Genomic DNA, 72089 nt, shown 5'->3' on the forward strand with positions numbered 1-72089 from the left:
CCATGACTCTACTATGGGAAAGAGATTACATTTCATCATTATCTGAGTTTCGTGCACAAGACAGTTTGCGTTCACAATGTGTGTGCCATTGTGTCAACAATCCAGCAATTGTGCATGCCTCTCACTGAACCAAACTACTCATGGTACATGGACAATTTTCAAGTTACCATATTGGTGGGGAAAAAACATTCAAATTAAAGCACAGAATCCTCACAGTGCAATAGGTATAGTAAATTATAAATATTGGAAAAACAAAAACAAATTTAATCATAAACTTCAGAAGTAGTGCCTTACAATTTCCAAATTCTAAAGGTAAATATACAGAAAAAAGGAAAACATTACCATCAAGAGAAGGGCATGGTGCTAGAGTAATAAAGAATTGACTGCCATTAGTATTTGGGCCAGCATTTGCCATGGATAAGATACCAGCTCCAGTGTGCTTCAACTCTTGTCTAATCTCGTCTTCAAATTTCGGTCTGCGACAAAGAACAAGCCAAAGAATGCAATAAATCATCAATGAAGAGTGCATTACAATCAACATGAAAAAATAAAACAAAATATAATCACTAAAAATAAAAAAAGACATACCCATATATAGACTCTCCTCCCCTTCCAGTCCCAGTGGGATCCCCTCCTTGTACAATGAAGTCCTACTCAACAATTAAACCAAATGAATCCATGTATCAACATTAGAAAAAAAGGGCTCATACTCATACACAGAGGGAGAAAAATTGAAGTACCTTGATGATTCTGTGGAACTTAACATTGTTGTAATAACCTCTGCGAGACAATTCAATGAAGTTCCTGCAAGTCCTTGGTGCGTGCTTGTAGTACAGCTGAGCCCAACATTGAAAAAATAAATTAAAATAAAAGAATTGTTGCCATTGGCAAAAAAAAAAAAAGGAAAATTAACAAAAATTGGAAAAAAGACAAGTACTTCAACAGTGAAAGAACCCATGGAAGTTTCTAGAGTAACCTCCGGAGCACCACCTTCTGCGTTTGCCCACATTTTTCTTTTATTTTCGCTGCCTCAGTCACACAAAGCAAAAGCTAATAATAAGTTGATTCCGTTTCTCTCTCTCAGCCGAAGAAAGAAAAGGCGTCAAGAGAGTGAAAGACTCTCCGTGACTTTACAATTTGCCAATGTTTTATAATGGGCGGGGCCTTTTATGGGCCTAGGCCCATATATCGCCTGGCCCATTTTGATTTTTCTTCCATCTGAATAGCTCCAAACTGTGGTTTTTCCATTTGAATATTGGAATCGTGGCGATGAGACCCATCAACCTTCCCGAACCGCCGAACCATTTCTTCAGCTTGCCGAAGTTCTTCGACGGCGCCGTCCGGCGAGCCGTCGTCATCGGTAACGGCTTCGCCGGCGCCGAGAACCAGTGCATCGGGTTGGTCCGTGCTCTCGGTCTCTCCAATCGTCACTCCCTATACGTAAGCTCTGGAACTAAGCTGAATTGTATCACTGGATTGTGTTTGGTTGCTGAGAAAAATTGATTTGTTATTTTTTTTTTTATGTGCAGCGCGTGACGAGGCCCCATGGAGGAATCAATAGGTGGCTTCATTGGCTTCCGGTTTCGGTTCATAAGATGTTGGATTCTGTTATCAGAAGGCTCTGTGGGAATTCGCGGTTTCAAGCTTCGAAGATTGGTATGCCAATCATATTTTCCTAACTTTTATTTTGTTCATGTGATTGTTGTTTGTGCTGATTCGTGTGCTAAGTTGTATTTGAAAATGATGGTTGCTTAGTTCAGGCATATCAAGCGTTTTAGAAGCTGATGCTTACCATATTGCAACAATGGCGCGTGAAACGTTCCACAAGTAGGTTGTTGTAGTCTTATTGTGCTTTCTGAAAGTGAAATTCAGAGGTGTGATGAATTTGTACTAGAAAGACTAATGAATTGCGGTTGTATTTTATTCATAGGGATGGTCCCTTGTTGGTGGTTGCATCTGGGAGAGACACTATTCATGTCGCAAGCTACATTAAACGGTTAGCCCCAGAAAATGTTTTTGTTGTTCAGGTTATGCTTTGTACTTATTCTATTTTTGTAACTTGACGCATAAGTTCATTTCATGATTGAATGCGATCATAGTACATATATATCTGTTGTATGTTTGAGTGAAATTATAATCTTTTTGCTATCGGTTGAGATTGAGTGGAAATTGAATTAGACTTGTTTCTTGGTAAATAGTAATATTTAAAGAGAATGGATATTGTTTGCATTTTTGAGAAATTGCCTGGACATATTATTTCTATGATACCTGTTGGGGTCATAAGTTCCAAATGATTCACATGCTGTGATGCCTATTTCAGATACAACATCCGAGAGTGCGCCTGAATCGATTTGATCTTGTTATCACTCCACGCCATGATTATTATCCGCTGACTCTGGAAGGCCGGCGGCAAATTCCATGGTTTCTTCGGAAGTGGGTCACTCCATGGGAACCTCCTGGCAGCAATGTGGTAGGTACTGTGGTTGTGTGATGTTTGTTGCTTTAGTATTTGTCTCTTCCCTGTGATGTTGTCATCTTTAAGTTTCTACATTATACACCTTTTCCCATCTTTCAAGTCCCTGATTTTACATTATAATAGTTCCTCACTGTGGGAGCGCTTCATCTAGCTGATTCCACTACTCTTAGGGCTGCTGCTTCTGCTTGGCATGATGAGTTAGCAGCTCTGCCCAAGCCTTTGCTTATTGTTAATGTTGGGGGTCCTACAGGTATTTTATTTTGCACTGAGGAACTTAAGATGCTTTGCCTGTTGGACGTTTTAAAAAGTATCATATGTTCATATTAATATTTGCTTTTCGTATGTAAGAAATCAATCAATTTTTAGATGTTCTCTTGCACCTTGTAATTGTTTGACATTTGTAGTAAAATTCTTCTTGTTGGTGTTTTAGTGTTTATCATTATTGAGATTGTTGTCATTGTCTGTAGAAATCTGGTTAAGAATCTTTCATTTGTGTGTTAGTATGAATTTTGTGTGTTATTCCTACTGAATTGATGATCATCCCTTGCATATTGGTGACTCTCTTAAATGACACCATAGCCTAGTTTTTGTTTACAGGATTGATTGCATTACTAACTGGCAAATGTTTGCATTGGATTGATTGCATTACTAACTGTCAAATGTTTGCATTGTATACTGCATAGTTGGAAATTTACTGAAGTTGACTAGGCCAATTTTGCATACATTACGGTTTGTTTGATTAAAGCCTCAAAGATTCTGAGCTTAAAATTTGAAACTTTTTAATATTTTTATGGCCTAACCCCTATGTTTCTTGATTATAATATCTATTTTACAGTTAACACATAACCGGTGGTTATATCTATGTTATGTGTTAGAGTAGAATTTACTTTTTCTAGTCCTACTTTTGCTGTGCCCTGTATTGCTCTTGTTTTTGTTTTTATTATTATTATTATTATTATTATTATTATTATTATTATTATTATTATTATTATTATTATTAAATTTTGATAACTTTTTATCAGGAAATTGTTGCTATGGTGTGGATCTCGCAAAGCAGTTGGTGGTAATGCTTCAAAATGTGTTATGGAGTTGTGGAACTATCCGAATATCTTTCTCTAGAAGAACGCCTGCAAAGGTATAAAAGATTACACAATTAGTAAGAATATTTTTTTATTCAATAGGTTGTGATTATAATAAGCTTTGGCTTCTACCATGAGCATGCTTCTGGTTGGTGGGTTTGTTTGTAAGCCTTGAAAGCTGGCATTCACGACATACAGATGATGTTGCCATAAGGGATGGAGGCCCCATTCATTTTTATACTTTGATATATTTTGATCTGTTCAACAAATTCAGTTTTGCCATCCTTATTGCAGATCTCCAACATTTTGGTCAAAGAATTTGCCACAAATCCTAAGGTCCATATCTGGGATGGTGAAGGTACTTATACCTGTAATGTTCATAGCCATAAAACCATGTCCCAGCATTGAAGATCGCATTATGTGATGTATTTTATTACATTCAGGTCCAAATCCGCATATGGGACATCTGGCTTGGGCTGATGCCTTTGTTATCACAGCTGATTCCATTAGTATGTTAAGTGAGGCCTGCAGTACCGGGTACGTAAGATATTATAAGATCACCTGATGATTAGCATCTACCATTAAAGAGGAAAAAAGAAACCTCATTTCATCATTCACTTCTTAAAGGGATATCTATAGTTCCATGACTGTGTATATTGTGCTACAGGAAGCCTGTGTATGTAATCGGAGTGGAACTCTGTACATGGAAATTTGCGGACTTCCAAAATTCTTTGCAGAAGCAAGGAGTCACTCGACCCTTCACTGGGCAAGAAAATGTGAGTAGGCAGCTGTCCTATGATATTCTCTTTCTTTTTTAGTTGCAATTAGTTCTCATCATTAGATTGCAAAGTTAGATATGGAAATTGGGATTTTATTTCGTGATACATTTCCTATATATAACTTTCGAAGTTGCCTTATGAGAAATAATGTAGACTGGTTTTAGATGGGAACGGCCTCTTATGTGCTGTCATCTTCAGTTCTTGGTGATATTTTTTTTTTTTTTTTGTTGAACAGGCATTGCATTTTACTTATTTGTGTTTTGGATTATACAGATGAGTGAAAGTTGGAGTTATCCTCCACTAAATGACACTGCAGAAGCCGCCAATCAAGTTATTGCCGCACTTGCTCAGCGTGGATGGACTATTCATACCTAATGGTTTTCTAAATGAATTAAGCTTCCTTTGGAACTCATGGAATTTATAAATGAGGTGGTGCCTGAAGAGGAAATACTTTCCAATTCCCACTGGGCACTAGCTTATGTATATGTATATTTATATAGCTTTGGAGTGCTCAATGTCTGGGAATTTCCTGTTAAGAAAGGTCACTAGAAATAGTTATAATGACATGCTTTTTTTTTTTTTCCTTTTTAATAGGTGGTGCGGCCAATGAGTGATCTCACCAATTTTCGCTTGTAATAGAAATTTGAAGCAATAATTTTGGATCTAATCTAGCTCCTTTCCTTTCTTCTTTTTTGGTGATAGTTTTATATTTTTTGGTGAGTTGTAATGATATAAGCTATACAGCACTTTAGGATGTAAGACTCAGTCACAAATCCCCCGGGATGTAACACTTAATCACAAATCCCCGTTTCTTTGAAGTCAGTCTATTATTTTTTTAAGGAAAAAACTCAACCTAGGAACTGTACTATAACGAAAAGGAAAATTCTATCGTGCTTATTTCATTTGTCAGCATTGTATGTTGTTATTTCGTGTCACAAATAGCGAACGACGCGTGGAGGGGCAGGTAACGTTTGTGCATACAGTGCAATAAGTCCCGTTCGGTTTACCAGCTTGATTAGGGTCAAATTTTGACTAATGAAGTATCTTAATGTAGGTAGAAAAGTTGGCCGTATTTGTATGGGCTCGTAATACTTTAATAATTGCGATGTGAATGGAGGCCCAGAGCGATTGGATAATACACGCCGAAAATAAAGAAGTTATAAGGGTGACATTCGTTTTTATAGAGATGGGTCACAAAATATGTGAAGTTTGTAGGATTAGGATTATGTAAATATCTTTAGGGAATAGGAAATGATTTAAATATCTTTAGGAATTAGGATTATAACGAGCTGTTTTTTTTTTTTTTTTTCTAAGTTAGGGATAAGATTCCCACTCAAAATTTGTAAGAAAGGGAGACTGTCATTTGAACTATAACGAGTTTTTTTTTTTTTTTAGGAGTGAAACTCGAACCCAAGAGTTAAATAACGTACAATTTAGTAGGGGTGGCGAAGTGGGTCGGCTTACTCTAACCCGGCCCGCTCCCGCCTAGGTCCGACCCGCCTCGCCAACTAAAGTGGGTTTAAAATACTAGCCTACCCTTCTTTATGGTGGATTGGCGGGTCGGCGGGCTAGTCCGCTTGATTCTTTTTTTTTTTTTTGAAAAATAAAATTAATTAAAATTAACCAAAAAATAATAATTAAAAAATTAAATACAAATAAAAAATAGTTAAATTATAATATAAGTTTTTTATTTTCTTTTTTTTTATTTTTAACTTTAATAAAATTATTTAAAATAATATTTGTCAATAGAACCATCTTTATTTTAAAAAATAAGTCACATAATTTGAGTATATATATGAAATTGTAAAATAAAATAAATAACTAAAAGAAGAATAAAAACAAAAACTGAAAAAAAGTGTTTGAAAATTATATAATTATTAATTTTGTTGTAATAATTTTTTTTGTTTACCCAAATAGTATCCCCCAACCCGACAGGTTAAGGACTAATCCGTCACGGATCTGAGCTCCATTTAAGGGTCTGCGCTGGCCAATGAGTTACTACATGCACAAGGTGGGGTTCGAACTCCTGACACTTACTTAAGCGGACGAGTGAGCTGACTACTCGACCAACCCAAGTTGGTTTAATAATTATTATTTTATTTAATAAAAAAAAGAAAAAAATCTTTGGCCCGACAAGCCGGTCCGCCCAGCCCCACCAAAATCCGCAAATTTGGCGGTGTGGGTTTGGCGAATTTTTTTAATTTGACAGGTTCCAAATCCTAGCTCGACCTGCCTTTTTTAACGGATTCGGCGGGTCGGACGGATGAATTTTCGACCCGTTTTGCCACCCCTACACTTTAGTCTATTTGACTACAATAATTTTAATAATTATTATTATAATTATATATTAGTAATAAAAATATAATATATATATATTATTAATATAATAAATAGAATTTATTTTAAATATTTTAAATTGTTTCAAAAACTTTAAATTTAATTTTTTTTATATATTTCATGATTAATGATAAAATAAAAAAAATAAATAGAATATATAATAATAAATGTATTTCATATTATTAATTTTACTACTATAATAATATTAATAATACAAAATATATATTACTATTGACGAAAGAAATTTTAATTATTTTTAATATTTTTATAACAAGTTAAAATATTAAAGATAAATAAAAATTATTATTTATATTTTTGAAACATTAATATAATTATGGCTAATTTATATGTAAAATAATTATAAATAAATGTTTTAATCAAATAGACTAAAAGTGAATGTTATTTAACTTTTGTAATTGAAAAAAATGTAAGTTTTATAAATAGAAAAAAGAATCATTTTTCTCTTTTTGGACTTTTAAGAGAGCTTTCTTTTTTGTAATTATTTGTTGAGGAAAAAAAAAACAGGTTTATTCATGCACTTTAGTTTTTAACTAGCTACTTTAGTAGATTTTTTGGGGGCAATTTTTAATTTTTCATTACCCTTGGCCAACTTCACATGGACCACCAACTTTCAGTCCATTATCCAACAATTCATAATTTATGATTGACGGTTAATTAATCATTCTCCATCAAACAATCAATACGGAAGCAACGAAACCACAACACGAATCTATTACCTCCCATTTAACCTCAGTTTGTACGTAGGGGTGTCCATAGATCGGATCCGATCCGCATATCTGTGGTATTTATCCGAATCCAATCTGAAAATTGCGGATATAGATCCGATCCGCAAGGCTTTTGGATCGGATCGGATCGGATCCGCACACTAATTGGATCGGATTGCGGATTTTGTGTTGATATCCGCATATCCGCGTATCCGCAAAATTAAAGAAATAAATAAGTAAATATTCTTTTTATGTTTTATTTCAATTAATAATTATCATATATGTTATATTATTTTAATTTATTATTTAAGAAAAGTATGTTTAATATTATTTTAAGAGTAAACATATTTAAAAGAATAGAAAAAATGAATTTTATTGATATTTTTTTTAATAAAAATAAGCTTTTAAAAATATTTTTGTGTTTTGCGGATATATCTGATATCCGATCCGATCCGATCCGATAATTTTAATGCAGATCGGATCGAATTTTTGGCCATATCCGATCCGATCCGATCCGCGGACACCCCTATATTGTACGTGTCACTCTCTTATCCTTACACCACATGAAAATATGGGTAGGGGTCGTGTCAGTTTGGTTCGGGTTTATGGTAAAATTAGAAGCGAACCGATCAAAATACAATTGGTTCAGTTTGGTTTGGATTTACATTTTTTTTGTACATGTACCCGAATCAAACAAAACCGATTAAGAACGAATTGGTTCGGTTCGGGTAATTGGGTACCCGATGACTTTAAAATTTATTAAAAAAAATCAAATTTTTATTTTAAAAATTCAACAAGTACAATAAATATGTAACATCAATAGAAATAATCCAAACATGTTAAACACCAAATATATTAAAAACTAAACTCATTAAAATCTAAACATATTAATAATGAATAATCATTGTACGATTCTAATCCATATATTTTTTTTTATTTTTTTTATTTAATTAATATATGATCAGGTTTGCGAGTTGGTTTGGATTCCACACCCCCCAAAACCGATACACGAAACCAATTACTAACAAAAACCATCGATTTAGTGCGGATTAGACCCGATTACCTGTTTATTTCAGAACCAATTTAATTAATTTGATTAGAATTTGGACGGATAATCAAGTACCCGCTATCCGTGCTCACCCCTAAGCATGGGATGCTGACAATCACGATCAGCATCATAGAATCTCCCGCCAATTCTATATTTATATCCACATTTTTTGGCTTATTCAATTTTGGAAAACTGATTTCTTTTCCTTTGCTCAAACTTCCAACTGGCATAAAATTGACTAATAAGCAAACAATTTATAAAAACAAACACAGAACATGAACAAAGTAGAAATCACAACATATAGTAAATATATTGGCTATGAAAAATCAGGTAACACTGTTTCATACCATCTTCTGAATTATCAACATCGGGAGGTGTTGTCTTGAAAATTGTTGCCAATGGTCCTGCTTGTAACTTTTCGAAGCCTTTACAAAGACCCTTCCCAGGACCACCATCAGGACCAATTATTCCAAATCGATGTAGGAGGACTTCAGCATAGCTCATTCCCCCACCAAGACGAATACCAGATATAGAAGCTGAGCCGTTCAAACAATGAGACTCTGTATCTTGTTCCCCCAATGGTATGACATGCACCATGTTTACATCCAGAAAAGGGATTGAAGGAGCATTTCAGTTCAATAGATGGTTCCTCTTGTTATGTACCCAGAATACAGTTCTCAATTGACGGTTTCCAATATATCACTGCTTGAAGGAATATTCTCTCCAGAACTTAAGAATGAGCCATTCTCTCCTGCTATGTGCTTCTCAGCATCCACGCAATCTATCTGAACACCCTCCCAGCGTGAGGTGGACGAAATAACAATAACACCACCAAAGGTTCTATGAGTGGCACTAATGAACAAATCATTTCCAACAAACTACACTAGAGGCATTCCCTCGACATTCAATGGTGAAGACTCAGAAATCGAAGTTGAAGGTCTTTAACTGCCAAACTTACAGCACTGTCACTAGGAGTTATGTCCATTAACTTTTCACTAGAAGATTTGTTTTTAATGCCCTCCAATTGTTTACTTTTTCCGGCCACTGCTATTTTCTCACTAACTCTCCCAAAATACATGTAAAGAACTAAGACAAAAAATAATTGTTCAACAAAACAATTGGACAGAAACTGTTCACAAGAAACATCAACTCTCACAATACCTCCTAGAGGAGGAACCTTTAACAATGGACTGCCATTGCCAGTTGCCATTGCTACTTCAATCCAAGCACCTTTTAGAACAACACATCTCCATAGTCCTGGGTCCATCCAAGAGAATCGTAACGTGCAGGTGGGACAGTACATGCTTCCAGAGATAAAAGTAATCTGGGCTGCTCTGGCACTCCAGTTTCTCTGGATAGCATCAATTGGTTGACCTTCCCAAAGACTGAAACAAGCAGGATCCTTATCCAGTTTTCAGTATTCTTAGTTTCATTGAGGGTGAATCTATATATGAGAAGTCTTCAATATGAAGCCTTGCACCAGCAAAGGAGGTTTGAATTACATTATCTGTGTTGCTTTTAGAAATATCCAACTGGGCCTTGTCCAAAAGAACCATAAGATCCAGTCCACTGACACTGAGAGTGAAGAAAAGAGAGTTTACTGAGGAATCTGGTAAAATATCACCAGAATTGACAACAATTCTATTAGCTAAGAAAGAAGATACTCTAAGGCAAGCTTCTTCCTGAAGATGAATTTGGAAAATAATGAAAGATCAATAAAGAACATAATCTATTACCGTAGCAAATATATAGGCATAGCAGGCAAGTTACTTGTTGAAATAAATTGCAATACCATAAGAGGCGGACAGTCAATAACGGTTTGGCAAGCAAAAAATGGTGGAAGTGCAGAAGGCACAATCTGAAGGGAACGGAGGCAGATTAGAGGAATTCCCTCAATCAATTGCCACTGCTGTTCTCCAAGTGGATATATTGGAGGGCAAAAGCTCTAGCTGCAGGAGGGAGAAAATGGGATTGAATAAATTTAATCAAGCAAGGAATATATGGCTGAGTTCAGGCATCATTCGTGACAGGCACAATGGTGTCATTTGATCCTTGTAATAATTCCCATTTAGTAAGACAAGGGTTTGTTGTTGTTATTGTTGTTGTTGTTGTTATCGTTAATGTGAAGGTATGTAATATTAAATAAATGTTATGCCATCATTGTCTTACTTTTTCAATAAATTTACAACACATTACTGCACAACACCGAAACAAAATTATCCTTATCAGTATTGCAAAATTAAATTAATAAAGCATTACCAAATTCTGGCACATGAAAAGACTCTCTTTTAACAGAATGTATAGATGGCTGCACTAACAAACATGGCGGGTGTGAAAACTTGTCACTGCATTTTCAAGAAACATATACAATTTAGTAATAGTGAAAACTATTTCAACAGTCAGCATGGAAAAAAGAAACCATCATTATGACTATAGCAAACTGAAACAACTAAGTAGGGCACATTGCTAATAGTTTGCTTTCTTATTTCCCATTCTGGATGAAATTATTTGCTCAAGAGCCAACCAAATATATCTAACAACAAAAGTTATAGGTGCTAATATATCCATTCCCAATATTTTTCACATTCACTAATATGTTTTTCCTTTTCTTTTTCATTTATTTCCTTGTTAAAGGAAGAAATATTAATGTTAGGGAGCAGGATAATGCAAACAAGGTGGAGGACAGGAGATCCTCAATACAAAGATTAGCATGACAATATTCATTAGAACAATAAAAGCTTTCCAAACTCTCCAAGATGCACCAAGTAGAAGCAAAACACCCAACCCTGTCCCAGATGGCTTAAAGATATTTTTAATATCTATAAGTCATTTTTGGTCTTTGTCCCTCAACCTTTTCTTTCTTTGGATCTGAGTTTTGTTCCAACATTATGTTTTTGGTCTCTATTATTAGACCAGCACTATTAAGTGGTGATATTATAAAATCCAGAAGAAGGTTTATAAAATATTTACAAGGACCAAAAAAGAAACTTCCAATATATGTAAGGACTAAATATTGGAGTTTACAACATTCCATATATATTAACTGTTTAGACAGACAGATAATCCTGTCATAAAGCGGAGAAGTGTACGAAGTCCTGCACACATGATATTAACTTCATACATCATCTATGCCACTTGTATCGATTCAATGTGGACACATGTAAAAAGTTTCCTTTTAATTACCTGGCTCACTTAATACAGGGCAAAGAGCTTCTGTGATGTGCAACTAAACCTCAAGCCCAAGTGGATAGTTGGAGACTGTTCTCTGAATTGTGATCTGGCAAATAGCAAGCACAGTAACATTTCATGAGTCAGGAATCTTGGCCATTTAGAAGAAAGTAGATTACTATGATTAGAGGAATTGTACATATGCTTCTCCCCATATTCCTTCTAGAAAACACTCCCCTCAAAAGAATACTCGTTTTGCACCATCATCGTCTCTCATGTTTGCTCGCTCTTGAGAGCGGCCTAAAGTTCATCCCTCAACATGTCAGGATGAGGAAAAAGATCAATAGACAGATTCCCACACCAGTTTCTGAAGAGAAAGAGGTGGGGATAAGAATTTATATATAGTGAGTGTTAGAGAATCATTAGCATCAATTTAGACCAATTAGTATCGTCTATATTTATATAGTATATCTGTATATTAATTATAGGATTCTATGCCTTTATTACTCTGATTCATTTAGCACCTATAAATACCCCTTGTATATTGTACCTTTCATCACACTGAATAATACACTTTTCAGATTACTCTCTCAGTCTCTTGTTTCTAACAATGGGAAATACCAATGAATGGATAAAGATGATATAGAATATCAATATTTAGATGGTAAGTTATCCCAATATCGGTCATACACACATAAGATATAAAATGAAAGGCATAATGCAGTACTTTGAATACATATATATATATATACTTCGTATTACTTGAGAACTCCCTTGCCTCCTTAAGATTTACAACCTGATAATGCAAACGGAAAAAAATCTTCAACAATATTTATACCAAGTGTCCCAAATTAATTGTAAGCACGAGCCGAAACATAATTACATCCCAGCTTTCATTTGTGGTATACAGCAACAAATTGGGTATGGTGACAGATGCCATAGGCGGTGCCCTACAGCCAGAGATATATGGATAATTATGGATAAGTTTTGGATAAATTTATAACATAGTTTTTTGGTCAAAGAGGACAAACAATCCATCAGGTTTATCTGTAAAGCTACCCCATAAAAACGTGCACTGTTATTAAACTCTATTGCAATGAATGCAGACCAAATACTGCACTAATGATCAAATTCAGCAAAAAAGATATAAATATTGATTTCAATTCAATTTATTGATACATAACAACGACTGCAGAGCATAAATAAACTAAAGTAGATAACCAATTCAGAATACTAGTAAGAAGAACTTACCATGCTGCTCCCCTTGGGGACGAGCACCCCCATGAGTTTCAAGTAATAAATTAACTGTTTGAATTTGTATAGTCATTCCATCGGATATCTGATGGAAGTCCACAGTCAGTAGCAATGAGGAACATTCAAATTGAACATGCGCATCAGACAAATGATTTCTATTTGCAACACACTATTAATCCATATCCTAAACTAGTATCTCTTCATAGATCTTTATTTTTATGCTGCATAAGGATCTCTCAACAATCAACAGCAACAACGTTAAAGTTGAAAGGACGGAGAAAGATAGAAAAATGTGGAGTCCAGCTAAGGCATGAAGTGAATCAATTCAAATCTCCCAACTCTGTTAAACAATAGTTTTTTGTCTTCATTTCCATTTTCAATTGTGTACATCCATTGTAAAGTTTAACAACTACAAGCATCACACAACTAGTAAAATACACATTGTAGATGTTACTCAGCCACACATTACAACATAATCTTAGTAGTGATAGTGTCAAACCTTATCAGCAAAACCATAACCACTACCATTTGAAGAGGCACTTGATGGCGTGATGCTGCAGACAATAGTATAAAAATTACTAGCTAAAGAGAAAAAACTATCACCCTACAACAAGATTTTTCAGACACTTTCAGCAAGATAAAAATTTTCACTACCTAAGTACCTAGCATTATTCTCGGGCGGCCTTTCATAATCAGAATTCTCCTTTAGAACCAAATTCAGCCTATCAATTTGCACAAAAATGGGCTCTATTTGCACACTGCTCACTGACTGTAGCTAGAAAACTCACGCATTGAATTTAAATGCTTGATTGGACTTGGATAAAAAACATGCTTGAATATGTAGTTTGGTTGATAAATAAAATCGAACAATACTTTTGTCTTTTGAGTTCTTGGATCTTATTTGGTAAAAAAAAAATAGACCCTTATTTTAAATTAAATTTGTTAATTAGTATATATTAAAAAACTTATCTTTTTCTTTGTTTCACAATTTAAATGATGGCGTCAAAGTAATACACTTTAAAAATTAGAAGAAACCATGCATGAATCTTTTGGAATAAAATTAAATCTTTATTTTAACTTAAATTTAATAAATGGAATAATAATCAGTCAAATATTTTCACACAATTATTTTTAATAATAGAATAGATCAAATAATTATATTTGTATTAAATTAAATCAAAACAAATCAAATTTAGTAACTATAAAATCTAAAAAAATCAGTTTGCAATTAATAAATTTAAATATTTAATATTGTCATTGTTCACATTAAACAATTGACCTTGGTGCAATGTAATATACATTACATTAGTTTTTATTTTTGGAACTATTTTTATCCTAATTGACTCTAGTTAAGTTGACCATTAATTGATCTCCTAGACTTTCCCTAAATGAATATAACTTTCTACGCGCATAGCAAATTCCTAAACAAGAACTAGTAGAACGGTAGAAGGCAGCACTTAAAGAAACCAAAGCAACATAAAATCAGAAACTTAATACTCCTCCCGTGGACCCTAAACATTCCCGCACCAGATGTCGCACCACACCTGCATAAAAGGTTCGGACTAGCTGTTCTTCTTTGCTCCTTCTCCTGGTTCCAGTTTTAAGCACAAATAGGAAACAACTATATCAAGTTTCATTCTTTCTTCATCAAACAATAACATTGTTGAAAATCATCTCATTCCTACCCTTCCACACAAAACACATCACCGCAAAAAACTCATTTTCTTCCTCATACCCCTATTCATCCAAGTCTCAGCATTTCTTAGAGGAACCAGGCCAAAGAAAAGATAGTGCACATTTCCAGCTCACCCATATACAACACACAATTTGCATTCCTTTGTTCTATCATTTTCTTCAATTTCTAAGAATTTGAAAGAGCATGACTACCATATATACAAGAATGACAAGAGATGATGAACGAGAATGACTACAACAACGACCGAGAGTTTGTCTGATGCCACTGTAAGAACTGAGACTAATTAATCGTCTAAGTAAATAATTAATATTACCCAAAATAGGATCCGAAAATTTAGAATGAGAATTTGAGGATTTAAATATGATTTTTGGACTCAATAGATTTTTCTGAGTCAGAAAATGTATTTTCTGCGAAAAATTGAGTAAAACCGCGAATCAGCAACTGAACCGATCAAATTGGTTTAAGTCTGTCCGGTACTATACGAAAAAAATTAAAAACAGTTGAAAATCTTAGAGTAATATTATAAATTGAAAACCGGACATTAATTTTAAAGGTTTGGCACAAAGTTTGGCCAAACGAGCTAAAAACGCTAACGGATTGGACCGGGCCTAAGTTGGGCCCAAGCCCAACATATATATACTCTCATTAAAGGCCAATTCAGCACACAACACTCTCATAAACACAACACACACCAGCTGAAAGAAAAGAGGGAGAAGAGGCACTATTCATCATCATCTTTCCAAGCTCATAACTTGAGCTACGAAGCTTCGATCGCCGCACCGTTTGCGGCCACGCGATCCTCGCGGAGAGCTCTACAAAATCACCCAAGAAACTGGTAAGGAAATCACAAAATTCCTCTTATTTCTTCCTTCCAAAATTTCGAATTTTTAGCATTTTGTATTGAATGAAATTTTGTGATTTTGGGTGTATAGGTACACTCTAACACTTGATTACTATTGGGTTTTGTCTCAATCATCATTGGATAAGGTGAGCAATTCAAATCTCTTGTAGTTTTGTAGATTTGATGAACCCTAGGTTGAATTGTTGTAAATTATGTGTATATAGATTGAGATTATGATTATTGGCATTTGATTGGAGCTTTGGAGTGATTGTTGATGCTTGTTGGAGTGGGTTGGTAACTTGGTTGTGGTTGGAAGCTTGATTTGCACTCAATTTGGGTTTTTATGCATATTAAAAATCGGTCAATGTATGGTTTCGGTTTCTTCTATGTAATATATAATATTTCTGGACACTTAGGCTAGTGACCCAGAGGATATGATGTATGATGAATGATGTATGATGAATTGATGAATTGATGTATGGATTGGATTTTATTGGTTGTTGATTTGTTGAGATATGATGTATGATGAATTGATGAGTTTTTGCTATTTTGATGAATTGTGATGTTAATGTAGATAAAATTATGTTGAAGAGTGAGATTGAGGTTGAATGAGTTAAATCATGATGATTGTTAGTGATATGATGATGATGGATGATTGTGTGGATTGAAAAATGGTTTTAGTGTGAGATATTCGATGTTTGGGGTTGATGATATTGTAAAGTGATTGAAAAATTGGTATAAAGGGTGAATTATGACATAAAAGGGTAGATTTTGATGTAACTTGGAGTTTAGAATGGTTTGATTTGGTTTTGGCCATATATTTCAAGGAATTGAGAAATTTGTGCATTGTGGTAAAAATAAATTTTTGGTGAACTTTGACGGATCATAACTTGAGTCTCAGTTATCAAAATTTGTTGAAATTTGCTTTAAATTAAAGTTCACTGAAAAATCTTTAAATGGATATAAAATTTGTAGGAAATGAATTTTTGTAGAGGAAGTTATGATCATTCAAAGTTTGGTGTCAAAATCTGAATTTTGTGAATGCTGCAGAATTTGTGATTTCTGGTTTGTGTGCGCACGCACACCTCGTGAATTTTTGAACCTGTGCGCACGCACACACGGGGACATGGCTACTGATGGGAGTGCTAGCACGCTCTGTGCGCGCACATAACCAACAAAGTTCTGCAAGCTGTGTGCACGCACAGCCCTGTGCGCACGCACACGGTAGAAGGTGCATTCTGTTGGGGGCGTTCGCACGCCTTGTGCGAGCGAACAGAATTGAAAAATTTTACACTTGTACGTACACACACCTCTATGCGTACGCACACATTTGAAAATCCTTCTGGCCGTGCACACGCACACCCCTGTGCGTACGCACATTCCCTGTTTTTCAACTAAATTCTTGTTTTTGACTGTTTCACCTTCCCAACAAGCTTGTAACCTTCTGTGACACCTATTTAAAACTCTTTGACTTATTTTCGGGTATCAAAATATGGGAAAAGGTCCTAGAAGATTTAATTTGGTTGTACCTTGAAAAGTTAGAGAACGAAGGCTTAGGTTTCTGGTGTACTGAGGATGGGTTTGGTGGTGTGAGAAGGGAGAAAGATATATGAATTGAGAATTGATGAACTAATGAGTTCGGAAAGAAAATTGTGAATTGATAGTGGTTGAGATGAGTCGAAGACTCGGAGTTTGAAATGATGAATTATTGATATAATGAAATAATAATTTTTTTTTTCAAAACCACCGATGTAACTTTTTTAAATTGAGATTGTTGAGATGCTATGCGCCCGGTAAGGACGGTGGTTGGATCCCGCCTGTCGAGGTAGCGGCGGCAGCATAAGGGCGGTGGTTCGTCCCGCTTGCGTTGAGATGTGAGGTCCGTGGCAAGAGTATCCCGCTCGCATCCCTTCAGATCACTAGATTGTGCAGGCACAAAATCCTGGACGGTGTTCCGAGCACCATATCTCAGGGGTTCCCATTATGATTCCGAAGGGCGACATCTCCATGGAGATGTGTCGGGTTGGCAGTTGAACCGACAATGTGATATCACAGCCAGCAGGACAGGCATTCATCATGTGCATCTTCTATCTGTTTGTTTGCTTTGCGGACTTGAAATTGCTTGCCTATTTGTATAACATGCCTAATTGCCTATTTGACTTACTTGATATATATGCCTATACTTGTGTTTTACTTGCATTGTATTAATTGTGTATTCTACTGGGATTGATGAGGTTTGGAAGGCGGTGGCGATGGGATCGCATGGAGGATAGGTTGGTGAAGGCTGTGGGACAGCGGAGAACTGTTAGATTAGAAAATCCTCTAAGTTAGAATACCCTTTTATTATGTTAAGGCTTTAAGTTATGCTTTACTGTTTTAGTTATACTTTAAGATGAATCTTGTGATAGATATGAAGTTCTAGGATTGCCTCTAGCGTCCCGAAGTCTTATATCTTACATTACTGGGCAGTGTTACCATACTGAGAACCTCCGGTTCTCATACCATATTCTGTTGTTGTTTTTCAGATGCAGGTCGCAACCCACCTCGGTGAATTACTTCGATGGTGACAGAGCAGAGGATCCTGGATATATTTTGGAGTCTTTTTGATTATTTTGTTTATATCTCTCACTTTTGTATTTACTTTTCCCTAGAGGCTTACTTTGAGAGAAAAACTTGTATAAGCTGTTTTTAACTTTCAGAATTCTATATTGTCTGTATATAACTAGCCGGCTTAATCTCTGCGAGCCGTAGCTAGATCTTTATACTATTATACTCTTCTATTTTGTTATATTACAACTATATCTTGTGCGTTGAGTTTGTAGCTTCGTGTGTACGTTGTGCGCCTTTCAAATCCTATTTTTGAGCTGTATCCTTCATCGGGCTTCTCGAATATATTACTTCTTCTATATATAAATATGTATAAGCTTTAGAATTGTTGTAACCTTTGATTAACATTTGCTTTACGACTCGAGGTAAGGCTTAGGGTAATTAAGGTGTTACATTTAGTGGTATCAGAGTGGTTCGTCCTCGTGAGCCTGAGGGATGGACCGATTGTGCTTCAATGTACACTCTATGTCTTTTTCTTTGATTCTATTAGGTTATTTGTTTGATATATGCATAGCATGCTTGTTTGTGAGTGCCTTTTGGGATAATTGAAGCACTAGGCTTTTGATATTGAAGCTGATCACCTTGATATCGATTGTTTGGTGCAGACAGGAACCCTAATGGCCACTCACGAATGAGGTTGTACACGTTCCTGAGGAGAGAGTAGGAATGAGCAACCGGCCGATAACTATGCCGAGTTCATGGCGGCAATGGCGAATCTTGTGAACACCATGGAGGCTAATGCTGCTGCGACTCTGCAAGTTGTGCAGAGGTTGGGCCAACCAGCCGGGAATGGAAATGGAGATGAAAACGGAAATGATAATACGGAAGGAAATGGTGATAACATGGGAGGTGCTCCGATGACCTTGGCTAATTTTCTCAAGGTTCATCCGCCAAGTTTCAAAGGTTCAACCAACTCTATAGAAGTGGATAATTGGTTTCAGGCCATGGAGCGTGCGCTACAAGCACAACATGTTCTGAATAACCAGTATGTGGAGTTTGCTGCATATCAGCTTTTGGGAGAGGCTCAGCACTGGTGGCAAGGAGAATGCCGCTTGCTCCAGCTTCAGAATGCCGACATCCCTTGGGATGTATTCCAGACGGCATTTTATAAGAAGTACTTTCCTGAATCTGCAAAGGAAGCGACGGGGATGGAACTTATGCAGTTGAAGCAAGGTTCCTTGTCTGTGGCGGAATATACTAACCTATTTTAGGAGCTCTGAAGGTTCTCTAGGGTGTGTCAGGGTGCCCCAGAGACCTACGAAAGCTGGAAGTGCATCAAGTATCAAAGGGGCTTGAAGGATAATATCATGACTGCTGTGACTCCTTTGGAGATTCATATTATCTCCAATCTGGTGAACAAGGCAAGAGTTGTTGAGGAATATGCAAAGACGGTAGCCTCGTCAAGGGACACTCATGGAGGAAACACTAGTCGGGGACATGGTAAGTACTTTCAGCCAAGTGGTTAGAATTTCAAGAAAAGAGGACATGCACCTCAAGGTCAAGGAGGCTTCAGAAAGAACACTTATGATCAGTACCAGCGTGGCAAAGGGATGGGGAATCAGAGTAAGGTTTCTCCGAAATTAATTTGTGATCATTGTGGACGTTTTCATCCATATGACTCTTGCAAGATTGGTATAGGTGATTGCTTCAATTGTGGTTTACCTGGTCACATTGCGAGGGATTGTACTCGTGGGAAGAACCCGAATGCAGGTCAGAGTCAACACCAAAGGCAAGTATTTGCTGTGAACGCCAAGGATGCTGCTAAGGCGGATCCTCTGATGAGAGGTAACTGTTTAATTAGTGACAAGATCTTGGTTTCATTGTATGATACTGGAGCTTCACATTCATTTATTTTGTTTGCTAAAGTTGAGGAACTAGGCTTGAAAGTGTCAGAATTAGCATTTGAGTTGCATGTACATACTCCGCATCAGACGGTGGTGACTAAGTCAGGTTGTAGACAAGTAGGTTTCAAGATTGAGGGTAGAGAATTTATGCATGATTTAATTTGATTACCAATGGTTGGGTTGGAGATAATTTTGGGGTTTGATTGGTTGTCAAAGAATTGAGTTTTGTTGGATTGTTTTAAGTGGTCAATTCAGTTTATGCCGGAAGGAGAAAGTGGAACAGTGATAGCTGAGGGCTATTACCTGAACTTTGTAATAGTGAACTGCAGTGGAGAAGAGTGTCAGGGTTATATACTGTTGGCTGTGAATACGTTAGGTGATAATCAGGAGCTAGATCAAATTTCGGTAGTTAGAGACTTGCCGGAAGTATTTCCGGAAGATATTCCTGAGTTCCCACCTCAAAGGGAGATTGAATTTGCGATTGAATTGGTACCGAGAGCTGGACTAGTGTCGATTGCACCATATCAAATGGCTCCGACAGAGCTGGATGAACTAAAGGCTCAGTTCGAAGAGCTTCTGAACAAGAGGTTCATTCAACCGAGTGTATTGATGTGTGAGCATCTTCTCTATCTTTTCCTAGTGAATTTGCACTTAAATTATTGAGTTTAATCAAGATTTAATTACCTTTAGCCACTATAAATGCTAATTTGAGCTGTTTTCAATTTCTGTTTATTTCAGGTAGCATTCGGATGGATTTGACGGAGTTTTGTAGCAGAAAAGGAAGAAAGCGAATGATGCTGTCAACCCCAACCTCCTTGCACTCAAACAGAAATAACTTGAGCCACAGAGGTCCAATTGACGTGATTCCAGTGGTATTGGAAATCTAACTTTCAGAGCTTTCCAACGTTATATAATAGTATACCCTTTTCTTCCATTTCATACGGGCCACTTCACGCCAAACTTGAGGAAGCTCAAGTTTGGCGCCAACTCAAAAGCCTCCAAGGAACAGGCGCTGCCATCTCCACGCCGAACTTGAGTTTACTCAATTTCGGTGCCAACACAAGAACTCCAAAGAAAGGCACCACTCCACGCCAAACTTGGATTCTTCCAAGTTTGGCGCCACCCTTAATGAATCCAGTGGTCCCCACTCGTCCCAAGATGCACTACACGTGAAGGCTTTGCAAATTTTGATTAAACTTTATTTTATTTAAAATTAGGAAAATATATTATTTAGTTTTAGAAAAATATATTTTACATTAATTAGGATTAGATATAAAAGGGAAAAGAATCAGCCCTTTGGGTTTCTTCTCTTCTCTTCTACCTCATTCCGCAATTTACAGTTTTTCTGAATCCTAGTTTTCTCTCTAAACCATGAGCAACTAAACCTCCATTGTTAAGGTTAGGAGCTCTGTTTATTCTATGGATTAATACTATTATTTTTCTATTTTAATTCATGTATTGATTTCAAATTCAATAATTGTTTTCGTTCTTCATCTTATGAATCTGGGTGGAACGGAAGTATGACCCTTGTTCTAATTGAGTTCTTGTAAAACTTGGAAAACCTCTTTGCTTGAACAACAGTTTGAAAACAATTTCTCCTAAATCTCTAATTATCTGGACTTAACGGGATACGTGACATATAATCCTCTTATATTTGGGTAATTAGGATTTCTGTGGCACATAAACTAGTTTTGAACTTAACCCTCTAATTGGAATCAAGTGACCAAGGAATTGGCGGTTGATGAAGGTTAGAGGAGAATAAAAAGGTCTAAGGAATTAGGGTTTAGTCACATATAGTTTTCCATGAATGGAATCTTGCATGATTAGAATAGTTGGTAAGAAAAGTCAATCTGGAAGATAGATATCTCTGAAGCCTTAACTGTTTTCTCATATATATTTCACAATCCGTTTACTGCTTGTTCTCTGATCTTCAGAATTTACTGTTAATGCGTTTGAACTCTCAAAACACTCTTTTCTGTTTGTCTAACTAAGTAAATCATTCAATCATTGTTGCTTAGTCCATCAATACTCGTGGGATCGACCCTCACTCACCTGAGGTATTACTTGGTACAACCCGGTGCATTTTCCAGTTAGTTTGTGGTTATAAATTCCGCACCAAGTTTTTGGCGCCGTTGCCGGGGATTGACTGTGATTGACAACTATTAGTTGTTTAATTGCTTAGATTAGGCATTTTAGCTTTAATTTTTTTTATTTTTTAGTTCTAATTTTCGAATTTTGCATCACAAATCTTTCCTTAACTTTTGAAATTAAGTTTGGTGTCCTTGTAGTAATTTTTCTTTTAAAAAAATATTTTTTAAAATACTAGTATTTTTCTTTGTTTAATTTTTGAATTTTTAGTTCACCTCTTTTCATTTATTTTCGAATTCTTCTTTTATTTTTATTATTCCTTATTTTATTTCTTTTCAAAAAAAAATTCTGTTCTTTCTTCTTTCCTTTCCTGTTTACCACATGGTGCGTTTAATTCTTTTTGGTATTTTGTGCTAAGAAAAAATAATGGAGAGAGATCACATGGGTTATTACTCACACCCAAGGAGTGATTCTTATTATTGTGGATCGAGGAACTACTCGAATTTTGGTTGGCAAAGTCAAAACCAAAGAAACTTCAGTGTTTCATGTTCCAACTATCAAGAACCACCACCTCCATATTCATACGAAGAACTACCACCTCTCTATCCATATCAAGAACCATCATCTTTCTACTCATATCAAGAGCCACCATCTCCCTATCCATACCAAGAACCATCCTCTTTTTACTCTTATCAAGAACCATCATCTCCTTCTTATTCATATCAAGAACCACCCTCCTCTCCTTATTCATATCAAGAACCATCAGCTCTTGAGCTTCGCATGAAAGAATTCATACATGATATGAAGATGATTGTAAAAAATATAGAGAAATATGTGGAGTTGATTATCAAGCCCCAGGAAGAGGAACAAGCAAATTCCTTCCCAAGAGATACAATGCAAGATCCTATGGAAGAAAGTGAGAAAATCAATCAAAGGAGTTCATACTCCAATGAATTAGAGAACTCTCCACCCTCACACATGGAAGAACAGGAAGATGCACAAACAAAGGAGGTTGTAAGGGATGAAAACAATTATGGGAATCTACACTCCAATGAAGCAGAGAGTGGCATAGAGGGTAAGTTTCTTGAACTACCAATTCAAGAAGTTCTTGATGAAGGGTACACTCCAACCATCACACAACACCCAAATTTTGAAATCAAAGAAGTGAAGGAAACCAAGGAAAGCACTGAAAAGGGGATTTTGACCAAGAAACAAAAGAAAATATCCATGAAAAAGAAAAGGTCAGCAAAAAATAATCCAACCTCTACCCCAACAAGTAAGGTGAATCAAGTTAGCCACAATAAAAGAAAGCTTGTTAGGAGGAATTTATATCAAAGGGCACTAATTTTCACCTCTCCTCCCTTGGAGACATTTCTTTTAACTAATTGGAAGAAGAGGAAGAAAATTCAACAATCAAGTGTCAAGCTAATGACATTAAAGAAGCGCTTGTTGGGAGGCAACCCAACTACTAGTATCCTTGGTTTTGTAGTTACTTTGGTTTTAATTTTATAGTTATTTTGATTTTAGCATTATAGTTATTTTAGTTCTGGTTTTAAAGTACTTTATCTCAATTTTTTTTAGAATTTTTCTTGTTTTACATGTGTTTTGGTCATGCAGAATGATTAAAATAGGAACAGGAGCAATTAAAAGGAATTTTTGACACCCTGGAGTTTTTGTTTGCTTGGGTACAAGCAAACTTTTAAGTTTGGTGTTGTAGAGTGCACTTTCTATTTACCTTCTCATCAGTGGCACCATGGGGAGATGAATGTTCTGCATGAAGGAACACAGCTGGAGGAATGAGATGGCCACCAGCATAACTGAGGTGGTTGAGTTCCTTTCATTCTATTTTCCCTTCCATTCTTATTTTGTTGTCTTCTATTTTCTATTGTTTTGATTGCCTGCATGATCTTTAGTACTTTCAGTGCTTAGATTTAGTTTCATTCTGTTATTTGCTTTTAGTTAAAAAAAATTGTCTCATATATCGCTCATTGAGCTTGAATCTAAAAAGAAAAGAAAAAAAAGAAGTGATGTATTGCATGAGAAATTGAGTTTATATTTAAGAGTAGTTAGTGCACGAAACTGCAAGACACTTTATGTGACAATTCCGCATAACTAACCAGCAAGTGCACTGGGTCATCCAAGTAATACCTTACGTAAGTAAGGGTCGATCCCACGGAGATTGTCGGCTTGAAGCAAGCTATGGTTATCCTGTAAATATTATTCGGGAGATTCAAATGATATGAATGATTTTGTTTATGAAAAGTAAATAACATGAAATGAATGATACATGTGATTCAGTAATGAGGAACAGGTTGAGGTTCCGGAGATGCTCTGTCATCTGAATCTCTGCTTTCCTACTGTCTTCTTCTCCAAACACGCATGGCTTCTTCTATGGCCGGCTATATGTTGGTAGATCACCGTTGTCAATGGCTACCATCCTTCCTCTCAGTGAAAAATACCAGGCACAGCTACCGCACGGCTAATCATCTGTCGGTTCTCACTCGTGTCGGAATAAGACCTCTCTGTCCTTTGGCACACTGTCACTGCACCCAACATTTGTGAGTTTGAAGCTCGTTTGTTCTAGCCTTCACCATGAAGGTTCTGATCTCATGGGTTTGAATGCTCTGTTGTCAAGAGATGCAAGTCAAACTCGTGGATTAGAAACCCAAGAGATACGCACTCAAACTGTCGCCCAATGACTACGTTGAGCTCAAATAGAATGGGAGTGGTTGTCAAGCACACATTCATAAATTTGAGAATGATGATGAGTGTCACGGATCATCATATTCTTTATATTGAAGTACGAGTGAGTATCTTAGAACAGAATCAAGCGTGATCGAATAGAAAACAATAGTAATTGTATTAATCCATTGAGACATAGCAGAGCTCCTCACTCCCACCTATGGGGTTTAGAGACTCATGCCGTAGAAGATGCAATATGAGATGTAAAATGTCATCAGTCCCCAAAATGAATATCAAAAAGTAGTTTTTATACTAAACTAGTAACTTAGGTTTACAGAAAATGAGTAACTAAGTGCAGAAATCCACTTCTGGGGCCCACTTGGTGAGTGTTTGGGATGAGCTTTAAAGCTTTCACGTGTATAGGCTATTCTTGGCATTTAACTCCAGCTTTGGTGCCCATTTTGGCGTTTAACGCCAAGAGGTATGCCTATTCTGGCATTTTACGCCAGAAAGGGTTTCAAGTCTGGCATTTAACGCCAGTTTGGGCCATCAAATCTCGGCCAAAGTATGGACTTGAAAGCGCAAGATGTCTACTTTCCAACGCAATTGAAAGCGTGCCAATTGGGTTTCTGTAGCTCCAGAAAATCCTCTTCAAGTGCAGGAGGGTCAGAATCCAACAACATCTGCAGTCCTTTCTCAGCCTCTGAATCAGACTTTTGCTCATATCCTTCAATTTCAGCCAGAAAATATCTGAAATTACAAAAAAATACACAAACTCATAGGAGAACCCAAGAATATAAATGTTGCATAAAAACTAATAAAAATGTAATAAAAAGTGAATAAAACATGCTAAAAACTACATGAAAACACCACCAAAAAGCGTATAAAATATCCGCTCATCACAACACCAAACTTAAACTGTTGCTTGTCCCCAAGCAGCTAGATAAATAAAATAGGATAAAAAGAAGATAATGATGCAATAACATCTCAGAGTCTTCAATAAAACTCACAATTCAAATTAAATGAGCGTGGCGTATAGCTTTTTGCTTCTGAACAGTCTTGGCATCTCAATTATCCTCTAAAGCTCAGAATTATTGGATTCTTTAGGAATTCAGAATTCAGATAGTGTTATTGACTCTCCTAGTTTTAGTTTTGTTGATTTTTGAACACAGCTACTTTATGAGTCTTGGCCGTGACCCTTAGCATTCTGTTTTTCAAAATGTACTTTAAGAATACATGAATGCCACAGACACTTAACTGGGTGAACCTTTTCAGATTGTGACTCAACTTTGCTAGAGTCCCCAGTTAGAGGTACCCAGAGTTCTTAAGCACACTCTTTTTGCTTTGGATCATGACTTTTACCACTCAGTTTCAAGCTTTTCACCTAGACCTTCATGACACAAGTACATGGTTAGGGACAGCTTGATTACGCTGCTTAGGCCATGATTTTATTCATTTGGGCCCTCCTATCCATTAATGCTCAAAGCCTTGGATCCTTTTAGTGGCTTTTTGCTCTTGCCTTTTGGTTTAAAGAGCTTTTGGCTTTTTCTGCTTTTTTTTTTGAATAAGCTTTCTTTTTCACTGCTTTTTCTTGCTTCAAGAATCAATTTTATGATTTTTCCGATTATCAATAACATGTTTCTTTTTCATCATTCCTTCAAGAGCCAATACATACTTTCATCTTTAGTATCAAAACATGCTTTGTTCATGCATTCATTTAGAGAGCTAAAGTAATGCCTCCACATATAAATAATTTGAATTTTTCTTATTAATATACTCAAAATGGTTGCACCCTTATTCCTAAAAATCTACTATTTTATTCATGTTTAATGATGATAAGAGGAATAAATTATAGCCAATTTGGAAAATAAAAATAAAATACTACTCATGCAATTCGAATTTTATTAATTAAAAAAACAGAAAATTAAAATGAAAATTTAAATACTACTAATACTTATGGAATAATAATTAAAGACATAAAAATAAACTACTCTAATACTAATGCTTCATATATCTCTTGCAATAGGTTCAATAAAAGTTATCACAGAGTTAGGATTCAACAACCTTTAGCTTTGAAGGGTGTTGGCTCCTTCTATCTGTGGGACGTCTGGCGCTTCAGAGGAGAGCTTCTGGCGCTTCAGCTCCTGTAGATCACGCCCCTGCTTCTCCTGTTCCTTGAGCAGTTTGCAGAACATGCTGTTTTGATTTTGTTGCTCTTCTTTGAGTTGATCCATAGCTTCTTGCAACTTGGTGACAGAAGCTTCTAAGCAGGCCCAGAATTCAAATTGACGAATTTTTGGGAGGAGCTCATGCGCCCTCCTCTTGATGGGGTTTTCTTGAACTTGAGTTCCATCCATCACCTTTTTGGTGATTGGGCGTTCAACTGGGATATATTCATCCACACCCATCTTTACCCCTGCATCTTTACATAACAGACTAATCAAGCTTGGGTAAGCCAATTTGGCATCAGTGGATTCTTTGTTTGCAAATATGTAAATTTCACCAGGAATCAGCTGATGAATCTCTACCTCTTTCCCCAGCATAATACAGTGAATCATCACTGCCCTCTTGACAGTGACTTCAGAGCGGTTGCTGGTTGGGAGTATAGAACGCCCAATGAAATCCAGCCAACCTCTAGCAACTGGTTTGAGATCTCCTCTCTTTAGCTGGTTTGGGACACCTTTTGAATTAGTAATCCACTTGGTTCCAGGGAGGCATATGTCCTCTAGAACTTGATCTAGCCTTTTATCTTTGGCCATTCTCCTATTAAAGGACTCTGGATCATCTTGTAGTTGAGGAAGCTTGAGAACTTCTCCCACTTTGTCAAAGTGGAAGTAAATAATCTTCCTTCTGACCATAGTCCGAAAGGAGTAGAAAGTAGTTCCCTCTATTCTTTGCTTATCCGTCATCCACAGATTTGCATAGAATTCCTGGATCATTTTCTTCCAACATGTATCTCAGGATTAGCCAGGACTTCCCAGCCCCTATTTTAAATCTGCTCTTGGATCTCCGGGTATTCGTCTTCTTTCAGATTGAACTTACCTTCGGGGATCACTGATCTTCTGCACACAAGTTTGAAGTAATGGTCTGCATGTTCTTTGGTGCAAAATTTTTCATTCATCCAAAGTGGTTTTGGATTGCTTTCTTTCTTGCCTCTTGAAGTTGTTTGTCTTCCTTTGGGAGCCATGAGATTAGTTTGTTTTAGCTCAGGGATCACAGAAAGCACACCAAACTTAGAGATTTGCTTGCCCTCGAGCAAAAAAAAATGAATAGATGGAGAGAAGGATTCGAATGATGGGTGAAAAGGGGCTGGCCGAATGTGTTTTTAAAGGGGAGGGAGGGATGGGTTTCAAATTTTTGAAAAAGATAAGATGAAAGGTATGATTGATAAAAGATAAACATGATATGAAAAAGATAAGAATTTAAAAATTTAAAAGATATGACAAAGATAGGAGGAAGTTAAAGTTGAAATGTTGTTAATATATCTAAGATAATATGAAGCAATTTAAAAAGATTTGGAAAGAATCTTAAAAAGATAAATGAGTTTTAAAAACGTTTTGGGAAAGAATTGAAAAGAATTGAAAAAGAATTTAAAAGATTAATAATTTTTAGAAATAGAAATTAAAAAATGAATGTTTGTAATGTTTTGATGCAGAAAATTTTGAATTAAAACATGAAAATTCGAAAAAATTGAAGTTGGAAACAAAATCACCTCCCTTGTGCTGTTATGGCGTTAAACGCCCAGAATGATAGCCGTTCTGGCGTTTAACGCCCATCTGGCAGGTCATTTAGGCGTTTAACGCCCAGCCAGGTATCCTGGCTGGCGTTAAACGCCAGAAATCCTTTGTTATTGGGCTGTTTTTGCGAACGCCCAGGATGCTACTGTTTCTGGCGTTAAACGCCCAGAATGATAGCTATTCTGGCGTTTAACGCCCAGAATGATAGCCATTTTGGCGTTTAATGCCCAAAATGCCCCTTTACTGGTGTTTTGATGCTAGTGAGCTCTTTTTCTCTGTGATTCCTCTGCTTTATGTCCCGAACCTTCATTTCCCTGACTTATTCACTAAAATGCATTAACGAACATGAATAACAAAATTAAATAGACTCATATAATTGTTATAAACATCTAATTTTTTATAATGGCTGGGTTGCCTCCCAACAAGCGCTTCTTTACTGTCTTTAGCTGGACTTTATTGAGCTTTTAATTTAGTCTCAGTTTTGAGCACTCTTGCTCAACAATGCCTTCAAGATAATGTTTGACTCTCTGTCCATTAACAATGAACTTTTTGTCAGAGTCAATATCCTGAAGCTCTACATATCCATATGATGACACACTTGTAATCACATATGGTCCCTTCCACCGGGATATCAATTTCCCAAGGAATAATATGAGCCTAGAGTTAAACAGCAGAACCTTCTGTCCTGGCTCAAAGACTCTAGATGACAGCTTTCTGTCATGCCACCTTTTTACTTTCTCCTTGTAAATTTTTAGCATTTTCGAAAGCATTGAGTCTAAACTTCTCCAGCTCATTCAACTGGAGTAATCTTTTCTCTCCAGCTACCTTAGCATCAAGGTTTAGGAACCTGGTTGCCCAGTAGGCCTTGTGTTCCAGTTCCACTGGCAGATGACAGGCTTTTCCATACACAAGCTGGTATGGAGAGGTCCCTATAGGAGTCTTGAATGCGGTTCTGTATGCCCACAAAGCATCATCCAGACTTCTTGCCCAATCCCTTCTACGGGTACTTACAGTCCATTCCAGGATTCGTTTTAGTTCTCTATTTGAGACTTCAGCCTACCCATTTGTCTGTGGATGATATGGAGTTGCCACTTTGTGGTTAATTCCATATCGGATCAGAGCAGAGTCAAGCTGTTTATTGCAGAAACGGGTGCTTCCATCACTGATTAGTACCCTAGGGACACCGAACCTGCTGAAGATATGCTTCTGGAGGAACTTCATCACTGTCTTAGTATCAGTAGTGGGTGTTGCAATTGCCTCTACCCATTTAGATAAATAGTCTACTGCCACCAGAATATAAGTGTTTGAATATGATGGTGGGAAAAGCCCCATGAACTCAATACCCCATACATCAAATAACTCAATCTCTAAGATCCCTTGCTGAGGCATGGCATAATCGTGAGGCAGATTACCAGCTCTCTGGCAACTGTCACAGTTACGTACAAATTCTCGGGAGTCTCTATAGAGAGTAGGCCAGTAAAAGCCATATTGGAGAACCTTTGTGGCTGTTCGCTCACCTCCAAAATGTCTTCCATATTGTGATCCATGGCAATGCCATAGGATCTTCTGTGCCTCTTCTCTAGGCACACATCTACGGATTATTCCGTCTACACATCTCTTAAAGAGATATGGTTCATCCCACAAGTAGTACTTTGCATCAGAAACCAATTTTTTTTGTTTGCTGCCTACTGTACTCTTTGGGTATGAATCTCATAGCTTTATAGTTTGCAATGTCTGCAAACCACGGTACTTCCTGAATGGCAAATAGTTGCTCATCCAGAAAGGTTTCAGAGATCTCAGTAGGAGGGAAGGACGCTCCTTCTACTGGTTCTATCCAGGACAGGTGATCAGCTACTTGGTTCTCTGTCCCTTTTCTGGCTCTTATTTCTATATCAAACTCTTGCAGAAGCAACATCCATCTTATGAGTCTGGGTTTTGAATTCTGCTTTGTGAGGAGATATTTTAGAGCAGCATGGTCAGTGTACACAATCACTTTTGATCCTACTAAATAAGATCTGAACTTGTCAATGGCATAAACTACTGCAAGCAACTCCTTTTCTGTGGTTGTGTAATTTTTCTGCGCGTCATTTAAAACACGGCTAGCATAATAAATGACATGCAGAAGCTTGTCATGCCTCTATCCCAATACAGCACCAATGGCATGGTCACTGGCATCACACATTAGTTCGAATGGTAATGTCCAGTCTGGTATAGAAATGACTGGTGCTGTGACCAGCTTAGCTTTCAGAGTTTCAAAGGCCTGCAGACACTCTGTGTCAAAGACAAATGGTGTATCAACGGCTAGCAGATTGCTCGGAGGTTTTGCAATTTTTGGAAAATCCTTTATAAACCTCCTATAGAATCCTGCATGCCCCAGAAAGCTTCTGATTGCCTTAACATTGGCAGGTGGTGGTAATTTTTCAATTACCTCTACCTTAGCCTGATCCACCTCTATTCCCTTGTTCAAAATTCTGTGCCCAAGGACAATTCCTTCAGTCACCATAAAGTGACATTTCTCCCAGTTTAAAACCAGGTTAGTCTCTTGGCACCTTTTCAGAACAAGTGTTAGATGGTCAAGACAGGAGCTGAATGAGTCTCCAAATACTGAGAAGTCATCCATGAAGACTTCCAAAAATTTCACTACCATATCAGAGAAGATAGAGAGCATGCACCTCTGAAAGGTTGCAGGTGCATTGCATAGACCAAATGGCATCCTTCTGTAGGCAAATACTCCAGATGGACATGTGAATACTGTTTTCTCTTGGTTCTGAGGATCTACTGCAATTTGGTTATAACCTGAATAGCCATCCAAAAAGCAGTAGTATTCATGACCTGCTAGTCTCTCTAGCATCTGATCTATGAATGGTAAAGGAAAATAATCCTTTCTGGTGGCTGTATTGAGCCTTCTGTTGTCAATACACATACGCCATCCTGTAACTGTTCTTGTGGGAACCAGTTCATTCCTTTCATTATGAACTACTGTCATACCTCCCTTATTGGGGACAACTTGGACAGGGCTCACTCAGGGACTATCAGAAATAGGATAAATAATCACAGCCTCTAGTAACTTAGTGACCTCTTTCTGCACCACCTCCTTCATGGCTGGATTCAGCCGCCTCTGTGGTTGAACCACTGGCTTAGCATCATCCTCCAATAGGATCTTGTGCATGCATCTGGCTGGGCTAATGCCCGTGAGATCACTTATGGACCACCCAAGAGTTGTCTTGTGTGTCCTCAGGACCTGAATTAGTGCTTTCTCTTCCTGTGGCTCTAAAGCAGAGCTTATGATCACAGGAAAAGTGTCATTTTCTCCCAGAAATGCATATTTCAGGGATGGTGGTAGTGGTTTGAGCTCGAGTTTAGGAGGTTTTTCCTCTTCCTGAGGAGTTTTCAGAGGCTTTTCTATTTCCTCTGGTTCCTCCAGATCAGGCTGGACATCTTTAAAGATGTCCTCTAGCTCTGATTCGAGACTCAGTCATATTGACCTCCTCTACCAGGGAGTCAATAACATCAATGCTCATGCAGTCTTTTGAGCTGTCTGGATGCTGCATAGCTTTGACAGCATTCAACTTAAACTCATCCTCATTGACTCTCAGGGTCACCTCCCCTTTTTGGACATCAATGAGGGTTCATGCAATCACTAGAAAAGGTCTTCCTAGAATGAGAGTTGCACTCTTGTGCTCCTCCATTTCCAGCACCACAAAGTCAGTGGGAAAGGCAAATGGCCCAACCTTGACAATCATTTCCTCAATTATGCCTGATGGAATTTTAATGGAGCCATTAGCAAGTTGGAGGCATATCCGGGTTGGTTTAACTTCATCAATCAAACCATACTTTTTGATAGTGGATGCAGGTATCAGGTTGATACTTGCCCCAAGATCACATAGAGCTGTCTTGGTACAAGCATCCTCTAATGTGCATGGTATCATAAAGCTTCCGGGATCTTTAAGCTTCTCTGGTAAGCTTTTCAGAATGACTGCACTGCATTCTTCATTGAGGAAAACTTTTTCAGTTTCTCTCCAATCCTTCTTATGACTTAAGATCTCTTTCATGAACTTAGCATAAGAGGGTATTTGCTCAAGTGCCTCTGCAAACGGAATCTTTATTTCAAGAGTCCTGAGATAGTCTGCAAAGCGGGCAAATTGTTTATCCTGTTCCGCTTGGCAGAGTTTCTGAGGATAAGACATCTTGGCTTTATATTCTTCAACCTTAGTTGCTGTAGGTTTATTTCCTACAGAAGTAGTTGGAGAAGCCTGCTTAAGGGGGTTGTTATCAGCACTTGCAGGTGTCTGATCCCTCATTGGCGTTTGAACGCCAGAATTGGGTGCTGTATGGGCATTCAACGCAAGACTGCCACCCTTTTCTGGTGTTTGGACGCCAGAATTGGCCATCCACTAGGCGTTCAACGCCAACTTCTCACCCTTTTCTGGCATTTGAATGCCAGAATCATTCCTCTCTGGGCTCTTACTGTCCTCAGAGGGATTTTGGGCAGTGGTTTGGTCATCCTCTGTCAGTTGTTCCTTTCTTGGCTTTCTGCTGCTTTGAGTTGAGACATTCAATGTCTTTCCACTCCTTAAATGAACAGCTTGGCACTCTTCTGTTATCTGTTTTGATATCTGCTGTCTTGTCTGATCCAATTATACTTTCATATTCTTGTTAGTATTTTTAGTGTCTTGTAGCATCTCTTTAAATTCTGCTAACTGTTTTGTTATAAAAAGCAATTGCTGATTGAGTTCAGCAACTTGTTCTGGAGGACTAAGTTCAGTGGATACTGCTTTAGCCTCTTCTTTCATGGAGGACTCACTACTTAAGTATAGATGTTGATTTCTAGCAACTGTATCAATGAGCTCTTAAGCCTCTTCAATTGTCTTTCTCATGTGTATAGATCCAATCCAGCAGCTGAGTGGTCTAGAGACATCTGGGCCTTTTCTGTAAGCCCGTAGTAGAAGATGTCTAACTACACCCATTTTGAAAACATTTCAGAGGGGCATTTCCTTAGCATCTTTTTGTACCTCTCCCAGACATTATAAAGGGATTCATTATCCTCTTGTTTAAAGCCTTGAATGTCCAGCCTTAGCTGTGTCATCCTTTTTGGAGGGAAATATTGATTCAGAAATTTGTCTGATAACTGTTTCCATGTTCTTATGCTTGCTGTGGGTTAGTTATTTAACCACCTCTTAGCTTGATCTTTTACAGCAAATGAAAATAGTAATAATTTGTAGACATCCTGATCTACTTCCTTATCACGTACTGTGTCAGCAATTTATAAAAACTGTGCCAGAAACTCAGTAGGTTCTTCCTGTGGAAGACCGAAATACTGGCAATTTTGCTGTACTATGATAATGAGCTGAGGGTTCAGCTCAAAGTTGCTGGCTCTGATGGAGGGTATACAGATACTACTCCCATATGAAGCAGTAGTGGGGTTAGCATATGATCCCAGAGTCCTTCTGGACTGTTCATCTCCAGTTGAGTTCATCTTGAACCTCTTTTGTTTTTGTGTATACAGATAGCTAGGAGATGTGAAAATGTGTGTCTCTATGTCAAGATATAGAGCATTGGTATTGGAAGATGAGATACAGGTAAAAGAATGGATGTGGAGGGGGAGTTATTTTGTTTTTTGAAAAATAAATAAAAGAGAAAATAAAATATTTTTGTTTTTATTTTATTTAATTAAGGATAAACCGAATTTAAAAGAAAATAAAATAAAATAATTAGAAAATAGAATATAAGTTTCGAAAACTAAAAAAATAAAGAAATAAAAGGAATTCGAATACTGAAATGATTAATTAATTAAAAAGATTTGAAAAATTTTGGATATGATTTTCGAAAATGTAGAGAGAGAAAGTGGTTAGGAAGTTTTGAGAAAGATATATCTAAAAAAATACTTGAAAAATTAATACTTGTAAGAAAATAAATAAAAGAAAAGATTTGAAAAAGATATGATTTTAAAATTTTAAAGATTGAAACTTTCTTAACAAGAAAACACCAAACTTAAAATTTTTCAATCAAAATAATAAATATGACAATGAATTCGAAAAATATTAAATAAAAGAAATTAAAAAGATTTTGAAAAGTTTTATAAGATATTTTCAAAAAAAATAAAAAGAAAATTTGAAAAAGAATTTATTTTGAAAAAGAATTGAAAAGATAAATTTTTTAAATTGAAATTTTGACTTGACTAACAAGAAACTACCAAATTTTAAAAATTTTGACTAAGTCAACCCAAGAAATTCGAAAATGATGAGTAAATAAAGGAAAATATATTTTTTTGATTTTTTGAATTTAATGAGGAAAGAGAAAAACAATAAAATGACACCAAACTTAGAATTTTTAGATCAAAACAAAGAAAACAACCAAGAACAACTTGAAGGTCGAGATGAACACCAAGAACAACTTGAAGATCAAGATGAACACCAAGAATAAATTTTTGAAAATTTTTAAGGAAATAAAGACACAAAGGACACCAAACTTAAAAATTTTTTGTACTTTAGAAACTAATAATTCGAAGATGCACAAGAAAAATAAGGAAAGATACAAAACAAGAAAAACTAAAGATTAAACAAGGAAAATAAACAAGAACAACTTGAAGATCAAGAAAGAACAAGGAACATAAAAATCGAAAATATGAAGAATAAAAAGAGCATACAATTCGAAAAAAAAAACATACAATTGATAACAAACTTAAAACATGAAACTGAACTCAAACAGAAGACTCAATTAAACGACTCAAAGAAAGTTTAGAGATTAATAAAGAAAAATAAAATTTTGAAAGACTTTTGAAAACTTTTTTTTTTGAAAAGAAAATAAAGGACTCAAATTTAGTGACTCTAAACCAAAAAAGATACATTTTTCCTAATCTAAGCAACAAGATGAACCGTCAGTTGTCCAAACTCGAACAATCCCCGGCAACGGCGCCAAAAACTTGGTGCACAAAACTGCAAGACACTTTATGTGACAATTCCGCACAACTAACCAGCAAGTACACTGGGTCGTCCAAGTAATACCTTACGTGAGTAAGGGTCGATCCCACGGAGATTGCCGGCTTGAAGCAAGCTATGGTTATCTTGAGGTTCCGGAGATGCTCTGTCGTCTGAATCTCTGTTTTCCTACTGTCTTCTTCTCCAAACACGCATGGCTTCTTCTACGGCCGGCTGTATGTTGGTGGATCACCGTTGTCAATGGCTACCATCCTCCCTCTCAGTGAAAATGGTCCAGGCACGGCTTCTGTATGGCTAATCATCTGTCGGATCTCTCGTCTCGGATGAAAAATACCAGGCACAGCTACCGCACGGCTAATCATCTGTCGGTTCTCACTCGTGTCGGAATAAGACCTCTCTGTCCTTTTGCACACTATCACTGTGCCCAACATTTGTGAGTTTGAAGCTCGTTTGTTCTAGCCTTCACCATGAAGGTTCTGATCTCATGGGTTTGAATGCTCTATTGTCAGGAGATGCAAGTCAAACTCGTAGATTAGAAACCCAAGAGATACACACTCAAGCTGTCGCCCAATGACTACGTTGAGCTCAAATAGAACGGGAGTCGTTGTCAAGCACGCGTTCATAAATTTGAGAATGATGATGAGTGTCACGGATCATCATATTCTTTATATTGAAGTATGAGTGAGTATCTTAGAGCAGAATCAAGCGTGGTCGAATAGAAAACAATAGTAATTGTATTAAACCATTGAGACACAGCAGAGCTCCTCACCCCCACCTATGGGGTTTAGAGACTCATGCCGTAGAAGATACCATATGAGATGTAAAATGTCATCAGTCCCCAAAATGAATCTCAAAAAGTAGTTTTTATACTAAACTAGTAACTTAGGTTTATAGAAAATGAGTAACTAAGTGCAGAAAGTGCAGAAATCTACTTCTGGGGCCCACTTGGTGAGTGTTTGGGGCTGAGCTTTGAAGCTTTCACGTGCATAGGCTATTCTTGGCGTTTAACTCCAGCTTTGGTTCCCATTTGGGCGTTTAACGCCAAGAGGTATGCCTATTCTGGTGTTTTACGCCAGAAAGGGTTTCAACACTGGCGTTTAACGCCAGTTTGGGCCATCAAATCTCGGCCAAAGTATGGACTATTATACATCTTTGGAAAGCCCAAGATGTCTAATTTCCAAAGCAACTGAAAGTGCACCAATTGGGCTTCTGTAGCTCCAGAAAATAGTCTTCGAGTGCAGGAGGGTCAGAATACAATAGCATCTGCAGTCCTTTCTCAGCCTCTGAATCAGACTTTTGCTCAGATCCTTCAATTTCAGCCAGAAAATATCTGAAATTACAAAAAAACACACAAACTCATAGTAGAACCCAAGAATATAAATTTTGCATAAAAATAATAAAAATGTAATAAAAAGTGAATAAAACATGCTAAAAACTACATGAAAACACCACCAAAAAGCGTATAAAATATCCGCTCATCAGTAGTCTTATTTACTTAAATGTGATGGTGTTCTCTGTGATTCTGAATGTATGACATGAACTGTGCATGTTTGAATTTGAACCAAGGAATGTTGATGTATAAGGAACAGGAGTTTAGAGAATTATTATGAATTTTCTGAAGTTAGTGAAAGTTAATCCTTGAAGCAAAAAGAAACAGCAAAGAAAAAAAAAATAAAAAGCAAGGTCCAAGGCTCTGAGCATCCATGACTAGGGAGGTCAGATATGATTAAAAGCTCAAAGAGTTGTTTCCCTAGTCATATGCTTGTGGTGTTCTTGGGTCAAGTAATCCTTGATACAGAACATTTAGAGTCGATGCCAAATGCATTTAGCAGAGTATGCTAAAGTCTTTGAGCACCACTGTCTAGGAGTAACTGAAAGAGAAATCAGAACTTCAAGAGAGTTCCCCAGTTAAGTGCTTGTGGTGTTCTGGTGTCAATTAACCATTGAGACAAAACATTTAAAGTCACGACTAGGCTCAAGGTGCAAAGCACCAAGTAATTGAGAATTAAGGGATATCTACTATGTTCGAGGATTAAACTGAAGTATAAAGATCAGAGAATTCATAATATAATCCGGATTCTAATTCCGAATGACAGTGAGATTTCTCTGATTCAAAGGAGAGTGAGATGCCAAAAATGTTCAGAGTTACAATAGATAAACCCCACTTTAAGAAGAGACATGAGCATAACTGAACTCTCACCTCTCATGCAAATTCACATCTTAATCATTTACTAATTTTGGTTGCTTGAGGACAAGCAATAATTCAAGTTTGGTGTTGTGATGCGTGAGCATCTTCTCTATCTTTTCCTAGTGAATTTGCACTCAAATTGTTGATTTTAATCAAGATTTAATTACCTTTAGCCACTATGAATGATACTTTGAGTTGTTTACAATTTTTGTTTATTTCAGATAGCATTCGGATGGATTTGACGGAGTTTTGTAGCAGAAAAGGAAGAAAGCGAATGATGCTGTCAACCCCGACCTCCTTGCACTCAAACAGAAATAACTTGAGTTATGTAGGTCCAATTGACATGATTTCAGCGGCATTGGAAAGCTAACTTCTATAGCTTTCCAAAGATATATAATTGTATACCCTTTTTTCCACTTCGTACGGACCACTTCACGCCAAACTTGAGGTGGTGCCAACTCAAAAGCCTCCAAGGAACACGCGCTGCCATCTCCACCCCGAACTTGAGTTTACTCAAGTTCGGCGCCAACACAAGAACTCCAAAGAAAGGCTACACACCACTCCATGCCAAACTTGGATTCTTCCAAGTTTGGCGCCACCCTCAATGAATCCAATGGTCCCCACTCGTCCCAAGATGCACTACACGTGAAGGCTTTGCAAATTTTGATTAAACTTTATTTTATTTAAAATTAGGAAAAGATATTATTTAGTTTTAGAAAATATATTTTACATTAATTAGGATTAGATATAAAAGGGAAAAGAATCAGCCCTTCGGGTTTCTTCTCTTCTCTTCTACCTTATTCCGCAATTTACAGTTTTTCTGAGTCCTAGTTTTCTCTCTGAACCATGAGCAACTAAACCTCCACTGTTAAGGTTAGGAGCTCTGTTTATTCTATGGATTAATACTATTACTTTTCTATTTTAATTCATGTATTGATTTCAAATTCAATAATTGTTTTCGTTCTTCATCTTATGAATTAGGATGGAACAAAAGTATGACCCTTGTTCTAATTGAGTTCTTGTAAAACTTGGAAAAGCTCTTTCCTTGAACAACATCTTTAAAATAATTTCTCCTAAATCTCTAATTATCTGGACTTAACGGGATACATGACATATAATTCTCTTATATTTGGATAATTAGGATTTCTGTGGCACATAAACTAGTTTTGAACTTAACCCTCTAATTGGAATCAAGTGACCAAGGAATTGGCGGTTGATGAATGTTAGAGGAGAATAAAAAGGTCTAAGGAATTAGGGTTTAGTCACGTATAGTTTTCCATGAATGGAATCTTGCATGATTAAAATAGTTGGAAAGAAAAGTCAATCCGGAAGATAGATATCTCTGAAGCCTTAACTGTTTTCTCATATATATATTTCACAATCCGTTTACTACTTGTTCTCTGATCTCCAGAATTTACTATTAATGCGTTTGAACTCTCAAAACACTCTTTTCTGTTTGTCTAACTAAGTAAATCATTCAATCATTGTTGCTTAGTCCATCAATCCTTGTGGGATCGACCCTCACTCACCTGAGGTATTACTTGGTACGATCTGGTGCACTTGCCGGTTAGTTTGTGGTTATAGATTCCGCACCAAGTTTTTGGCGCCGTTGCCGGGGATTGACTGTGATTGACAACTATTAGTTGTTTAATTTCTTAGATTAGGCATTTTAGCTTTAATTTTTTTATTTTTTAGTTTTAATTTTCGAATTTTGCATCACAAATCTTTCCTTAACTTTTGAAATTAAGTTTGGTGTCCCCGTAGTAATTTTTCTTTTTAAAAAATATTTTTTTAAAATACTAGTATTTTTCTTTATTTAATTTTTGAATTTTTAGTTCACCTCTTTCATTTATTTTCGAATTCTTCTTTTATTTTTATTATTCCTTATTTTATTTCTTTTCAAAAAAAAATTCTGTTCTTTCTTCTTTCCTTTCCTGTTTACCACATGGTGCGTTTAATTTTTTTTTGGTGTTTTGTGCTAAGGAAAAACAATGGAGAGAGATCACATGGGTTATTACTCAACTTCTTTATCTTGATTGCATAATTTTTGGTGTTCTGTGTGTTTAATTCTTTTTAGTGATATGATGATGGATGAATGTGTGGTTTTAAAAATGGTTTTAGTGTGAGATATTCGATGTGTTGGGGTTGATGATATTGTAAAGTGAGTGGAAAATTGGAATGAAGGGAGAATTATAACATAAAATGGTAAATTTTGATGTAACTTGGAGTTTGGAATGGTTTGATTTGGTTTTGGCCATATATTTCAAGGAATTGAGAAATTTGTGCATTGTGGTAAAAATGAATTTTCGGTGAACTTTGACGGATCATAACTTGAACCTCAGTTATCAAAATTTTTTGAAATTTACTTTAAATTAAAGTTCACTGAAAAAACTTTAAATGGATATAAAGTTTGTAGGAAATGAATTTTTGTAGAGGAAGTTATGATCATTCAAAGTTTGGTGTCAAATTCTGAATTCTGTGAATGCTAGAAAATTTGTTATTTCTGGTTTGTGTGCGCACGCACAACCTTGTGCACACGCACACCTCTTGAATTTTTGAACCTGTGCGCACGCACACACGGGGACATGGCTATTGATGGGAGCACTAGCATGCTCTATGTGCGCACATAACCAACGAAGTTCTGCAAGCTGTGTGCACGCACAGCCCTATGCGCACGCACACGGTGGAAGGTGCATTCTATTGGGGGCGTTCGCACGCCTTGTGCGAGCGAACAGAATTGGACAATTGTACACTTGTGTGTACGCACACCTCTATGCGTACGCACAAATTTGAAAATCCTCCTGGACGTGCGCTCGCACACCCCTGTGCGTACGCACATGCCTTGTTTTTCAACTAAATTCTTATTTTTAACTCTTTCACCTTCCCAACAAGCTTGTAACCTTCTGTGACACCTATTTAAGACTCTTTGGCTTATTTTCGAGTATCGAAACATGGGAAAAGGTCCTAGGAGATTTAATTTGGTTATACCTTGAAAAGTTAGAGAACAAAGGCTTAGGTTTCTGGTGTACTGAGGATGGGTTTGGTGGAGTATGAAGGGAGAAATATATATGAATTGAGAACTGATGAACTAATGAGTTCAGAAAGAAAATTTTGAATTGATAGTGGTTGAGATGAGTCGAGGACTCGGAGTTTGAAATGATAAATTATTGATATAATGAAATAATAATTTTTTTTCAAAACCATTGATGTAACATTTTTAAATTGAGATTGTTGAGACGTTATGCGCCCAGCAGGGATAGTGGTTGGATCCCGCCTGTCGAGATAGCGGCAGCGGCATAAGGGCGGTGGTTCGTCCCGCTTGCGTTGATATGTGAGGTTCGTGGAAAGAGTATCCCGTTCCCATCCCTTCGGATCACTAGAGTGTGCAGGCACAAAATCCTGGACGGTGTTCCGAGCACCATATCTCGGGGGTTCCCATTATGATTCCGAAGGGTGACATCTCCATGGAGATGTGTCGGGTTGGTAGTTGAATCGACAATGTGATATCACAGCCAGTAGGATAGGCATTCATCATGTGCATCTTCTATCTGTTTGTTTGCTTTGCCGACTTGAAATTGCTTGTCTATTTGTATAACATGCCTAATTGCCTATTTAACTTACTTGATATATATGCCTATACTTGTGTTTTACTTGCATTGTATTAAGTGTGTATTCTACTGGGATTGAGGAGGTTCGAAAGGCGGTGGCGATGGGATCGCATGGAGGATAGGTTGGTGAAGGCTGTGGGACAGCGGAGAACTGTTAGATTGGAAAATTCCCTAAGTTAGATTACCCTTTTATTATGTTAAGGTTTTAAGTTATGCTTTACTATTTTAGTTATGCTTTAAGATGAATCTTGTGATGGATATGAAGTTCTAGGATTGCCTCTGGCATCCCGGAGTCTTATATCTTACATCACTGGGCACTGTTACCATACTGAGAACCTCCTGTTCTCATACCATATTCTGTTATTGTTTTCATATGCAGGTCGCAACCCACCTCGGTGAGTTGCTTTGATGGTGACAGAGCGGAGAATCCTGGATATATTTTGGAGTCTTTTTGATTATTTTGTTTATATCTCTCACTTTTGTATTTACTTTTGCCTAGAGGCTTACTTTGAGAGAAAAACTTCTGTAAGCTATTTTTAACTTTCAGAATTCTGTATTGTCTGTATATAGCTAGCCGGCTTAAACTCCGTGAGCCGTAGCTAGATCTTTATACTATTATACTCTTCTATTTTGTTATATTACATCTATATCTTGTGCGTTGAATTTATAGCTTCGTGTGAATGTTTTACGCCTTTCAAATCCTGTTTTTGAGCTGTATGCTTCATCGGGCTTCTCGAATATATTACTTCTTTTATATATAAATAGGTATAAGCTTTAGAATTGTTGTAACCTTTGATTAACCTTTGTTTTACGACGCGAGGTAAGGCTTAGGGTAATTAGGGTGTTACAACCACCGCCCATGGTTGTTGGTTTTCCGCTATTTTATCGTGCTGCTCAGCCAAGGTTTGTGGAACGACTGCCACTTCTAGAGCCTAGTCCCAATAGTTCAGTTGTGATCAGGCAAGTGTGGGCTGCCAACGCTGATTCTGAGTTCCAAATCATAAGCAGCTTGATTGACAAATATAGATTTGTCTCCATTGACACTGAATTTCCCGGTATAGTCATCCTGCCCCACAACAAGACCTACTGGAATCTTGTCCCAGAAGAAACTTACCAAGTCATGAAGGCCAATTTGGACGCACTCAAAATTATTCAACTTGGACTCACTCTGTCAAATCAGCACGGCAACCTCCCTGACCTAGGAACCAACAACAAAAATCACTACATCTGGCAATTCAATTTTTGAGACTTCAACCTTATGCGTGACATCCACGCAAAGGACTCTGTGGCACTCCTACGAAACCAGGGCATCGACTTTGAACGCAATGCAGTGGCTGGAGTTTCTTCGGTGCATTTTGCGAAGTTGGCAGTAGCATCTGGGCTGTTGTTCAATAAAGCATTGACATGGGTCACATTCCATGGTGCTTATGATATTGGATATTTGGTGAAGATTCTGACATGGGATGTTCTTCCCACACTCTTGGAGGAGTTCTTGGAGCTTGTGAAAGAGCTGTTTGGGGGAAATACTTATGATGTGAAGCATGTGATGAGGTTCTACAATGCCCTCTGTGGTGGTTTGGAGAAGGTGGCTGACACACTTCACATAAACCAAATTGCTGGGAAGTGCCATCAGGCTGAGTCTGACAGCTTGCTCACCTGCCACACCTTTCACAAGATTAGAGAAATTTATTTTTTCGCAAATGATGATGGGTTTAGGGAATACATTAATGTGTTTTTTGGGTTGGAAATTGCAAAAGCTTAATACTCTTAGGTTGAAAGAAATTATCATACATTAGACTAATCATGTAACAACATTTTGTCAATAAATTACAAAGTAGTATCAAGTGATTATTTTTTGGATATGACAATTGTTTTATTACACTTGAATTACAAAGTAGCCTTTTTTTCAGATAACAGTAACATATATATATATATATATATATATATATATATATATATATATATATATATATAGCATAGGTTTTTAGCAGTACCATGTGGGATGTTCATGATTTGCTTTATTTTAATGTAGAGACTATGCTGATGCTTTTTACAAGAGATCCTTCATTTGATTTGGGATTGTATGCCATGCATTGTGAAATAAAAATACTAAATATTCTAGTTTAACTTGTTATCTTTGTTGTACATGGGTGTGATTTGCCATTATACTGCAATTAACAAGTTAGTCTTTGTTCATATCGTAGATATTAGAAACATGGTTTGAAAATTCATGCTAAATTGTATTCCCAGGACATATCTAGTATCTAGCTTCATGATAATAGAAGTGATTGTGCCAAGCCTAACCTGACACATACTGATGTAATTTCGCTTATTGTGTATGTTGATGTCCCATGGTAAAAGGAATTTTGTTACATATGGCACCAAAATACATTAATTGGAATCAAATTTTATTGCAGAAAATTACTTATTGGCTCTTTGTGAAAGTGATCTGAAGATCCAGATTACAGATGTGTTGAAAAATATAGATATAGAAATGCTTTCATCTGCAAAATCTATATCAAGTGTATTTCAGTCATTAGGAAGGCTATAGTGGGAAACTCTTGCCGAGAATTTATTTTTGGATTTGAGAGCACGAGGTATGACTATGACTTTATACTTAATTAAGCTCCTTTGAAATAGTACAAGAAGAGGATCATTGTTCTTTATACATGTGTATGTTAGTATGTATGCATGCATGTATTTGTTTCCTTTTTGTGTTTTGGATTCTTTTGCATTACTATATAGTACACGGATCCACTGCTGATCAAGTATAATCCAACTATTGCACTTGCTTAAGTAGTTATTATGTTGATAGTGACAAAATATACAACACATTAAGGGTATAAAAATACCAGGCATTATTAGGCACTAATATCTGATTGATCTTCCATGTTGCATTTTCCTTAAAGTAAATTCTATCTAATCAAACTGAAGTTATTTTCTGAACCATTATTAGGCACTAGACTTGACTTTGGAGTCTTTTTCAGAGAAAAGAAAAAAAATAGGGGGAAGGGGAAGGGGAAGTATATTTCAATCCTTAGTGTATTTTAACTGGTTATTTTTTGGATATGACGATTGTTTTATAACATTTGAATTGGTTGTTTCATTGCTTTATCTTTGACTCTTCCGTAGTGACCAAGTTTGTATTTGAGTTTAGACACAACTTTAAAGAGACTTTCATTATTATTTTCCTTTGAAGTTTTAGCAAACATGTGAAGATCTTATTATTGGCTTCATCATCATCTTACTAAGAGTCACTAAGGAGGCGAGTATTGCAATAAATTCTTTACAGTGACTAACATTTATACAACTCAAAATTGGCAAGTACTTACCAAAAACTAGAGTCCTCTGTATTATTGTAGGGCATATATTCACAAAATATAAATGAACACAATGAACTTGCTATCCATTATCTAAAGCAATTTTAACTTAATAAATATTAATTAAACATTTTCTGAATACAGTATTACACATGAACAAATTAAAACACCCAAAAGAAAATTTCATGAGATAAAGGCAAGCTACCAAAATTGTTATTTAACAGTACAGGCTCAACTGAACAAAATTTTTCTTACAATAATGAAGAGTCCTAATTTCTAACTATTTTATACAACACTCCGCAATATGATCTTCTTTGCTATATACAAAATGAATTGTGACCTATGTAAAATATATCAATATAGAAGAAGGACAATCTTAAATTCTAATTACATACAAATATGAGCGGGACTTAAGTTTTATTCCGTAATTGCTTCAATAAACCCTCCATTGATTCAATCTTTTGACTGTGTTCTTTAGCAATGGTAAGTTGCTGCCTAGAGGATTCTGAAATACCGAAATTACTGATTAAGGCGTTGATCTTTTCCTGTGAATCTGCAACTGCTTCCTCGAGCAAAGTTAATGTTGGTTCCATCGTCGATTTGTGCAAGATTTTGTTTACCAGTTTTGGTGACGGACAAAATCCTCTATTGTGGACACTATCATCTCTGCTGTGCTTAGCAGAGAAAATCTTGTCAATGCCTTCACTTCCTGCATGCCATCACAAAGTTACTAGAGAAGGATAATGGAAGACATATATAAGTTTAATAAAAAGACTGTAATATTAAAAGATATTAATGTGCTCAAAGTTACAGTTTGCTAGGTCCAAAATTATATTTCCATCTGCTATCCAGCCCATGGAATTAACTTCAGATTTGCACAGAAACGTAAGGTGTTGAGCGTCATCATTGGTTAAAACCACCTCTATCTGCATAGTAAAATCTTAATCACACAATGATCATAGAGAGAGAGAGAGAGAGAGAGAGAGAGAGAGAGAGAGAGAGAGAATGAGGTCATGATTAAATATGGAATTCCCATTACCGGTTGCTTAACAGTAAATTTTAGATTTTCCACTTCCCAATTAGCCATTTCAACTTCAACCTTATCCTCACTTGATACCAAATCCAGCTGAAGACAGATTCCTGTAGCAATGCCAATAACTTCTATAGCACCATTTGCAATTGATTTTTGACAAATGGATCTCTTTCGGTCTCTGCGGCTTCATGATCTGCAGCTCTTGGATTTCGACAAATTGCACAGAGATATCATCAATTAGTATCTGAGTTTCAATTTATTTTTATGACTTCCAGTGCAAGTAAACAATTGTTGACAACCCTATCAACACAGCCACCACCATACCTTATCTCAGTGTGCAAGGTCGACTGCATGGACTATGCTAGTGTCTTATGGACCATGTCTTACCGTAAAAGATCTAAATTCACCTAAATGTTTTTTCATGTAGGTGTGCTTGGTCTCCCCCTATCTTTCACTATTAAGCTACCTTCAACCTAATCTAATCTACTTACTAGAACTTCCACTAACCCAACTTTTTCTCACGTCTAGCTGTGCCATTAATTTTCTCTTTAAACTTGAGTGGTAGATTTTTATCACAAATAACACTTGTAGCATCACTCGACTTCTTCCATTTCACTTTAATTTCCCATGTTGTGCTTTATTGCAAACCTCTACACTGCTAGTTCCAGGACAGAAGAGTTAGAAAATCAATAATTAGTGTAAAAAAGTTATTGAATCTTATTGACATGGATTGATGATTTAAGTCATAGTTAAAGAAATAATTCTAAATTGATTTTTGACAAGAGTATGTCACACAGAATAAAAAAAATTGCAGCCACTAACTCGACTTCCAAGCAGCCATATATTGAATATATAAGAGAGGATCACTAATAGGGGTGGCAACACTACCCGAACCCGCGGGTACCCACCCCGCCCCTACCCGCTCGGGGCGGGTAATTACCCGCCCCCGTACCGGGGCGGGTTCTTAGGCGGGGCGGGGCGGGGTCGGGTTTAGGTTAAACCTGCCCCTACCCGCCCCGGTATATATAATATATATATATAAATATATATATTTTTAATATATAATATATATAACATATATAAAATAATTAGTAAAATAATTAATAATATTATATCATATATAAATTTTTACTTTAATTTATGTTATGTATGTAAATGGTGGTTATATAATTTTTAAAATTTTATTTTATTTGTTGGATTTAATAATTATAGGGGCGGGTAGGGGCAGGGTGGGTACCCGCAAGGGCGGATTAGGGTTTAACATTTACTACCCGCGGGTAGGGCGGGGCGGGTTTCATGCGGGTTTTTTGTAGGGCGGGACGGGGTCGGGTAGAGCAAAAACCTGCCCCTACCCGCCCCGTTGCCATCCCTAATCACTAACCTCTATTTATAATAATAGTGAAACCCTATTCCTAGTTAAATAAGGAAATAATCATATAATCAAAACTATGTCTAGATAATATTTGATACTCTTTTATATTTTTAAAAATATTGACACTCTTTTATATTCAAAAGATCCTGTGAAGATATTATGTGATATAATTTTTTATTTCAAACAAAAAATATTTTAATTTTAAAATCAATTTTGCAATAATATGTAATTGAAAATCCTAAATTTACTAGGAATTTTGTATCTTAATGCTATAAAATGCATTCTAAAATTCACAACTATAACTTGACAGTTTCTACTTACTTCTTTGTTTGTTTTAACTGAACCTGACTCTTTATTCTTGGAATTTCTGCTTCTTTAAGAAACTTCATATAAAGTCTTTCAGATTTGGTAATCCTCTTAGGTCTCCTTGATTCTTTCATACTGTATTGTCCAACAAAAGGTCTTAGCCAATCTGTATACTATCTTCTTTATAGGTTGCTAAAATAGAGCAATATAAAATCCCACTTGCGAAACCGATATTTATGGCCCTTATTAATTCATATGCAGCTTGTGACTAAGTTATTTGTGTTAAATTAAATCAGAGCAAATCTAAGTCTAATAACTGTAAAATCTAAAAAATCAGTTTACAATTAATAAATTTAAATCTTTAATTCTGTCATTATTCACATTAAAAAACGGTTAGTTTATAAAACTTTGGTGCATATATTATGCAACACATTGGTTTTCTCTTTTATTCTTACTACTTGATTAACAATCATATCTTTATTCTATCTTTTTCTTCGGCTTCTAAGAATTTAACGGAGTTGTTTTTCAGAATTATGTTAGAAAGAACATGACGACCATATATACAATAATAACGAGGATAGATGATGAACGAGAGCCACTACAACAACGACCAAGAGTTTTTTTCTGATGCCACGGCCCATGGTGGTTGGTTTCTCGCCATTTTACTGTGCTGCTCACCCCAGGTTTGTGTAACGACTGCCGCTTCTAAAGCCTAGTCCCAAGTGTGGACTGCCAAGGTTGATTTCGAGTTTCGAAGCAGCCTAATTGACAAATATCAGTTTGTCTCCATTGACACTGAATTTTCATATCCAGCCCCGCAACAAGAACTACCAGAGTCTTGTCCCAAAGGAAACTTACCAAGTCATGAAGGCCAATGTAGATGCGCTCAAAATCATTTAACTTGGACTCACTCGGCGTAAGATTTGACGGTTCCAGAATGTTTAGATTAAATGGTTTAATAACAAAACATATTTTTTAAAGTTTTTTAATAATGCTAAATAATCCTTAATTAATTTTAACTATAATTTAATCCTTTACATATTATTTAATTATTAAGTCTATCCTCTATTTTATAAATTATTATTTTTTATTCATCTATGATGTTTATTAACCATTAGAAAAAAACAACAAAATAAATCTTCTATTAATCGTAACCTTCATAAATATTTTGGTAATGTGAATCAATGAGGTTTTTTTTCTTACATCCGTAAATGCCAAGGAAATCATGTTTCTTGGTAATTCAATCGATTGAAATTGTTACACACAATTGATTGAATTTTACAAAGCAACAATGATATCTTCTTATTCAATTGATTGGTATGATAATACCATCGATTAAAATTTGTACGCGATTAAAGTTTTTTTTATGTATTCAATCAATTGGTATGATATATATATATATATATATATATATATATATATATATATATATATATTAATTTAAAAAACTCATATCTTTACTATAAAGTAATGTCATTTCTATTTATTATTTCAACAACCATGTTATATAAATATTATGTCTTGTCAATTATCTTTTATTTTATATAATTAATTTGTTTATAAAAAAATATTTTGTTTGCATTCTATTTATATGTTTGTATATATTAATGTTATTTTTATTTTTTAGATATTTGTGACATAAATTGATATTTTTTTAATCCTTATTTAGAATTTGTTTTTTAATTTTCTATCATCTTTTAGAATAATGTGTTTTGCATTGATTAACCCTTAGAATAGAATTCTCTACAGAATTGAAATTCTATTTCTTGTTTTGGTATAAAAAAAATAGCACTTATTTCAATTCTCATGTTAAGACTATATACAAATCAGACTAAAATACGTTTGATTTCTAATTCAATTTGATTTGTTACTTTTCGTATTCCATTCAATGTACCTGCTCAAGCATCTATCTACACTTTAACAAAGTAAAAAAAGAAAAGGAAATTTCAGTAAAAAATTGGAGAAAAATAGGAACAGAGAATAAAAATGACAGAATACGAAGTGCAAACAATTGAAGAAAAAAAACGCAGCACTATTTGGGTGTCTTTTTGCCGTTGTTAACATGAAATTTTTTTATTTTTGTTTCGAAAGTAATTTTTATAATTATTTAATCGGGCTAATTAAACAGTTTTAATATATTATAAATTATACTTCAAATAATATCTATATACTTTTAATACATGACAAAGACGGTCATTAATAAAATAAAGAATTGCAAAATAAAAAATTTTATTCACTAACCTCAATTTTGGAATAAAAATCATGCATTATTTCCTAAACGGACATAAGATGAAAAAGACTCTTTCACGAACTAATTGATTACTATAATAAAGAAATTGATTGAATTTACTGCAACGGTGAAGATCGCATACAATGAATAAAAATTAGATATCGAGGAGATGAAAGTAAGGAGATGGATAAACTATGAACAAAAACGATGAATAAATTATTAATTATTTAGAGTACTGAATTTGATATTTAATTATGTAGAGCACTGGATTTGCCATTTATTAATTTTTTAAAGAATATTGCAAAAATTTAAAAATTAATTAATTTAATATTATTCGTTTGGCACATAGCAAAAGATTATTTGGTTGACATACAAAAGACAAAAAAACATGCACATACTAATGATAGAGTGAACAAACTCTATATAACATTAAAATATGACAAGATAAGAACTTTGTTAATAAATTTTGATTTTTTAAATAATCTGACAACCCAATAAATATTTAAACATATATTTTTTATTATTTCAATATTCATGATTATTTTTTTCTCTTTTTTTTCTATCTCATGGGGTATGTAAGTTTTAATTCATTATTTTTCTTATATATCTTTTTATTTTTTGAACTATTTTATTTTATTAGGTGTTTTAATTTATTTTATTTTATTTTTTTTACTTTGAAAATTTTAGGGTCTAAAGATCTCCTGTTTAAACTGTAAAATCCTAACTACCAAAGCTCACGCTTCCGGCTACGCCACTCTGATAGCTCGGACATTACGACGACACTTATACTATTTAATACTAAAATATGAGCCTGTTTAAAACTTTAAACCGCAAAATCGCTCCCAAAAAGTACCTTTGCTATACAACGTACATTCATACATACCATACAAAACTCATTCATAAAAGGTACATACATATATACATATATATATATATATATATATATATATATATATATATATATTTTACAAGCATTAACCAATACAATTCCTATCCTTCTTACAGAATCTATCAAGATAGAGACGAGGGTACAATAAAACATAACTAAAACAATACAGAGCATCTCAACAACAATTAAATAAACTCTTCGTGACTTCTGCGCCCATATCCTGAAAGGGGAAAAATGTAGGGGGGTGAGAACATCATCCTCGAAAGGGTTCTCAGTAGAGGGTTTTTGGAAATTACTGTAATAGGATACGTGAAGATAGACCGTACCAGTGGTTAATAACCGTCTTATGCCTCTTTTCAAAAACAACGGTTTTCAATAAAAGTATAGTCGGAAATCTTTTCTGAAAGAGGAACCGTTCAATTCTCGAAAACATCAAAAGCCTTTCAAAAGGTTTATCTATACTGAACCAAAATAGCCTTTCATATTTTTCCAAACCAGGAACACCAAACCGAAACCAACCATCGGTCCATCTCAATTCAACCATGGCCCTATGCCCAAACAATCCAATCCAACAACCAATCACCACACACCAACAGAGTCCCAGATGCAAACACAGATAGGAAGTTCAAGCACAAACAAACAGGTATTGCAAGTAGGACAATTAGCAATTAATCACATAGACAAACCAAGTATAATATGTACACCCAAACAATGTTACATAGATGCATATGATGCATGCCTGTCCCTAGTGGCTGATGATATCATCTGTCGGTTATAGAGCCAACCCGACAAGTCCTGGTAGCTAACCATTGGACTGCTCCTCTGTCGTGTCTCCCCAACTCGAGTTATACTCAATATAAACTTGATCATAATCATAATCCATATCCATCACCCTCACTGGTGAATATTTATGGGGGTGAGCTCATCCGGGGCTTTCACAGTGCCCGGCCACCCTGACGACATAGGGTCGAAAGAGCTTCGAGTCTCAATCTGGAGCACGTGGTGGCTAGCCACTGCTTTCTCCCAGGGAAACTCTCATCTCCGATAGTGGAAGTGCAAATCACAACTTATCAATATCTCAGCATAAATGCTTTCATTCTCAGTAATGGATCAACATCCATCTCAGCCATCCGGCTCACGGTTCAATCAGAACCAGCCAATATTCATATCACACACAGCCATTCCGGCTCACGATTCAATCCAGAACCAGCCAATATTCATAATCATGCACAGCCATTCTGGCTCACAACAAAACAGCACTTCCACCATTCAACATCATCAAATTTATAAAATTGGCATTTAAGCCATAAATCAGTTTTTCTCGAATCATTTCACTTTGAAATCAAATTTCAACTCTTTTCAGCTTTGGCTTTGAAGATCTCATTTTTCAAATCATCTCAGGCTCATAAGCCAAATTTACTCAAAGTGAGTTCCCTTTTTAAAACAAAGCCACTCTCGGCATTCTCTTTCCAAAACTTCCAAAAACCATGGCAAGTTAAGGATTTATTTCAAAGTATTCAAAATCACCCATCCATCAATGGGATTTTATAACAAAAGTTTCTCGACAGAGTCCCAAGTCTTTAGGGGAGAATATCATAGCCCATTTTGCCAAATTTACTTAAACTCATTAAAACCTTGGCTTTCCGCTTTGATTAATAAAATAGGATCTAAGCTAAACCAAGTCATGAAATCAATTACTCCTTTCAAAGCCATTTCCTTTACTTAACAAAAACGGCTTCAATTCCACGACTAAATCTAAAGCGTTTCAAACTAGCAAGAGAATCATTTTCATTGTGTTAAACTAGAGTTTAAAAGATACTTTGAATCTTAGTTAAAACGTCAAAATAATGAGGCTCATCAATCGAAATCCAATTCCTTTTAAAATCACGAAAACTCTTCCAAGGGACAATCTTTATGTTTAATAGAGAAAAACATAAACCCGTTTTACCTTTTTAAAACAGCCTCAAAGCAAAATTCTCTTTCGAATGACTTGTACCCAAAGACATACTGTGCTTCTTGGAAAATAAGGAGAAATCATGATTCTCTTTTCAACAATTCTTTCAAAGCGTAACTTCATTGCTTTCTTAATTGTTCTAAGTAAAGGTAATAAAAGAAGCCATAATTTCACAATCCTCGAAATAAATAGGAAAGGCATTAAACTCAAAATTCTCCAAATAACATTTCAAATAAGGACTCGGATTCTATAGAAATTTCGGCAACATCTCTCCTAAAACTTGGACTTTGCCACCCGGTTCGGGTCCCAACTAAACCGTTCCTCAATCCCTTTCAACAGTCCAAAAATCCAAAAAAATCAATTCCAATTCAAGCTAAATCCAACAGTCGCCTCATTGGCATATCTCAAGGAAACCGTTTCAAAATCAAATCAACATCAACCGATTTAACTCATTTCCAAAGCTTTAAAGAAACGGCTCAGTAACAAAGCATTTGTCCCAAAACCAAGTCAATTAAAGTAATCCAGGATGAATTCAAAAGTGTATTCGACTTTTCACATCATCAAAATAATTGACTCAATCCAAACCAATCCTCAACGGATTAAACCAGATTTCAAATCTTTTAAAGAATCAACTTCAAAACATTACATTTCACAAAGCCGCACAACAATTCAGCCAAACCAACATCCATAATCATCCGAGTCAATCAAATAATACATAAGGCAATTACAATCACCAAATACACAATATCTCACATCAGTATCCATATGTAATAATTCCAACAATAAACTATAGTTTTCAGAAAGCGCCCCTACCTCAACACAAAACCATAGCCCAAACGCGTCACATAGTCCTTTCCGCCTTAACCCGAAATCAACAATCGAAATCCCAGCAACCAAAACCTCGGTTCCAAGCCACTTTCGCAACAGTCTCAACAATTCTAATCGCAACATACAACAACCGAAACTCAATCGTATAGCAATTAACGCCACAAAATGTCAGTGTATGATAATAAAACAGCGATTAAAGGACTCTTCCAAACAAAACGCTTACCTACTCAAGGGAACCAAGTTGCGGCTGCACCAGTGGTGGATTCCGGCAACACCAACTTCACAGCCGGTAACCAGAACGACGGCAACTCGCGGTAAACTCCTGACACAACCATCCTTAGCAACAACTCTCATGGCCCATGGAGAAATTAACAGGTAAAAAAGCTGAAGCAGGGTTAGAGCTTACCATCATAGAAGACTCAGTGGCTGTTTCTGGCAGCAGAGGTGGCGGCATCGAGGTTTTTCGGCGGCTAAAACAATAGCAACAGCACTAACCCAAAACAGAGCAGAATCTGAATGAGTGGCAAAACCCCAGGACAGTTCCGGCGACACAATAGTAGCATACGGCAAGCCCAGCAGCTCCGGTGATGGATCTTCGGTGATGGTGGAGGAAGCCGGCGACCCTCCACAGCGGCAAGCCCAGCCTCACGGCGGCGACGGCAACCCCGCGGTGGCTCCTTTTCCATGCACCCTCTCTCTCTGTGCGTGTGGTCAGCAGCGGTGGTAGGGACGGGTTCGACGGCGTAAACCCGACGAAACCAGCGGTGCTGTGCCTCCTCCACGCTCGCGAGCTCGACGGCGGCGATGTAGGGAGGGCGACGGCAGCGACACGGCATGGGCGCGGTGGTGACGAAGGCGCGGCGGCCCCCAAGCCCGCGACAGCCATCACTCGCGGACCAACCCTCTCCTCAGTTCCGCTCTCCCTGGCGACGGCGCCGATGGTGCGGCGGTGGCGGGCTGAACTGGAGCACGATCGGCGGCTCGTGGTGAGTTGCAGTGAGGACGATGGCGGCGTGGGTGAAGCCCCCTCTCTTTTCCTAAGCTCTCTCAGAAGTTCTCCTCCCCTGTTTTGTGTGTGTGCTTTTCGTTTTTGGGGGGAGAAAGGGGCTTGCGACTGCTACTGCAGCTTCTGATGGGAAACGGTAACGGGTTAGGGTTTTTAGGGTTAGGGTTTCATTTTCAAAAATTAGGGTTATGAGTATTTTAGTAATTTCACTTAAAATTGGGGATAATATGGTAATTGAAACCAAAATTAAATCCAACACTAGATGTATATAGAAAATACTATTTGCTCATCAATTTCTACAAATTACTTTCAATAAAATGCCCAAATCAAATAATTAGAAATAATATACTTAATTTCTTCATTTTTCCAAAATAGCAATAGTAATATTTAAAATATTACTTACCTAATTCAAATCATATAAAATTCTTATTATTTTATAACTATCAACTTTATAATTTAAATATAGAAAATAATCCAATAATTATAAAATTGGATAATAATCATAACTCGTCTCAAATTCAATAAATCAAAACTTGCCTTAATTATCTTTAATAAAATGATTTCTGAAATTAAGGCTATAAATAACTATATGATTTGAGACTTGATCATAATAAGACTTTTCAAAGGTTCTGGGTCTTACATAAACGATTCCAACCGTATGATTAAAAGGTGGTTCAAGAGAATAGGTTTGAATTTGGGCAATTCAATATTTATTAATGGATAACTACTAGAAGAGAAAAATTATTGCATAAATATCAGAAATGAGTTGATAATATATAGGCTAATTTGGACAACTAAAAGAAAGTAAAATAAGTAACAAAAATAAGATATAGAATTTTATTTTTTATTATGTGATACAAAGATAATATATAATATAATAAACCATAATGTTCTCGTATATAAGAACGTGAAACTTAATATTACCATTTTATATTATTATAGATTTTTGTCTTAAAAAAAAGCTACTATCATTTAATTTTAAACTTTTAGAATAAATAAAAAAACGTGACATCTTATCCACTAGATAATTTAAAAGATACTTATTATATAGAAAATTAAAAATATTCTTACCTAAAAAAATTAAAAATATTCTTACATAAAGAAATATTTCATAACAAAATTGAGTTTGGAGAGAGAGAGATAGGAGAGAGAAAGAGAGATGAAACTTTCTAATTAATTACAAAAAATCAGAATCATTAACCTATTAAATTTGAGTAATATCAAATACAGAAAAGCTCTGCATACAAGCCCTAATGGCTTGTATGCTTTACAAGTTCATTAACAAATAAAACCCAAAACGCGCTGCTACACATACGTCGTATACACGCGCTATATTAGAGATCCCGCTTTTATCTAACTACCAAATTTAAAAGATTTGTTTCCTTCTTCGTTTTCATTATACAGAGATTTGCTCGTTCTTCTTCTCGCGCCTATTCCCTGCTTCTTCTCGATCGTTCTTTTTTCCTCATTTCTCACTGGTATGTTCTTCGTCATTTACGTTAGTTGCTCTCTCTGCAACTCCAGCTTCGTTTTCTATTTGATTTGTTGTTTTATGAAATTAAAGTTTGAACTCATTTTGAAGATTATGGATGATTCAACCTCAGATTGTCAGCTGAATCAGGGCGAAGTGGATTATGAATTTGAATCTAACGAAGTTCCTGAGGTTTGATTTACATACGATTACTTTGAATTTTGTTGCAGTCATTTGAATAGCATTGTATAGCTGAATAATTCGTGAACATTGAATGTGAAACTAACACGTTAACATGAATCTGTCGATTGAATGTAATGTATTAGTTTTGATTAATTATCTGGAATTTATAGCAGATGCTCGGGTGTAGATCAGAACTTTTTTGGGTGTATTTTTGCGAGAAGTGTGGGTGTATTTACAGTTTATGGCTTTTTGTGTTATGTTAGCTGAGTTGTTGTTGTTCGGGTGTATTATATCAGACATGATTGGGTGTGTTTTTAGTTTTTGACATGGTGTATTCTGCAGCCTGTGTATTTACAGTTTATGGCTTTTATTGTCATTTTAGTTGAGTTGTTGCGGTTCGGCTGTATTATATCAGACATGATTGGGTGTATTTTTAGTTTTTGACATGGTGTATTCTGTAGCCTCTCTCTGTTGTTGATGACCAATTTGTTCCGAAGGTTGGAATGACCTTTACCACCCTTGAAGATGCTGGAAAATTTTACAGGAACTACGCCAAGGCTGCAGGTTTTTCTACAAGAGTTCGGAGCACAAATAGGAAGGGAAACGAGATTAAGAATCAAGTGATTACATGTAGCAGAGAGGGAAAATGGAAATCTAAAATATCTCCGACCAAGAAGACTAATCCAACAGCCGGTTTAAACTGTCCTGCAAGAATTTATATACACACATTGAAGGATGTCGGTGCTTGGATCATTTCAAAGGTTGTGCTGGATCATTCACACCCCTACTGTCCAAGTAAAGCAGAGATGCTCAAATAGCACAGGGAACTAAGCATGTCCATTCATCGTATAATAGAGAATAATGAGGAGGCCGGTATCAGATCAAGCAAAACCTACCAATCATTTGTTGCGGCTGCCGGGGGTCACCGCGAGTTAAATTTTATCGAAAAGGATATGAGGAATTACATTACCAGGGAAGTGCAGAATGTTTCCGAACAAGAAGATGCAAAGGAATTCGAGAAATATTTGTTAAGAATGAAAGAGAAGAATTAGAATTTCTTTTTTGAGCTCGAACTCGAGGAGGATCAATCGATTAAGCTGGCTTTTTGGGCCGATGCAAGAAGCAGAGCTGCCTTTGAGTATTTCGGAGATGTTATTTCATTTGACACCACCTACAATACAAATAGGTAACAAACTGTCCCTGTTTATGATGCTAAATTAATGTATTTTTATGAATCTGCCGCAGAGGTGTATATTGGCTGTTTTTTTGGGTGTATACGAAGCATTTGTTGGGTGTACCTAATGATTCTGCATTCTACACTGTGGTAATTTGTTTCAGGTATAATTTGGTTTGTGGTTCTTTTGTCGGGGTGAATCACCACGGTCAGTCCACACTTCTCGGATGCTGTTTGATGAAAAACGAAGAAATTGAATCATTCAAATGGTTATTTGAATGTTGGCTTCGTTGCATGGGAGGAAACGCTCCGAAAGGGTTTCTCACCGATCAATGCGCATAAATGAAAAGGGCTTTAGAGGCCTGTATGCCAACAACAATTCACCGTTGGTGTATTTGGCACATCATGATGAAGATACCAAGCAAATTAAACGGGTACAAGGGACATGCAGATATTGAACAAGAAATGAGCCAAGTTGTTTGGAACTCTCATAGCAAAGACTCATTCGATAGGAATTGGAATGATTTTCTGCTGAATTTTGGTCTTGTGGACAATAAGTGGCTTTCAGGTAATGTTTGTTAAAAATCTGCAACAGAGGTGTAAATTGCATGTTTTTTCGGGTGTATTTATAGTCTGTGTTTGGGTGTATTCTGCAGATCTGTATGAAGACCGTCATATATGGGTTCCTATCTATCTGGATCACCACTTCTGGGCAGGAATGAGAAGCACACAAAGGAGCGAGAGCATGCATTCCTTTTTTAACAAGTTTATCACCCGGAATAGCTCGCTTATTCAGTTCGTCAAATAATACGATAATTGCCTCGAAAGCCGGGAGCAAGCAGAGAGAAAATCAGATGCTGCAAATTTTCATACGGTCATACCGTGTGCAACGAAATCCTCCATTGAAACTCAGTTTCAAGATGTGTACACTCATCAAAAGTTTAGGGAAGTCCAAGCGCAATTCAGAGAAAAGGCGAATTGCATCACCAGATTAACGAATTCCGCTCTAGGCTATTCAGTATACGAAGTCGGAGAACAAGTTTCCAGCTCAATATTCAACAAGTTTGTGGTTACTTACGACTCAGTTGCAGCCGAGGTAAAATGCCAATGCTTATTATTCGAGTCGAGAGGTATACTGTGTCGTCACGCACTAAGCGTGTTAAGCTTTGAACAAGTAAGCCAAGTGTCTCCGAGATATATACTGGAACGATGGAGCAAAAAGGTAAAGAGGCGACACACACACATCAAGAGCAGCCACGACGAGCCACTGTTGGAGCCAAGAAGCAAGAGGTTTGACCAATTGGTTTTTCGTTCGCAAAATATTTGCGAATTTGCATCCGAATCGGAGGAGCTGACTACAATTCTGTACCGTGTGTACGATAACGTCATGGCTGAGATGGAATCATTAAAAGCCAAAAGGAAGGGGACATCTTCTTTATCCCACGAAGACGCCAACTTGGAATCCGTTAACGAGCTTCAAAGCCCGCCAAGGATTCGAACAAGAGGACGTCCAGAAAATAGGCTAGGTTCAAAGTTGGACAAACAGATTGCAAATGCCACAAAGAAGAAGAAAATGAAAGTTTTAAGCGAGGTAAAAGTAATGTTCTTTAAATTTGTGGTGATTGAGTTTATTTTTCTCGTTAATAGTTTAGCTAATATGTGAGTTTCTTATATTCAGATAAACTTGTTTGATGCTGCATCAGTGGTGCATTCAAATTCCAGCCAATATCAAGGACATGTTATGAATTATCAGTTCAGGGTACCAGGAGCAGGGGATAACTCTTTAGGTGTATAGTTACAGAATATGGGTGTAAAAGCACTGTTCTTTTGGGTGTATTTTTCTGAATTTTCTTGTGATTCACATTCTACATATAGATACATATATTTAGGGTTTAGGTTTTTAGGGTTTACAGGTTAGGGGTAAAGGTTTATGTTTTAAGTGTTTAGGGTTCAAGGTTTTAGGCTCAAAGCATCAGGGGGGATAGATCTCAGGGTGTATAGTCAACTTTCTTTGGGTGTAAAAAATCGCAGGTTATGGGTGTATATTTGATTTGATGTTTCTCTTCATATTATAGTACCTGTAATTCATATATTTTGAATACAGCACAGACAGTTTAATAGCACAGACAGTTTGGGTGTATATTTAAGCAATCTTGGGTGTATATTAAACTTCCGTTCGATGTAAAAGTTTATGATTTGTGTTTCGATCTGCCTTGATGTTTTCCTTCATATTTTACCACCTGTAATACAGAGCTTTTGAATACAGCACAGACAGTTTAACTATGGAAAAAAATTTCATTGAACAGAATTTGTTTATAAATGGCAAATTTTTACAGCATTTGTTCAATTTACAAACTAGCTAGCAGTTAGATTACTCAGTTTCTATATCAGTAGAATTTATCTGACAAAATGGACTCAATAATACTGAGGATGGCTTGGACAGTCTTATTGCATTACTCGCTCTAATTGCTTGATCTCTCTCTTTATTCATTTCACTGAATAGTATCCGCGAAGCATATTCTACTCTATAGTGGTCTACCTCCTCCTACAATTAAAAACTATATTCTGTTTAAACAACAATATTAATTCCAGTAAAGTAATACAGAGTTATATAGTTTTAAAGACAGTTACCTGTGGCCAATTATCCCATTCATACTTCGCCCTTTTAATATTTTCGGGCTCAATTAACTCAAGCCACTTCATAACGTAAATAGCACAGTCATAGCTGAAAACGAAGAAAATAAATTACAAATCTCATTTAGGAAAGTTTAATGTTCAGAGTCACAAATTTATACCTTGATTTTTGGCCTGAGATTTTAACGTATGTTTCTTTAATTTCCAACTCATTCTCCTTTTTCTTCAGAGGTGTGACAAACCCCAATTTGACGGTTTGTTTTGTATTGAATTTAGAGTATTTTGATAACCTTTTGTCACATTTAGCCTAGGAATTAGAATGATTTTGTTGTCTCTCCCATATTTGTGCTTAAGTGTAAAAACATGCTTTTTAAGCCTTATTTTGACGAATTCTAGTTCTTCTTTGATTCCATAAGATGCCTTGATGTGTTTGCTAGTAATTCCAGGATTGAAATAGGCTAGGCATGGATCAAAGGAAGCAAGGAAGGAAGCATACAAGTGGAGAGAAGCATAAAAAGTCAAAGAAGCAAAGTCAACCATGCACGCGCACGCGCACAAGGCGCTCGCGCGCACATCGCAGAATTAGCCAGGGACGCGCACGCGTACCGTGCATGCACGCGTCGATGAGGGCACATGACCTCACTAATGCAACACGTGCCTGGCGATTTGAGAGGGTTTCTGAACCCATTTTTGGCGCCAAATTGCTGAGGGAAAGGAATAAAAGGATGAAGGATTAGGGGGAAGGAGAATCATCATCACTTTTGGACTAATCATCACTCCCAACCACTAATCACTTTTAGTTTAGAGTTCTAGAGAGAGAAGCTCTCACTTCTCTCTAGAATTAGAATTAGGATTAGGTTTAGTTCTTAGATCTAGGTTTTAATCTTTGTTTTCTTCTACTTCTATCTCTCAATTCCTTGTTGCTACATTCATCTTCTTCTATTCTTTTATTGCAATTTCCTTTATGTTGTTCTTGTATTTTGTTGTAGATCTACTATTGTTCCTTCCATTTTCTCTCAATTCAATAGAGGTAATTCATAATAAATGTGTCTTCTTTTCTTTTCTATTGTTGATCTCTTGTTTTTGTAGTTGTAGATTCCTTTAATTCTTGCATTTAATAATGTTTACTCCTCTTGCACTTTATGTGTTTGTTGAAATGTCTCTTTTAGTTTTAGTGTAGATTTTGTTCCTCTTGGCCTAGGTAGAGTAATTAGTGACACTTGAGTTATCTAATTCCTTTGTTGATTGATAATTGGAGAGATTGCTAATTGGTTTGGGGTGCACTAAAGCTAGTCTTTCCTTGGGAGTTGGCTAGGACTTGTGGCTCAAGTCAATTCATCCACTTGACTTTCCTTTAATTAGTAAGGGTTAACTAAGTGGTAGCAATGAACAATTCTCATCACAATTGAGAAGGATAACTAGGATAGGACTTCTAGTTCTCACACCTTACCAAGAGCCTTTTATAGTTGTTAGTTTATTTTCATTGCCATTTACTTTTCATGCTTCTTATCCAAAACCCCAAAATAACTCATAACCAATAACAAGACACTTTATTGTAATTCCTAGGGAGAACGACCCGAGGTCCAATACTTCGGTTTATAAATTTTAGGGGTTTGTACTAGTGACAAACAACTTTTGTATGAAAGGGTTATTGCTTGGTTTAGAAACTATACTTGCAACGAGAATTCATTTGTGAAATTCTATACCATCAAAAATCCGTTCATCAAAATGGCGCCGTTGCCGGGGATGAGCAATGGTGTTATGTTATTGGTTATTGTATATATGTGAATAGTGTGAATATGTTTGCTTTTGTTAGCTCTTGATAGTTTTAGGATTTAATTTTCTTGCTTCTTATTTGATTTTGTTTTCATTTTCTTCTTGCTATCATGAATTCTCACCTTGGCTATGAGTTTGGTTATCAACATGTTGTAGGAAATAAGGACTATAATGAAGATGTGTATCAAGAATGGGATGAACAAGGGTGGGAGGAGCCATATGCATATGATCAATCCTCATGGCAACAACCTCCACCAATGCACTATGAAGAAGAGCCATTCTATGATGCATACCAATCCAATGGCTATGATGACTCACCTTGTGATTTTCAAGCACCGCCACCATATGCCTATGACTCTCACCCTCAACATGAACCTCAACCATTCTCACAAGCCTTCCCATACCAAGCACCTTCCTATGATCCCTACCCCTCATATAACCACCACCCCTACCATATTCTTATGATCATTATGAGCAAGAGCCCTTAGAACCACCACCCTATCAAGATCACTACCAAGAACCACCTCAATACACACAATCTCCACAACCTTACCAAAAAGAACCACCTTCCTATTATGAACTCTCTCTCCAAAACAACGAACCTTCCTACCCACCACAAGCCCCAATGGACGATTCTCTCACTTTGTTACTTCAAGGACAAGAGGCCATGAAATGGGATACACTTGAGTTCGTGACCAACTTGACTAAGGTAGTGTACACTGTAGCTCACCAATGCTTAAATACTCAAGGTACTTCCGTGAACACATGTGAAAAGTCAAAAGAAGAGCAAAGCATGAAGGAGAAATTGGAAAATTCGGTGGAAAAGGAGGAGTCAAATTTTGTGTTGGAACAATTGGAGAAGCCTACGATCATTGAAGAAAGGGGAGAAGTGGTTGAAGATCTCGGAGATGTTGAAAGTCCATGGGAATGTAGCATCATGGAGAACTCTTCCAAGAAGCTTGATATTGATGTTGAGGAGGGTGTGCAATCTCCAAGACATATCATCGTTGGAGACTTGGAAGAGGTTTATCAAGAAATGGATTCAATCATAGATGAATTGCTCTCTACAATGGAATCTTCACCCGTTGGACATGGAGTTGAAATTATAGAAGAGTGTACACAACGTCCCAAGGAAGATGAGAAGGGCATGGTGTATATTGAAATTGAAGAATATGAAGAGGTTGATCAAGAGATGACCTTGTTCATCAATGAATTTCTATCCAAAATTGAATCGCCTCTCATTAAACAAGATGAAGTTCTTGAAGATAACACCAAGCCACGTAACAAAGAGGATGAGGTTGAAAGTGAAGAGAATTGTGAAGAGGTGGAAACAACTAAAGAGGAGCACAAGAAAGTGGACCTTGCATGGTCCAAGTGTGGGGAAGCCTCTCTCCCCAAATTACCATCCAATACAACATTTAAGTGGGTAAAATCTCTATCCCTGAGCTTTAATCTCTCACTTGAATATGGTTTGCTTGAAAATGATGGTCAACTTAGAACTCTTTGTGGAATTAAAAGTAAAAACGAGTTGTGTAGTGGTTGGAAAATAGGTGTTAAGCTTATCAAGGTCAAGGCCTCAAGGTATAGGGATGATGTTGGGACAAGGACTACTTTATACGGATCTAGAAGGAAGCATTGGTGGAGTAAAGAGAATTCTATGAGTCAATCACCTTTATGTCAACCGCTCATCCGACAAAACCATGAAACTCAACTAACGGATGGGTGTGAAGACAAGATATGGGATCCCGGTTCGCTATGTGAAGACCAACTATGGGGACTCATATCTTGGGTAGAACTGTGCCCGAGCTTGATGAATATGGTTGGAAATTCTGTCAACCAATTAAGAAGCAAAGATCCTTGGAGATTCAAGGACGAGTACAAACATAAGCCACCATGACAATAAGCATCTCAAAATGTCCAACTTAAGGACTTAAACTAAAAGTGCTAGGTGGGAGACACCCCACCATGGTAAACTCTTTCCATTCTCTTCTAAATTTGCCTAATAAGTGATTTGAGTTACCATTGTAGGTAGATGTTTCACACAAATTTGTTTGTACAACTTAATTGTTAGCTTAGTCACATGCATGTTGTGTTTAGTAGTAGATGAATAATATCAAAAAAATTGCATTTTTGTGAATTGTATGATGGTTGAGTGAATAAGAGTTGTGAACACTAAGGAAAAAAAAAAAGGGCGTGGACGCGCGCGCACAACGTACGCGTACGCGTCCCGGTGCGCATGCACCACGAGCCACACTCCCGAGAGTTGGGCCTCTCTTGGGCAAACATTGTGCCTTGAGCCCAACCTGACCCACGCGGATGCGCACTACGTGCGGGCGCGCCGACTATTAGAACATGGAAGTTCGCGCGGACGCGCACCTGCCGCGTCCGCGCCGATTTGCTGCTGCAAATGATTGAGCCAAACTCCAGAGAGTTAAGCCATTTCTGGGCTAGCTTTAGGCCCCAGGCCCAACCCGATCTGTGCGAGCGCATGCATCGCGCCGGCGCGCCATTTCACAATTCGTCAATGTACGCGGACGCGCATTTACCGCGCGCGCGTCCTTGCGTGTTGCCACCAATCTAGGCCACGAACCCGAGAGTCGGGCGTGCCTCAAGCCCATTCTAAGCCTCACACGCAATCTCATGTACGCGTGCGCGCACCGTACGCGCACGCGCCCCTGCCTAATATGCCACCCCACGTTAGTGCGCACTGCACGCTCACGCATGAATCTCCCCTTCCCCCAATGCGCGCGGACGCGTACATACCGCGTGCGCGCAGGTCTGGTGCGCGACTCCCAGGCCAGTCTCCAGAGAGTTAGGCCTGAGTTAGGCCAACTCTAAGCCCCTAGCCCAACTCCATGCACGCGTGCGCGCACGGTACGCGCACGCGTCCTTTCCTATTTTGCTCATCCCCGCTTAAGCGCGTTGTACGCGCACGCGTAGGGCCCACGTTCTCTCAATGGACACGGACGCGCTAGGTGCGCGCGCGCGCCGATTCAAAAAATAGGGATAACCCTAGCTCGCGAAGCACACTGCGCGGTCGCGCACCCCTTTCCCCAACCTCCACCTTCTTCTTCTTCTTCTCTCCCCCAACTGCCGTCGCAGCAGCAGCGTCGGCCGCCGCCGCACGACCTACCTTCGTCACCGTCCTTGGCCATCAATTCCCTTCCCCTCTCACCACCACCCGTCCTCTCTCTCCCTCTCACTCCTCTCACCCATCTCACCGTGACCAACCCCTCCGCCGCCACCCCGTCATCACTGCCGGCGGCTCGCTCCCTCTCTGTTCGTCCTGCACATTCTCCTATCATTCTCTTCTCTCACCATCACCGTCCCTCCTCCCCTCAGTTTCTCACCTCTCCGGCCAAACCACCGCGCCAGCCGTCTTCACCGCCACCGTTCACGGCGGTGCCAGTTTCTGTCTCTGCTGCCCCTGCCCTATCGTAGTCCCCCTTTCCATTCTCAGTTTTTCCCGGCTCCCAGGTTCCTGCTCCATTTCTGTTATTTCTTTTTCTGTTTTTCCTTTTTATTTGTTCATTTATGTTAGTTCCTGGAATTGCATGTTAGTTAGCTGAATTCAAATTTTGTATGTTAGGTTAGATAGATATAATTGCTGTTAGGTAGCTAGGGCTGGATAGAGGATTCTAGGCCTGATAATTGCTCCGTATGTGCATATCTGCTGCTTGCTTCCTTGGGTACGGTATGTTGGTTTTGGGTTGATATTCCATGCAATATGTGTTGCCAAATAATATCTGTTTCTGCTGTGCGTGATTGATGTTATTCTTTTGTGCTAATTGTGCTATTTTGCTATCCGGGAACGTCCAATTTTAAGCCGGAATGCTGTCCGATTTTCAAGGAAATTAGTTTCATCTTGATCTTTATTTCAGTTTTGGGCAAATTTCCGTTTCCTTTTTGACTTCCCGGATTTGCACAATCATTGTGAACATGAACCGCAACTCCTCGTTCAATTGAGCCTATATATCATCATATCGCTAATCCACTTTTCTAACTTACTAATTTCTTTAACCGTTTTACTTCCACTCACCTTTAACCCTCTTTAACAATTCTTTCAAAAATATGATGATATTATTGCCTTTTGAATATGAGATGTTGCCTTTAGTGAAGATTCCAGTCTTGGTTCATTCACTTATGTTTACTTGTTCACTTTTACATATTCAGTGCAACATCATGATTGCTCTTTGATAATTGTATCCTGAACATGCCTTCTTTGTTACATGCTAAATGTTTTATATATTCTATCATATTTTTTCAGGATGTCGGATAAAGGAAAAGCTATAGCCTCTGCTTCCAAAAAAAGGAAGCGCTCCAAGACCTCTACACCCCCACCATCTGCTAACTATGCGAGGAATCCGCTGAATGAGGAGGAGAAAGAAAATCAGTTACTCCCGTCCACTGATCCAACCAAATTTCCAAATCTCTACTGCGAGCTACGCCTTTCCCATTATGCAAAGAAGAATCTGAATATTGAGAAGAAGCTGAATCTTCCCAATGATGTGAGGCGTGCCATAAACGCCCGTATTTCTGAACTGGGCTTGGATTTCGTCGATAGGGACTTGGGACGGATTAACATCTCGTGGGTCAAGGAATTTTACTGCAATTTCTTTCGACCGGGCTTGGATTCAGTATTCTTGAGGGGTAGAGAGATTATGATCACTGAGGATGCCTTGAGGGATGCACTGCTCTGCAGAGTTGGTACTCCTGAGACTTGTGCCTACCAGCAGGCAGAGGTAGCTCTCCTCTCCATGACTTTCAACTATGAGGTACTTCGGCGCGTGATTGCTACACCAGATGCTTCTTGGGTAATGGATTCGAGCAACACAAAGCCCAAGGGCATGCTATTTGCACATCTAACTAGGGAGGCTAGGACTTGGCAACAAATATTTGCCCACTATGTCTTCCCTACCACTCACTTTTCAGAGATTCCGATGGATATGCTAGTCTTGATAGGGTATGTCATGGAGGGGAAGGAAGTATATTTTCCCCGACTGATTAGGCATAGCATGTGGAGAGCTCATATTCGCGGGTTGTTACCGTTTCCGACACTGGTTACTAGCTTAGCTGAGCTAGCTGATGTCCCATGGGAGGACAATGACGTGACACCACCACCTCCAGATGACGACGACAAGGAAGTTACTATTCCCTGGGGTGTGTGGGTGCACGAGAGACCCCCGACTAGCCGCCGTTCTCGAGCTAGAGCAGCAGTCGAGGCAGCTATACCATCTTCTTTGCCAGCAGCCCCACCCCCTTCAGCACCCGAGCCCACTTACCTACTGGTTCAGCGTCTGTTTCGGTTCTTGGAGCGCGAGAGGCTTCATGTCAGACGCCGACTGGATCGGATGGATCAGGCACTCATCTCCCTTGGCGCTGAGTTACCTCCGCTTCCAGACTCTCCGACCTCCGATGAGCAGGATCATCAGGAGGAGGACGCGGAGGCACCGGTTCAGCAGGATGCCCCTGACACTACAGAGCCGCCACAGACTCAGGAGGAGCCGGTCCCACAGCCACAGCCACAGTTAGAGCCAGAGCCTATCGTTGTACCTCCCACTGATCCTCCGGTTTAGCATCGAGGACGATGCTTGGTTTTAAGTGTGGGGAGGGCACCGGTAGCATTATTTGGGAACCAGTGAACTTTTCGGCCTAGTTATCTCATTTTGCACATCTTTGTATATATTTTGATGCATTTCTAGTTTGCTTTGGATACTTTTATTGCTTATTTTGGATTTTAGATATTTTGATGCTTTTGGATATTTTTAGATGTTTTGGATGATAGATTCCGTACTTTTAGTTGGATTCTTCTTGGATTCTTCTTTATACATTTTGTTTATCTTTGTTTTTAGTTTGTAGTTGTGATTAGAAATCATACTTTGGATTGCAAATATTTAGTCACCCTTTCTGCATAGTATATTGGTTCTAAGTGAAAAAGGAAAGGGTGAACTAAGAAAATTTTTGAACTTTTCAATCACAACAATGCTTAGTCAAACATTGAGATTTTTTTCAAGAAATTTAAATAATAGGGCATTAACCCAATTGATTGAAGAAAATTTTTTGTGAAACTTGCTTGAATTCATACTTTGTGAAGCATGTAGTGAACCTAGAACACAAGCCCGTGAGACTTGAGCCTATTGATGTGGTTACATTTTATAACCACTTATTTTCCATTCTTGTGTGAAATTATTCTCTTTCCATGATTGTGATCCTTGATTTGCTTGATTCTATATATCCGTTTATTTCTTGTGTTTGTGCATTTATATGATTGAGGCCATTCTTTCATTAGCCACTTACCCAAATAGCCAACCTTTTACTCTCCATTGTTAGCCAATTTTGAGCCTATGATTAACCAACTTATTCTTATTTTAGCACATTACAAACCTAAGGCGGAAAACCAATGAAAAGTCCTTGTTTGGATCTTTGATTGACCTAGGCTAGTGAGAGTGTTTTATTATTCAAAGTTGGCGAGGCTTGGGAACATTGGAAGGGATAAAAAGGGGTAGTACACTTTTATGTTTAGGAATTGGGCACATATTCATGTATTGATTAAATGTAGAGACCTTAGGCATTGATGTTCTTGTATTTAGTTTGAAAGAAGAAAAAGAAAAAAATATATATAAAGAAAGAAAAAAAATGATGAAAAGAAAAGAAAAATGAAAAAAAATGATGATGATGAAAAAGAAAAAAAAATAATACAATAAAAAAGGGACAGAATGCCCCAAAGTGAAGTCAATAAAAAGGGGATCAATGCATAAGTATTATGAATCAAATAAGAATGCATGAGTATGTAAGAAAAAGTGAAGAATGGGTAGTTAGAATAGCTTGCATTTGTATAGGTCATTGAATAGGTTAGGTGGGAAAGTCTATGCTAATCAAAGATTCAAATCCTAGTCCACTTGGCCATAAATGATCCTACCTTGACCCTAACCCCATTACAACCTAAATGAAAGACCTCATGATGAATGTATGCATGCATTGAATAAGTGTTGATTGTTAGAAGAAAATCAAATTTTGGAAAACATGATTAGAAGAGAATTGAGTGAATTAACCCTTAAACACTTGAGTGAATAGAGCGGATACACATCCGGTGAGGGTTCAAAAGTTCAATCACATGTGTTCACCCATATTATCTATATTCTTGCAAGTTTGAACTCTTTTTGACAATTCAATACAATTGTGGTTTGGACTTAGTCCTTATTGCCTAGCTCTTGTGCTTACACATGCTCTCTTGGGAATTGATTTGTTTGAACTAAGCATTTCCAATTGCTTTAGATAATTGCATTTAGATAGGACTCATATAGTTTAGTTGCATTCAATAAATGTCATAACCCTTAGTTCCTTCTTATTTTAGCATGAGGACATGCTAAGGCTTAAGTGTGGGGAGGTTGACAAACCCCAATTTGACGGTTTGTTTTGTATTGAATTTAGAGTATTTTGATAACCTTTTGTCACATTTAGCCTAGGAATTAGAATGATTTTGTTGTCTCTCCCATATTTGTGCTTAAGTGTAAAAACATGCTTTTTAAGCCTTATTTTGACGAATTCTAGTTCTTCTTTGATTCCATAAGATGCCTTGATGTGTTTGCTAGTAATTCCAGGATTGAAATAGGCTAGGCATGGATCAAAGGAAGCAAGGAAGGAAGCATACAAGTGGAGAGAAGCATAAAAAGTCAAAGAAGCAAAGTCAACCATGCACGCGCACGCGCACAAGGCGCTCGCGCGCACATCGCAGAATTAGCCAGGGACGCGCACGCGTACCGTGCATGCACGCGTCGATGAGGGCACATGACCTCACTAATGCAACACGTGCCTGGCGATTTGAGAGGGTTTCTGAACCCATTTTTGGCGCCAAATTGCTGAGGGAAAGGAATAAAAGGATGAAGGATTAGGGGGAAGGAGAATCATCATCACTTTTGGACTAATCATCACTCCCAACCACTAATCACTTTTAGTTTAGAGTTCTAGAGAGAGAAGCTCTCACTTCTCTCTAGAATTAGAATTAGGATTAGGTTTAGTTCTTAGATCTAGGTTTTAATCTTTGTTTTCTTCTACTTCTATCTCTCAATTCCTTGTTGCTACATTCATCTTCTTCTATTCTTTTATTGCAATTTCCTTTATGTTGTTCTTGTATTTTGTTGTAGATCTACTATTGTTCCTTCCATTTTCTCTCAATTCAATAGAGGTAATTCATAATAAATGTGTCTTCTTTTCTTTTCTATTGTTGATCTCTTGTTTTTGTAGTTGTAGATTCCTTTAATTCTTGCATTTAATAATGTTTACTCCTCTTGCACTTTATGTGTTTGTTGAAATGTCTCTTTTAGTTTTAGTGTAGATTTTGTTCCTCTTGGCCTAGGTAGAGTAATTAGTGACACTTGAGTTATCTAATTCCTTTGTTGATTGATAATTGGAGAGATTGCTAATTGGTTTGGGGTGCACTAAAGCTAGTCTTTCCTTGGGAGTTGGCTAGGACTTGTGGCTCAAGTCAATTCATCCACTTGACTTTCCTTTAATTAGTAAGGGTTAACTAAGTGGTAGCAATGAACAATTCTCATCACAATTGAGAAGGATAACTAGGATAGGACTTCTAGTTCTCACACCTTACCAAGAGCCTTTTATAGTTGTTAGTTTATTTTCATTGCCATTTACTTTTCATGCTTCTTATCCAAAACCCCAAAATAACTCATAACCAATAACAAGACACTTTATTGTAATTCCTAGGGAGAACGACCCGAGGTCCAATACTTCGGTTTATAAATTTTAGGGGTTTGTACTAGTGACAAACAACTTTTGTATGAAAGGGTTATTGCTTGGTTTAGAAACTATACTTGCAACGAGAATTCATTTGTGAAATTCTATACCATCAAAAATCCGTTCATCAAGGTGCCCCGCCGGCATATGCTCTAATTCTTGAAATTACATATCCCTTAAAAAACAAAACAAATCAGTAATACACCCAAATGAAATACACCCAAAAGAGAACATACTTACACCCAAAGCAAAACATACATACACCTTATATTGAATTGAAATACACCTATCTATTTAAATAAAGAACACAGAGCCAACTTACAGTGAATTTATTAAGCTGCTTTCTCCCATCGCTTGGAGCTTTCTTGTGTAGCGGGTCAAGTATATAAAATCTCCCCTTTGTTGTATCAATCACCCATAACCACCAATGGCCTGAGTAGCAAACAGGCGCAAAAATCTGAAGGATTGCCACATTTCAATAGTGTGTTATTTTATTTGGCATATAAGTAAAGAACGATACTAACAAATTTTACAAATGAAAACTCACATATCGATGCAAAGCTAATTTTTTTCCATCTATGAAGGGAATAAACATTGGGTAGTCTTCCACCTTGAATTCTTTATTGGTTTTAGGTGATATGAATTCCCCGTTTGGGTGCTTCGAAACGGCATAGAAGAGCTCAAGGACATCATTGGTTCCTCAAGAAGGAAATGCCACCATCACTAAGGTGGATTCATTCCTTATTCTTACTTCTTCTGTTTTTCGTTTTCTATGTTATGTGCTTATCTATGTTTGTGTCTTCATTACATGATCATTAGTAGTTAGTAACTGTGTCTTAAAGTTATAAATGTCCTATAAATCCATCACCTCTCTTAAATAAAAACTGTTTTAATTCAAAAGAACAAGAAGTACATGAGTTTCGAATTTATCCTTGAACTTAGTTTAATTATATTGATGTGGTGACAATGCTTCTTGTTTTCTGAATGAATGCTTGAACAGTGCATATGTCTTTTGAAGCTGTTGTTTAAGAATGTTAAATATGTTGGCTCTTGAAAGAATGATGACTAGGAAACATGTTATTTGATAATCTGAAAAATCATAAAAATGATTCTTGAAGCAAGAAAAAGCAGCAAAGAACAAAGCTTGCAAAAAAAAAAAAAGAAAAAAAAATAGGCGAAAAAAAATAGAAAGAAAAAGAAAAAGCAAGCAGAAAAAGCCAAAAGCTCTTAAAACCAAGAGGCAAGAGCAAAAAGCCAATAACCCTTAAAACCAAAAGGCAAGGGCAAATAAAAAGGATCCCAAGGCTTTGAGCATCAGTGGATAGGAGGGCCTAAAGGAATAAAATCCTGGTCTAAGCGGCTAAACCAAGTTGTCCCTAACCATGTGCTTGTGGCGTGTAGGTGTCAAGTGAAAACTTGAGACTGAGCGGTTAAAGTCAAGGTCCAGAGCAAAAAAAAAAGAGTGTGCTTAAGAACCCTGGACACCTCCAATTGGGGACTTTAGCAAAGCTGAGTCACAATCTGAAAAGGTTCACCCAATTGTGTGTCTGTGGCATTTATGTATCCGGTGGTAATACTGGAAAACAAAGTGCTTAGGGCCACGGCCAAGACTCATAAAGAAGCTGTGTTCAAGAATCATCATACTGAACTAGAAGATTCAATAACACTATTCGAAATCTGAAGTTCCTATAGATGCCAATCATTCTGAACCTCAATGGATAAAGTGAGATGCCAAAACTATTCAAGAGGCAAAAAGCTATAAGTCCCGCTCATATGATTGAAGCTCTGTTTCATTGATAGTTTGGAATTTATAGTATATTCTCTTCTTTTTATCCTATTTGATTTTCAGTTGCTTGGGGACAAGCAACAACTTAAGTTTGGTGTTGTGATGAGCGGATAATTTATACGCTTTTTGACATTGTTTTTAGTATGTTTTTAGTAGGATCTAGTTACTTTTAGGGATGTTTTCATTAGTTTTTATGTTAAATTCACATTTCTGGACTTTACTATGAGTTTGTGTGTTTTTCTGTGATTTCAGGTATTTTCTGGATGAAATTGAGGGACTTG

The 72089-nt window shown here is 37.0% G+C and overlaps 3 protein-coding genes and 2 pseudogenes across 5 annotated transcripts in view; 2 read left to right on the forward strand and 3 right to left on the reverse strand.

Annotated features, from left to right (window-relative positions):
* The window catches only part of LOC107604653 (Cyclophilin-like peptidyl-prolyl cis-trans isomerase family protein), a 2750-nt gene extending 1623 nt beyond the window's left edge, over positions 1–1127 (reverse strand). The window contains exons 1-4 of the mRNA XM_016306283.3: positions 938–1127; positions 741–836; positions 589–650; positions 343–476 (exon numbers count right to left, since the gene is read on the reverse strand). Of these exons, the coding sequence (XP_016161769.1) occupies positions 343–476; positions 589–650; positions 741–836; positions 938–1009 (364 nt within the window). The 5' untranslated portion in view covers positions 1010–1127. The remainder of the gene's footprint in view (positions 1–342; positions 477–588; positions 651–740; positions 837–937) is intronic.
* Positions 1128–1164: 37 nt separating this feature from the next.
* On the forward strand, positions 1165–5020 carry LOC107604652 (mitochondrial fission protein ELM1). Of its 2 annotated transcripts, XR_015885881.1 has the most exons (12): positions 1231–1440; positions 1530–1656; positions 1761–1827; positions 1931–2027; positions 2321–2470; positions 2600–2726; positions 3499–3611; positions 3850–3913; positions 3999–4092; positions 4223–4331; positions 4608–4763; positions 4929–5020. XR_015885881.1 is itself a non-coding variant. In XM_088490125.1 (11 exons), exons 1-11 carry the CDS (start codon positions 1270–1272, stop codon positions 4707–4709), a joined length of 1221 nt encoding a protein of 406 aa, XP_088346251.1. In that variant the 5' UTR covers positions 1165–1269; the 3' UTR covers positions 4710–5020. The 2 variants fall into 2 exon arrangements, 1 of the variants encoding a protein (XP_088346251.1); XM_088490125.1 differs by having other exon boundaries at positions 1165–1440; positions 4608–5020.
* A 3658-nt stretch (positions 5021–8678) lies between these two features.
* LOC107647046 (uncharacterized) lies at positions 8679–14715 on the reverse strand (annotated as a pseudogene). Its single transcript, XR_015885917.1, has 8 exons — positions 14639–14715; positions 14394–14454; positions 13529–13641; positions 13366–13420; positions 12864–12951; positions 12451–12562; positions 11677–11721; positions 8679–10135 (listed from the first exon to the last, which is right to left on the reverse strand). The product of XR_015885917.1 is annotated as an uncharacterized LOC107647046 (transcript).
* A 4602-nt stretch (positions 14716–19317) lies between these two features.
* On the forward strand, positions 19318–42857 carry LOC107647044 (uncharacterized; annotated as a pseudogene).
* A 10660-nt stretch (positions 42858–53517) lies between these two features.
* LOC148562103 (uncharacterized) lies at positions 53518–53913 on the reverse strand. Its single transcript, XM_088489523.1, has one exon. The coding sequence runs from the start codon at positions 53911–53913 to the stop codon at positions 53518–53520; it is 396 nt and encodes a 131-aa protein (XP_088345649.1).
* Positions 53914–72089: the final 18176 nt, after the last annotated feature.

The sequence above is a fragment of the Arachis ipaensis genome, chromosome B6 (assembly GCF_059453495.1).
Source record: "Arachis ipaensis isolate K30076 ecotype BB chromosome B6, ASM5945349v1, whole genome shotgun sequence".
NCBI lineage: Eukaryota > Viridiplantae > Streptophyta > Magnoliopsida > Fabales > Fabaceae > Arachis > Arachis ipaensis.

Bases quoted from the DNA above. Each gene is read 5' to 3' on its own strand.
- LOC107604652 (XM_088490125.1), top strand. From the start codon at position 1,270: ATGAGACCCATCAACCTTCCCGAACCGCCGAACCATTTCTTCAGCTTG. The intron at 1,828-1,930 runs GTAGGTTGTTGT...TTTTATTCATAG, and splicing joins GCGCGTGAAACGTTCCACAA to GGATGGTCCCTTGTTGGTGG. The intron at 2,028-2,320 runs GTTATGCTTTGT...TGCCTATTTCAG, and splicing joins AAAATGTTTTTGTTGTTCAG to ATACAACATCCGAGAGTGCG.
- LOC148562103 (XM_088489523.1), bottom strand. From the start codon at position 53,913: ATGGCTGTCGCGGGCTTGGGGGCCGCCGCGCCTTCGTCACCACCGCGC.